This window comes from Amblyomma maculatum, chromosome 4 (assembly GCF_055883805.1).
Source record: "Amblyomma maculatum isolate TAMU_Amacu chromosome 4, ASM5588380v1, whole genome shotgun sequence".
Taxonomy (NCBI): domain Eukaryota; kingdom Metazoa; phylum Arthropoda; class Arachnida; order Ixodida; family Ixodidae; genus Amblyomma; species Amblyomma maculatum.
Window position 1 is genome coordinate 100,374,877 of NC_139347.1, and position 70,979 is coordinate 100,445,855.

The 70,979-nt window shown below is 47.5% G+C and overlaps 2 protein-coding genes, 10 non-coding genes and 2 pseudogenes across 12 annotated transcripts in view; 13 read left to right on the plus strand and 1 right to left on the minus strand.

Annotated features, from left to right (window-relative positions):
* Positions 1–23,135: 23,135 nt before the first annotated feature.
* Positions 23,136–23,217, plus strand: TRNAL-UAG (transfer RNA leucine (anticodon UAG)). Its single transcript has one exon. It is a non-coding gene; the product is annotated as a tRNA-Leu (tRNA).
* A 4,520-nt stretch (positions 23,218–27,737) lies between these two features.
* Positions 27,738–27,819, plus strand: TRNAL-AAG (transfer RNA leucine (anticodon AAG)). Its single transcript has one exon. It is a non-coding gene; the product is annotated as a tRNA-Leu (tRNA).
* A 275-nt stretch (positions 27,820–28,094) lies between these two features.
* On the plus strand, positions 28,095–29,220 carry LOC146191802 (uncharacterized; annotated as a pseudogene).
* Positions 29,221–29,320: 100 nt separating this feature from the next.
* Positions 29,321–30,803, plus strand: LOC146191803 (uncharacterized; annotated as a pseudogene).
* A 5,801-nt stretch (positions 30,804–36,604) lies between these two features.
* Positions 36,605–36,686, plus strand: TRNAL-AAG (transfer RNA leucine (anticodon AAG)). The gene has a single exon. It is a non-coding gene; the product is annotated as a tRNA-Leu (tRNA).
* Positions 36,687–36,775: 89 nt separating this feature from the next.
* TRNAL-AAG (transfer RNA leucine (anticodon AAG)) lies at positions 36,776–36,857 on the plus strand. Its single transcript has one exon. It is a non-coding gene; the product is annotated as a tRNA-Leu (tRNA).
* Positions 36,858–36,946: 89 nt separating this feature from the next.
* On the plus strand, positions 36,947–37,028 carry TRNAL-AAG (transfer RNA leucine (anticodon AAG)). Its single transcript has one exon. It is a non-coding gene; the product is annotated as a tRNA-Leu (tRNA).
* Positions 37,029–37,128: 100 nt separating this feature from the next.
* Positions 37,129–37,210, plus strand: TRNAL-AAG (transfer RNA leucine (anticodon AAG)). Its single transcript has one exon. It is a non-coding gene; the product is annotated as a tRNA-Leu (tRNA).
* A 932-nt stretch (positions 37,211–38,142) lies between these two features.
* On the plus strand, positions 38,143–38,224 carry TRNAL-AAG (transfer RNA leucine (anticodon AAG)). Its single transcript has one exon. It is a non-coding gene; the product is annotated as a tRNA-Leu (tRNA).
* A 5,251-nt stretch (positions 38,225–43,475) lies between these two features.
* On the plus strand, positions 43,476–43,557 carry TRNAL-AAG (transfer RNA leucine (anticodon AAG)). The gene has a single exon. It is a non-coding gene; the product is annotated as a tRNA-Leu (tRNA).
* Positions 43,558–43,642: 85 nt separating this feature from the next.
* TRNAL-AAG (transfer RNA leucine (anticodon AAG)) lies at positions 43,643–43,724 on the plus strand. Its single transcript has one exon. It is a non-coding gene; the product is annotated as a tRNA-Leu (tRNA).
* Positions 43,725–44,010: 286 nt separating this feature from the next.
* On the plus strand, positions 44,011–44,092 carry TRNAL-AAG (transfer RNA leucine (anticodon AAG)). The gene has a single exon. It is a non-coding gene; the product is annotated as a tRNA-Leu (tRNA).
* A 5,675-nt stretch (positions 44,093–49,767) lies between these two features.
* LOC146191812 (solute carrier family 22 member 13-like) lies at positions 49,768–50,730 on the minus strand. The gene has a single exon (XM_084600378.1). It carries the CDS (start codon positions 50,728–50,730, stop codon positions 49,768–49,770), a length of 963 nt encoding a protein of 320 aa, XP_084456504.1.
* Positions 50,731–64,177: 13,447 nt separating this feature from the next.
* The window catches only part of LOC146191813 (uncharacterized), a 22,565-nt gene continuing 15,763 nt past the window's right edge, over positions 64,178–70,979 (plus strand). The window contains exons 1-2 of the mRNA XM_084600379.1: positions 64,178–64,200; positions 65,293–65,383. Of these exons, the coding sequence (XP_084456505.1) occupies positions 64,178–64,200; positions 65,293–65,383 (114 nt within the window). The remainder of the gene's footprint in view (positions 64,201–65,292; positions 65,384–70,979) is intronic.

Below are 70,979 nucleotides of genomic sequence, written 5' to 3' on the forward strand. Positions count from 1 at the left end.
CATTGGACACCTGGGCATCACGCACAAGGAGCCGCGGAACAGGACGGCTCACGAGGCCGCTGGCGAGCAGCTAGAGGAAGACCGCCGGCATAGCTTTGATGTGGGCCTGTCCAACTCGGACCACCCTTACTGTTCTCCTGTCTCCATCATCATACCGGACTCTGTCATCGCGCCGCTTAAACATGAGCGGAGGGGTTTGTTGCGGGGCCTTGTCTCCGATATTACTCCTCCGATCCTTTCCGGCCTCTCTCGCCCTGCCCAAGTTTTAACTCACAAGGCGCGAACCGGTGCAGCGTACACACCAGACATCCCGAGTAAATGGTGTCGAACCAAGATCAGCTGTCCCAACTGCCCTGCTGACTCCGTTAACCTGCACCACTTGATCTGGACCTGTCCTGGCACGGCTAGCTTCTGCGCCCGTTACACATCTGCTCACCACATTCAGATTTACGAAGACTGGACAGCCCCAATACCAACGCCATGCAAGCGCAAGCTTAGTGCCCTGCTAGACTTCATGTCGGAGTCTGGCGCTCTCAACCTCACTTAACCCACCCCCTTCCCCGCTAGGCCTCATGTCATCCTCACGAATAAAGGTTTATGAATGAATGAATGAATGAATGAATGAATGAATGAACCACGTGGTCTGTTGACTCCTCTTCAACCCCGCAGAGGGCGCACACAATGCCGCAGTGATCTCAAACGTTTTTTCTTAGTAACCTACTGCGTAACAAACTTTGGAACCTTCTGTGTTCACTTAACTGCATTAGAAACAGCGTGTCGTCAACACGAAGGTTAATCTAGATAAACTTTCGCAAAACTGAAAAGGGACTTAATTATCTCAATTCTCGGTGTGCACCTTAAACGCACTGTAAGAGTGACATGCCGAAGAAATGAGACGCCCTTGAATGCGGTACGCCTGTCCTCCAATTTATTAGCTTCTTCCATTTACTGGCGACGTCGAGATTGACTGCGATTTAAGTGCGGAAGCGCTGCTTGACACGGTCAAACTCGATCACGAATCTTGTACGACGTACACCTAACCTTGAGGGTGACCTTTGCGAAACAGCACAGCGACAGTCTACCCATAGCCAAGTCACTACACACCCTGCCCACTGAGGGTCACCCGAGTGTACACTGCTGACCATCGTGAAGTAATACTTGATTTTTGAGTTCACCTTTGACCTTCTACCTACACGCTTTCGCACGGATTTGCTGGTTTAACCAAAGTTTAACCACGACCATATTTTACGCGAGGTGGAACGAGTGGACACAAACGGCATGCCTTCGCCTGAAGAAACAGATGTTGCAAAAAAAGTTAAAAAGTGAAAGAAAAGAACGAAATATAGAAAGAAAGTAAAAAATGTAGGCAAAATTTTAATCCGGCTAAACCTAAGTAACTAAATGGAAAGCTTGATGAGACCCAGACAGTTCACGAGGAGTTTCGCTTGGGTCATCCATGACGACTGCTGCCGTTAAAATGTAGCTAACTGCTGCGATCCGCCCGAACCGGCTAAGAAGCAGCGGAGGCTACTTAGACAGAGCGAGTGCCACGGCTCCAGCGTAGCTGTGATTGAACCACTTCATGGTTGTCACGTGACTAGGCAGAGGCGATAACGCGGTTAGCTCGGTTTCGGCGGCGGCTGAGTGACGTCATAACTGCCATGTGGTTTCTCCTCGGTTCAAGAACAAACACGCGCACAGGGCGAAGAAGCTACGGAGGGGAGTGGCGGCTCAACTCGGTTAAGCCCGGATGTGCGTAGTGAAAGCTATACTAAACGGATTGTTCAAAAAGTCCGACTCGAACGTCTTCGTCGCCGATGCACTGGGTGTAAACCGAGTAGTGTGATCGGCGATTCGACGCGTCTTCTTCGTGTCTTCTTGTCTTCCGAATCTTCTTGTCCATTTTGCTCCATTTGACCGGCTTCTTCTTCTCCTCTTTCTTCTCTCTCTTCCCATGTTTTATTGCAAAAGCAATTCTACGACAGCCAAAGCGGGACCTCGGGTGGCCACAGCTACACCGTGCAGAGGCCGCTACGCTGTGAAGAGGCGTAGCTACAGTCTCCTCATAAAAAAACAGCCTCCCATGACATTTGGATTCACGTTACCCCTATACCACGGGCAGGAGCTGCCAACTTGGGTCGCTCCTTTCATATGGGAGGGTGATATCAGAATCAGCCTGCCACGACCATTTGCATTCTCGTTACCCCTACGACACGCAGGCACGTCCATACGGCTTGGTTGAAGGTTGAAGCTACCAGCCCACTTAATATTGTCACGTAGCCGTTTAGGCCCGTAACCAGAAGGTTGGGTTTTAATGGGGGGTTGAGCTAGCAGGCGCAGAAGAGCAGGTTCGGAGCACCGAGAGACGGCAGCTAACTTCAGCTTCTTCTCGAACGCCACGGGGCACTTCTTCGAGTCCGCGCACGAGACTCTCGATGAGCAGCCCCCTAGCGGGTGCTGTTGCACACGCTACAATATGTGGGCTGGTAGCTTACGCTCTCGCGTCGTACCCTAAAAGGATGAGCCTAGTGTCCCCATTAATGTAGCACCTTACACTGATAGGGCGTGATAGGGGAATGATGTAGCAGGCAAAAGAAGCTTCCGCCGTTGCTTTCGCAATTCAACTAGTGGTAACAACCAACTAAACCCCAACTAATTCCCCCCCCCCCCCCCCCCTTCTGTTGTGGCTCGGAGAAACTGGTTGCCATGATCACGCCGCATGCACACTATAGCGACTAGCGAAGCATACCCGGAATGCGACGCTGACTAGCCTAGTGCAGCTTTATCTTCAGAACAGCAAGTGCTGAGTCACAGTTTCGACGCATATAGCCTCAGGCTGGGTGCACAGTGGTCGCAGTAGTCCACCACTGAGTCGGTCGCTGCTTGATAGCAGCCACAGCATTGGTCTCTTGCTGGATGCGACCTACTAGACTACCATATTCAAGCACACTGCAGTGCGGCCGTACATGCGGCCACCGTGAAAGGTTTTGAGTAGTTTCATCCATAAATCTATCCATAAGGATGACCTGAGGCCTAGAGGGGATATGAGTGGGATAGGTGAGGTTGAGGGCGCCAGACACTGACATGAAAGGTGCCTCGATGCGCTGCCCCCCCCCCCCCCCCCCTATCCCCCCTCTGCCGCTCCGAGGGGGCGCATGATGCACCTATAGTTTTTATTTAGTAAAGCCTATATACTAACTCTAGTTTTGAGAACGCTGTAGCGACATCAATAAGCGCCGCAGCGGAACGACGTCTTGGGCTGCCAAAAGCGACGGTCACGGATACACGTAGCGCTTGCATTTTTACGTCTATATGAGGTTTTCGCGACTGGCTGCTCGCAAAATCTTTTAAACTGTGTTTCATCCTCATGGCAATGGGATGTGATTACTATCACTTGAGGAATGCTGCATGTTTGTAAGATGCGGGCTGCGACCGATTTTTGCGGACATTACGCGCTGTAAGAATTTTCTAGTACATGGCATATTATTGGGAGTGCAAACTGGATCGGACGACACAGCCACTGTATTTTTGCGTAGTAAGGTACTATGCACTAAACCGAACCATTCCCTCCATTGTGGATGCTGTGCTCGCCCCTGCTATCGCGATATGGGCAAAACACCCTTTCCGTGCGGCTGAAATTCACTTCTGACGATTTTACGAGCAGCCAGTCCCACAAATTGAAACAAACGTAAAAGCGCAACGCTATACGTATATCAGTGGGCGCCTGCTTGGCAGTCCGGAGGTTTTCGCTGCGGCGAATAAAAAGGTTGAGCTACAGCGCTCTCAAAATGATGGCGTTCAATTTTCCCTCCGTGTCCATTCGAGAACACCATGTTCAGCAGAATTAAAAAAGCACATTACATCACGCACTTGACTACATTAACATGAGCAGAGAAGATGACTACGTCTGATGCGAGCACTGCATGTTCTGATAATTTGTTCAAATCTCTCGATGTGACAGCAAGAAGGAATACTGGCCATGCTGTAAAATATATATTTTTTTCTTCTACGTGCCTCGGATGCTTACCCCGAGTAACAGGAGAAAGTGATTTCGCTTATGTATCGCTGTTTATCGGTGTGTACTATGTTCATAATCTTGTAAAAAATAGTAAATCCTTTTTTTTTCGTTCGGTGTTGAAGAGGGAGCAAATTTGCTAAAGTGTAAAGTACCGTTGCCGTATATTATCTTTGGAACCGAGACTAAATAAAACGATGTGCACGTCACTGCACTCGCTCCCATTCAGTTGCGAGTGTTTGAGTGCTGTGGTTGTCGGATTTTGACTACTTTTACTAGACGGTAAGTTGGCTACTTTTATTTTTATTTTTGCGAGCCTGTTGGAGTGCGAGAAGTGCCCGCTGATCGTAATACGACGTATAGGTTTGCTGTGTGCCCAGCAGTTCGAGGCTAATTAAAGGTTGTCCCAGAAGAAAAACAGCGTTAAGGTGAAAGCCTTACTTGGAAACAAGAGTGGCGTCCGCAGGAAGTGGTGACCGATCGATACCAGGCGATTTTGCATCAAAATTGCGACGTAACTCTTCGTTGGGCTGCGCTCACGGGAGTGCTACCATTTCGCTTTCAATTTAGCATCCACCAAACCGCGGTGACGCAGTGGTGACAAACAGACAATATGGGTTAAAAACCACGCGAGCTCGGGCTGCGTTATCTATTAAAATTCAGGCATGTGTAGCAATGCTTCCATTCATCATCATCATCATCATCATCATCATCATCATCATCATCATCATCATCATCATCATCATCATCATCATCATCATCATCATCATCATCAGCCTGACTATACCCACTGCAGGGCGAAGGCCTCTCCCATATTTCTCCACTTAACCCGCGTCTCTGTGTTAGCTGCATCCACTTGACCCCAGCGAACTTCTTAACCTCATTTGCCCACCTAACTTTCTGCCGCCCCCTGCTACGCTTTCCTTCCCTTGGAATCCCCCCTAAGCGACCATCGGCTATCCTCTCTTCGCACTACATGTCCTGCCCATGCCCATTTCTTCCTAATTTCCACTAGAATGTCGGTAACTTGAGTTATTTCTCTGATCCACTCTGCACGCTTCCTATCTCTTAATGTTACCCCTACCATTTTTCGTTCCATAGCCCTCTGGGTTGTCCTCAGCTTAAGAAGAACTGTCTTGGTTAGCCTCCACGTTTCAGCCCCAGGTGAGTGCAGGTAAGATGCAACTGTTGTATACTTTCCTCTTGAGCGATACCTGTAAGCTGCTAGTCATAATCTGCGAGTGCTTGCCAAATGCGCTCCATCCCAATATTATTATTCTTGTTATTTCCTTTTCATGATCCGGATCTTCGGTTACTACCTGTCCTAAGTAGACATATTCGTCTACTACTTCCACTACTTCGCTACCTAATGTAAACTGCTGTTCCTTCCCGAGGCTGTTGAACATTACCTTAGTCTTCTGTATATTGATTTTCAAGCCTACCTTTCTACTTTTTCTGTCTAGGTCATCAATCATTATTTGCAGTTCGTCGCCCGAGTTGCTTAGCAAGGCAATGTCATCACCAAATCGCAGATTACTGAGGTATTCTCCATCTACCCTTATCCCTAACTGCTCCCATTCCAAGTCTCTGAATACTTCCTCTAAGCAAGCTGTGAATAGTACTGGGGAGATTGTGTCTCCTTGCCTAACACCTTTCTTTATGGAAATTTTGTTACTTTCTTCATGCAGAACTATGGTTGCTGTGCAGTCACTATATATATCTTCCAGCACTTTCACGTTGCGTGGACCGCGCCAGCCACATTCAAAGTTCCCGCGGCTACTGATGCGCCGCCGCTTAACCCTTTCCTCTCCCGAGAGACTTCTCGAGACGCCGAGCTGTGCGGACGTGCGCCGCATGGGCTCTGGCCTCGCGACCACTTTTTGTCAAATTTCTGTGACTTTGGCCCTGTAAACGGTGTTGAAGATTCGGAAGGGTGTTCCGTGCCAACCGATACCGGATTTCGCCTGGTACGACCACCGACAATCCATTTTTCGGGACTTTAAGTGCCAGCACTTGGTGAACCGCGTTTGGCCTAACGTTAGGCCAATGCCGGTGTCGAGCCGCCGGGACCTGCGCTCGCTTTCGCGAGTCACCGAGGATACTTGCATCATAGTCTACACCGTTGAGGGTGAAGACGTTACTCCGGAGCAGCTTGCCGAAGGGGGATGGCAGACTGTACTAAACCTGCAAGAACGCTACCGGCGCCGTGGCCCGAAGGAAGACGGACAAGCGAGCCTGACGGACGCGCGCGTTCCTCGTAACCAAGGCAAGTCTAAACCCTCTCCTCTCGAAAATCGGAGGAAACCACCTGCCCGACGTAGAAAGGCGCCACTCCCACGGCTACCAGCAGACGACTATAAAGTAGTCGTTAGGCCTAGAGGCATGGACTTGCGCACCGTCGCGCCACGCAACCTTCTCAGAGCTACCTGCATAGCGGTTAACCTACCGCTTCAAGAGGTGCTGGAACAAGACAGTCTTCGTGCTAACACAGTTAACAACACGTTCACCATAAGCACACCGCATAAGCTCAGGGCTTCGGTTTACAGTAACCTGCGACGGCTGAAGTTGGGCGAGAAAGAGTACGAAGTGACATCGTACGTGTCAGCGCCGGACGACTCTACGAGAGGCGTCATTTATTATGCATATGACGGCGGAACTCCCGATGAGGTCCGACAAGGATTCCTGAAGCGCAACCAAGGGATTCCGGTGGTGGATGCTCGTCGCCTTGGCCAGTCAATGTCCATACTGGTGACGTTCGCCGGAAAGAAAGCTCTAGACACCATCTACTATTGGGAGAGTCCTTTCCGCGTACACCCGTACAGAGAGCAGGTGGAAACCTGTTTCAAGTGCAGAAGAGTCAGCCATCGGGCGGATGTCTGCTACAAGCCCAGGACCCAAATGTGCCGCAGGTGCGGTGAAGAACACCTTCCGCATGCCGAGGGGGAAGCTCACACCTGCACGCCGAAGTGCATTGTGTGCGAAGGCGCCCACAACACCGGGAGCAAGAACTGCAAACATCGCTTTGTAGAACGCCGCCCCAAACACAAGCAACAACACAAGAACCTGAACGATGAAGTCGACCAGCAATCCGAACACAGGCCGCGCTCAAGAGACAAAGCCGGTAGCCAATCGTCGAGCCACCATCGGGGAAGCAAGACCCGCCACAGGTCGTCCTCCTTCCCACCACCGCCATCTAGCCAGGACGCCAGTTCGAGGCAGGGAAGCACGGACCGATGGCAGCGTTCGAGCAGGAGCAGGAGCAGAAGCAGCTCAAAGCAGGTGAGCTGGCCGGATACGGCTTCCCAGAATTACACCGCTCGGGAGAAGGAGCTCTTAGCTAAAATACAGTCCAGAGACGCAACCATTGCGCAAATGCAACGGGAAATAACAGAAATGAAAAGTCTATTTAAATCTCTGCAACCACCCGTAAAAACTACACCAGTACCCCGTGCGCCTTTATCCACCACGCTAAGCGCCATACCCTCCACCAGTAATGCAATGGAGACGGACAGCCGCCTTAACCTGAAAAGACCGGCTCCTTCCGATGAGGGCTCCGGATCGAAACGCGCTGCAGAAGCGTCTAAAGATGACAACCCGCAACCGACTACCAAATCTAAGTCAGCAGACAAGCTAAGAGCAGAATTGAGCGCACTCAAGAATAAATTTAGCGGTCTCGAGGAGAAAGAACGTTCTCACGCGCGAAGTAACTGAGCTGGGTTCAAACATCGCTGGTTTTTTTCAGCAAGTAGTGCAGCGTCTCGCGGCCCTGGAGGCAAGCCGTAATGTAATGCCGGCATCCGCGACCGTGCCCGTAATTATTCCTCCCATGTCTCAACATGGCACCTCGCCAGCAAATTGAGGTGTGGCAGTGGAACTGCAGGGGATTCCGCAACAAACGGAGTAACCTGTTGTTTCACATCCAAAGCTTACCTAAACAACCGGACGTAATAGCCCTTTAAGAAGCTAGCGGTCCGGCGAAATTACCGGGCTATAAAGCGTTTACTCCCCCCTCGAACGCAGGGACGACGGCGACAGTCCCATTCACAGCGACATTTGTTCAACGCAACATTACGGCTATACCATAGACCATACCACCATAGACAATTCTAGCGAACAGTACACGCTACTTGAAATTGTGCCCAGAAAAAAGGGTGAGGCAAATCTTTTCATACTCAACCTATACAGTTCACCGAAAGACAGAGGGTCAGGAATTCCCGACCTACTGTGTAAAGCAACTCGACTCGCCGCAGGAACGCAGCTCCTTGTGGTGGGCGATTTTATTGCCCACCATTCGGCTTGGGGCTATCGGAAGAACAACCCCAAGGGTACAAAGCTGTGGCAGTCTATCAAGAACCTGGGCCTCACAATTCTTAACGATCCCCAAGAAATCACGCGGGTCGGCAACAGCGTTAGCGCAGATACCTCACCCGATCTCACACTAACCAAAAACATTAGCGACGCCTGCTGGTTCAACACGAGAAACACACTGGGGAATGACCATTACATAATAGCTACAACATTTGACACAACATTTCACAAACTGCACCGCATGCGCACAGGCATCACCGACTGAGATAGGTTCAGACGCTTACGAGAGCAAGCTGCCCCCAGTCAGATAAACAACCTAACGGAGTGGATTTCTGCACTTAAAGAGGACATCAAGACCACCACGGTCGAAACGCCGACTGAGGAGCCGCACCAGGCGACTGACTCCAAACTCCTCCACATGTGGGAAGCGCATGTCAGCCTACTAAAACGTTGGAAGAGACCAAGACACAATAAAAATCTACGCAAGCGTATAGCGCAACTCGAGCGCCATATCGAAGCGTACAGTATAAACCTGCAGGAAAAACAATGAGGCCAAATCTGTGATAATATGAAAGGGCAGCTTGGAAACAAAAAGACATGGTTCTTCCTCCGACACTTGCTCGACTCCACACAGACAAAATGCGCACAGCGAGACCGACTCACGAAATTAATTCACCAATACCAGGGTACGGACGCTGAGCTACTTGCCGAACTGCGAGCACGCTACCTGAACACATCCCACACAGACCCTCTACCCGCGTATGAGGGTCTTCCCAACGACACCCTGGATGCCGATATAGCAGATGCCGAGGTCTGGTTTGCTCTCAGCCAGCTCCGTACCACCACCGCGGCGGGACCTGACGGAGTGTCAAACAAAACGCCCAGAAACTAGACCACACGTCTGTCGCGGCCCTGACGGAACTAATGAACACCTACTGGAGGGAAGGCGAGATCCCTCAGGAATGGAGGCGCGCGCGGGCACCTTCATCCCAAAACCAGGCAAGAAACTCTCGATCGAGAATTTACGGCCCATCTCCCTCACGTCTTGCATCGGAAAGCTAATGGAACATGTCATCCTTAACCGACTGCAAAATTACGCCGAAGACCGCGACTTAATTCCTCCAACAATGATTGGCTTTAGGGCAAACTTGTGCACGCAGGACGTGATGCTACAGCTTAAGAAGGATGTGCTGGACCCTCCATGTGGAACTGGGACGAAGGCGGTACTTGGGCTAGACCTGAGCAAAGCCTTCGACAACGTCTCGCATGAGACAATCCTCACGAATCTCTCTCAATTGGACCCTGGTGAACGGATATTTCATTATTTCCGAACATTCCTATCCCTAGCGGACAGCAGAGCTCACTCTAAGTAGCCTTAAATCAGATCCCATTCCTCTGGGAAGCCGGGGCGCACCACAAGGCTCGGTGCTCTCGCCTTTCCTATTTAATCTTGCACTCATTACACTTCCCCCCCCAGGCTCGCTGCCCTGCCGGGGCTGCAGCACACTTTCTACGCGGACGACATCACCCTGTGGGTAACCACGGGGAACGACGGCCAAATAGAGGATACGCTGCTGCAGGCAGTTGGCATAATCGAAACCTACGCGTCGGGAGCGGGCCTTGAATGTTCGCACGCGAAATCGGAACTGCTGGTTTTCAGGGCCAAGCCGCGAGGAAGAAATGCAATCCAGGCACCCCCGATCGCCCTGAATGTATGTGTGAGAGGCCAACCGGTCAAGGAGGTTCAAACCATGCGCATACTGGGCATGTACATACAGAACAATCGCAAAAACGCCGAAACAATAAACAGACTCACTGCCACGGTGAATCAGATTGTACGACTTTTCAGACGAATCGCCAACAAAAGAAAAGGAATGAAAGAAAAAGATCTCTGTCGATTAGTCCAGGCTTTCGTACTGAGCAAAATTGTCTACTCCCTCCCTCCCGTACCTGCAACTGCAATTCGCGGAGAGAATGAAAGTTGAGAGCCTAATACGACAGGCCTACAAGGCTGCCCTTGGGCTCCCGCACAGCACGTCTACGGAAAGGTTAGTGGCCCTTGGGGTTCACAACACGCTATCGGAGCTGTGCGAGGCACACCTTGTCTCCCAGCTCGGACGACTCACTCGCACGAACGCGGGAAGGTCCATCCTGTACAGACTACACATGTGCGAACAACTTCCAGAGAAGGACGCGAAAACACAGTTACCTGCACACATTAGGACAGCTCTATTCATTAAACCCTTGCCCAAGAATATGCACCCCGCGCACCACGAAGGGCGACGCATGGCGAGGGCTGGCGCCCTACATGCCAAGTACGGCCGACACGTCAATGCAGCATACGTGGACGCGGCGGAATATCGGCACACCCAGAGACAAGCGTTCGCACTGGCCGCTGTGAATGGGAACGGTTCCCCGTTGGCGGCCGCATCAATCGCAACCACCTCCCCCGAGACGGCGGAGGAAGCGGTTATAGCCTTAGTTATTGCAAACACGTCCGCCGATATTATATTCAGTGATTCTAAAACAGCCATTCGCAATTTCGCGAGGGGCCGCATCACGTCTACCTCCTTCCGCATCCTCCAAAGCACCCCCGCTCCGGTTAGGGAAATTGAACTAATCTGGGTCCCGGCCCACTCGTCTAATCCGGGGAACGAGGCGGCTCACGCGCAATCCCGAGGTTTCGTCGACCGGGCAGTGAGCGCGCCCTCCGACCCGAATTTCACGAAGGACGGGTTAATTTCTTTTCATGACATCACCCATCACTTCAGGCTGGAAAGGCGCCCCCCCCCCCCCCCCACCCACACACACAAATCTTTAACAAAGGCGCAGGAAGTTACCTGGCGCCGACTACAAACACGCTCTCTCCTAAATCCGGCGGTGCTTGCCCGCCCTGATGTACCCAGGCTAGTACAACCCAAACTGCAGTAAATGCGGCGAAAGAGCAACATACTGTCACATTCTCTGGAACTGCGCAAATGATCCACCTGCGGTGGAATTAATACATCTCCCTTCTCCCGAGCAGTGGGAAGCCGTGCTGGTCAGCTCGGACCCGCAAATTCAACTACGGGCCATCGAGCGGGCTAATAAGGTCGCCGCCAGCCATGGACCAGCGGCCATCTAGTACGTCTCTCCTTAGACCTGCTTGAGCGACGAAATAAATGTTTTCCAATCCAATCTAATTCCCTCTCCCAGCTCGTTCCCGGGATAACCGGTCCTGCGCGAGGGTATAAAGAAAGGCGCACGCTGTCGCCTCGCTTCTTCGCTCCTGGCTGATCGCCTCTTCACTACCGAGACGACCCGCGGGTCGCTGCCTGTCCGTCCAGACGACGACCCCGATGACCTCCTGCACCACCATGGACTTCCGGACGTGAGATTAAAGATGTTTGTTACACGGCCCGCTGTGTATTTGTCTTGCGCATCCATCGGGCAGAGGAATCGCCCACAACGTATACGGCTCGTCTACTCCCTCCTTTCGCAATGCTTGCATCATCGCCGATGTTTCAACTGAGTCAAATGCTTTTTCGTAATCAATGGATGATATATGTATAAGGGCTGGTTATATTCCGAGCATTTTTCTATCTGATTGATGGTATGGGTATGATCAATAGTAGAGTAGTTTCCGAAAACCTGCTTGATCCTTTGCTTGATTGCAGTCTAAGGTTGTCCTGATTCTATTAGCGATTACCTTAGTAAATACATTATACGTAACAGACAGTAAGCTGATTGGTCGGTAATTTTTAAGGACCTTAGAGTCCCCTTTTTTATGAATGAGGATAATGTTTGTATTCTTCCATGGTGCCGGTGCCGTCGATGACACCAGGCACTGCGTATACAGGGTGGCCAGTTTTTCTAGCCCGATATCTCCCCCGTCCTTCAGCAAATCTGCAGTTATCTGATCCTCTCCAGCTGATTTCTCCCTTTTCATAGTTTCTAATGCTTTCTTGACCTCCTCCTTCGTCACTGGTGGAACATCTGACTGTTTTCCCTACCGCCAATCTCATTACGGTCGTGACTATTTTGGCTACTGTAGAGATGTGTTTAGAACTCCTCGGCTACTTTGACTATCTTGTCCATATTCGTGATGATGTTGCCCACCTTGTCCCTTATCGCATACATCTGGTTTTTGCCTATGCCCAATTTCTTCTTTACCGATTTAAGGCTTCCCCCGTTCTTTACAGCATGCTCAATTTTCTCCATGTTATACTTCCTTATATCGGCCACCTTGCGCTTATAGATTAGCTTTGATATCTCGGCCAATTCGATCTGGCCTGTTGGATTGGAAGCTTTCATACTCTGGCGTTTCTAATGAAATCTTTCGTCTCCTTAGACAGCTTACCGGTATCCTCTCTAACTATCTTACCGCCTACTTCTACCGCTTATTCAGTAATGATATCTCTGAAATTATTGTTCATTGCTTCTAGGGTTAGAGCTAAATATCTATTCTGTAGCGAGATCCTGAACTCTTCTGCCCTCCCCCTCACCGCTAATTTTTTGACGGGTTTCTTTCTTACTAATCTGCTGCGTTCCTTCTTCAGATTTAGGCTAATTCGGGACCTCACCATCCTGTGGTCACTGCATCGCACTTTCCCGATTACCTCTACATCTTGCATAATGGTGGGGGTTGAACACATTATGAAGTCAATTTCATTTTCAGTCTCCCCGTTAGGACGTTTCCACGTCAATTTCCGGTTCTTCCGTTCGCTGAAGAAGGTATTCCTGACTTTTAAGTTATTGCGCTCTTAAACACAGCTAGTAACTTCCCCTTGCTATTCCTAGAACGAATGCCATAGTCACGTATACTGCCTGGTCTCCTGCCTGCTTTTTCCCTACCTTGGCATTGAAGTCGCCCATTAGTACAGTATACTGCGTCTTTACTTTTCGCATTGCCGATTCTACATCTTCGTAGAAGCTTTCAACTGCCTGGTCATCATAACTAGGTAAATAAGTAAGTAAATAAATAAGCTAAGAAGACTAAACTTTTTCTCGGAGCGTACCATGGTTATTTCATCCGTTTCACTGCTGCAACGCCGTTGATGTGTATTTTACTCTGACAAAGTGACTATAAATTGGTCATTGGCCCTGTGTGTACACGCCCGAATCCGGCTCGGGCCCGAACGTTTAAGCACACCCTAGTTCCAGGCTTCCATTCTGGGAAGCCATCAAGGCATTTAGCCTTGTCTCTTGAAAACATCAATAATGCTAGCAACCGATTCTCGAAAATACTGCCGTATTTTCCTGGCATCAATGCCCGCATGCCTGAAAGCCATTCGGGATCGCCAGATACGGTGCAGGCCCAATAACATGATCATGTCCAGCGGTAGCCCATCATCTTCAATTGGTAAAAATCTAATTCCGGATGCATCCAAGGGAAGGTCTTTTTTTAATAAGTATGTGTAAAATCTGGTTTTGAAGTTCGCAATAAAGAAAGAAAAGTGGTGCTGCATTGGTTACGACGCCCGACTATTCTATACTCTAGCGGAGTACCCGAGATGGGGCTGGGGCAGGTAGGTCACCGCCGCTTGCGGCGGGAGCTAGCCTGCCACCGAAGTTTTATCTGTTGTAGGCCGTCATTGCACCCGCCACCGCTTCAGTGGTGGACGACGGCTGTTGTTGCGGCGCGCGTCTTTCTTTCCCTCTTCCTTTTCTTTCTTCTCTATTTTCTCTCCTGTCTGCACGAGACAGCGGAGGTGGCTCAGCTACAGAGCCAGTAGCAGGCCCGTGCATTTTCTTTTCCTTCTTCGTACAGCCACAACAACAAAAACAACGAGTTCGAACCCGACCACAGGCGGCTGTTTTTCGATGGAGGCCAAACGGAGTGGGTTAGGTGCTCTATATGATGTCAGTGCACGTTAAATTACACCGGATGGTCGAAATTTCTTGAGACCTCCACTACAACTCTTATTTCTCTCTTTCCATTTTTACTCCAACCTTCCTCCCTTTCTTTACGGCGCGGTTTACGTGTCCACAAAATTTTTTTGACAAAGGCGGCACCTTTCCTTTCCTGTAAATCAATTTATTTAATTTAAACGGAGGGGCAGTCCTGTGTTGTGCTATTCCGAAATTACTCCGTAGGCCTTCGCTACGGGAGCTATTTCACTCTCTCCGCGTTCACTCCCACATTTCTCCCTTTCCTCAAGTCTGACAGGTACTGCACCTTTCCTTTCTTTTAAAATGTACAATTTACAAGAAAAATATATGAAAATATGACTGACATGATTTGGTGTAGGTCCATCCAAAAGTAAAAGGCACATTCCTTTCAGCCAAACTTAAGGAAATATTGTATTGCCCCGCTGCGGTGCTGCAGTGGTAAAGATGCCCGACTGCTGTGCCATAGTACCCGGTTTCGATCCCGACCGCCGGCGGCTGCCTTTCGATAGAGGCGGAACGAAGAGGCGTCTGTGTGTTGCACAATGCCTGTGCACGTTAAAGATCCCCATGTGCTAGAAATTATTCCGGAGCCTCCACTACGGCACCCCTTTCTCTCTTTTCGCTTTCACTCCCACCTTCCTCCCTTCTCTTACGGCGCGCCCCGCCTGGGTGGTGCAGTGGTAAGACGCCTGACTACTGTGCCGGAGTACCCGGGTTCGAACCCGACCTCGGCGGCTGCGTTTCGATGGAGGCGAAACGAAGAGGCGTCCGTGTGCTGTGCGATGTCAGCGCACGTTGAAGATCCCCAGGTGGTCAAAATTACTCCGTAGCCCTCCACTACGGCTCCTCTTTCTCTCTTTCCACTCTCACTCCCATCTTCCTCCCTTCCTTTACGGCGCTGTTGAGGTGTCCACAGAAAACCAGTGAGACAGTTACCTCGCCTTCCGCTTCCTATAAATCAATCAGTTTTTTCTTTCTCTTACGGCGCGGGTCAGGTGTCCACAATTAAGTGTGGCAGATACTGCGCATTTCCTTTTCTGTGAACCAGTCATTATTATCGTTATTATAAGGAAACCCTGTGAAAAAAATAGCAATTAAAAAGAAGGCGATGTAAAGAGGCTATCCTGCCACACAGCTTTTACTCTATTAGTAGGTTCAAGCCATGCTTAAACCCCGACAATTTTCCCGAAGCCCTCCACTACGGCGCCTCTTTGTTCTTTCATTCCTGAATTCTTCCCTTCCCTTACGGGGTGGGTCAGGTGTCTACAGAAAAAAGTGTGACAGATACTGCATCTTTCCTGTAAAGCAATTGAATGTATTTAAGGCAAACTTTGCTAAGCTCTGTGCCAGTCTATCAGTGCTAATCCGCCAAGCAATATACATTCCAAACCAGAGCGCTTTCGCACGACCTGATCGGTTTAAGCGGAGTTCAACCGCAGTTCATTTTTAGTTAGCTGGTACTGCTCTGTTATTTCCCCGCAAACAAACCAACTAAAGAACTTAATTTAGGTAGTTAGGTTTTAACGTCCCTAAGTGATCGAGGCTATGAGAGACGCCATAGTAGACGGATCTGAAAATTTCGACCACCTGGGTTTTTTAATGTGCGCTCACATCGCACAGCACATGAACGCCTTGCAAACTATGTAAATTTGTAAAGTGGCGCATGCATCGGAAAGGAACGGTCCATTAACTTTCACACTTCTCGCTGAAGATAGATAGATGGATTTATTGAAAGGAAAAGGCAGAGAGGTTGGCCCGAATAATTCAAATCTGGCCTGCTACTCTGCACTGGGGAAGGGGAAGGAGAGAAGAAAGAAGGTCATGATGGGTGACGATGTGGGAGAAGGCATATGAAATATATATACAGACACAGCAGCTTGCTTTACAAACGTGAATCAAGTCCGCTGGCGCTCAAAAAACGGCAAAGAGCGCGCACTGCCTGGACGCCCTTCCCCTTGTCCTGCCAAGCGCCCAGCAGCAGTTCCTCCGACAGAGGCCTCTTGTCTAAACGCTTCAAGGAAGCAGCTAGCACATTTCTTTCGTTCGCATACTCTGGGCACACCAATAATACATGGTCCACAGTCTCTGGGATGCCACAAGTTAAACATTCCGGTGAGTCCAGCTGTCCAATTAAATGTAAGTATTTGCGCGTGAAAGCCACGTTTAAACGAAGTCGATGTATCAAGCATGTCTGATGACGCGGAATATCACGCGGAACATAAAATTTAAATGTTCGATCAAGCCTTCTTAGACGGATGTGTCGGGCGTCTGGTTGAGCCCAGTAAGCTGCTGTAGCAATATTCATATAACTCTTTAGAAGACACGTCGTATCCGCTCTTGAAAAAGGCACAGCTGTTTGGAAGCCATTGATGAGTGCGCTTTTCGCTTCAACATCGGCCTGCTCATTCCCATGGAGGCCGCAGTGGGCAGGAATCCATTGAAACATTATCGTGTGGCCTTGCAGCTGGGCAGATGTGATGAGATCCATAATGTTTAGTGCCAGGGACTGATAGGCAGTGTGGCGTAAGAAGTTTTCCAAAATTTGTAATGCAGTCTTCGAGTCCGTGAATATACACCATTTTTGAGGTGGTTCCCCACATATATAGCGAATAGATTCTCGAATGGCTACAAGTTCGGCAGCGGTTGATGTAGAGGTATGTCCCAAAAGGAAATGCAGAGTCGTTTTCCGAGCTGGTATGACCACAGCTGCAGCGGATGCCTGTGCTGACACAGATCCATCAGTGTATATGTGAATATAACTGGGATATTCTGACCAGATGTGTGCCAGAGTAAGTTGTTTTAGTCCACTAATTGGTACCATTGATTTCTTTAGTATTCCGGGAACACGAAGGTGCACAAAAGGTTTATCCATCGTCCATGGTGGTTGGGTGGGATGATATGGGAGGGCATATCCTGTCGGTACTTGCGACTGATGGCAGCGGAGTGCAGTTGTAAAACTGCAGTCCGGCCTCTCATCCAGAATCTTGCTGAGTGGGTGAAAACGGTGTCTTGTAAGTGCTCGTAAATATACACGAAGTGGTTCGTGTGACAAGTATATGGACATTGGGCGAGCGTGTGCCTCTTCAATTGTGCCTTTGTTAGAGGTGCATCTGGGCAGTCCAAGGCATATTTTCAGTGCCTGCGCTTGCACGCTCTCTAAAGTCCGCAAGCAGGAAATGCTCATACTAGAGAGTACTGGGAGACTGTACCGGATGTAGCCAACAAACAGAGCCTCGTAAAGGCGTATTAAGGAGCGCTCAGTTGGACCCCATTTGATGCCAGCTATGTAACGAAGTACATGGCAAAAATTAATTAGCCTCTTCTTCACCATAGCAATATGTTTCGACCAGGATAGTCGGTGGTCAATAATTACTCCCAAGAATCTGTGCCTGGAGACGTATGGTATTACGACTCCATGAAGGGTAATCGGGTAGCGGCTGACACATTTTCCCGTAAACGCGATCACTGCACACTTTTCTGCCGCTAAAAATAAACCTTGACGCCGTAAGTACATCGATGTTAATGACACAGCTCGTTGCAGTCTCGCACGTAGTTGTGGGCGCGTCGAACCAGAGGCCCAGATGCAGATGTCGTCAGCATATGCACTTATGTGGATGTTAGTTGGCAGTTCACTCACCAGGCCAATTAGCGCAACGTTAAATAAAGTTGGGCTGAGAACTCCTCCCTGTGGAACTCCACGACCGACCTGAAAGTGGGTAGTATCTCCTTCAGGCGTAGTCATGTAAACAGAACGGCCGCTGAGATAGCTTACAATCCACAAGTACAGCCGGCCACCAACTCCCACGTCGTCAAGTCCATCAAGAATAGCTTCATGGAGGACGTTGTCGTAAGCTCCCTTTATATCTAAAAATGCAGCAGCTACTAGTCGACGGTGACGCTTTTCGTGTTCTACTGTCGCCACAAGGTCGATGACGCTGTCAATGGAAGAGCGTCCGCGGCGAAATCCAGTCATCATATTAGGATAAAGATCATTACTCTCTAGATACCACTCAAGTCTTGCCAGCACCATGCGCTCCATAACTTTTCCAACACAGCTTGCTAGGGCAACTGGCCGGTATGAGGTAAGTTCGAGAGGAGGCTTTCCAGGCTTCAAAAGAGCAACCAGGCGGCTAATTTTCCAGTGTTCAGGAACAGTACTAGAAGCCCATATATCATTGAAATAATTAAGTAGTGCAGTTCTACCATCCTTGCCTAGGTTCGATAAGGTTGAATAAGTAATCCCGTCAGGACCAGGTGCAGATGAATGCCGACAAGAAGCAAGAGCGGCGTCTAATTCAGCTATTGTAAAGGGCACGTCGTATTGATCATTCGGCGAAGGTGGTGCAAAAACCTCTGAAATTGGTAACTGTGCCTGGTTTGTGCCCACAACCATTTTACAAAAATCTTCAGCTACGTCAACTTCATTGCGGCGTTGGTAAAGGGCCAGGGCACGAAAAGGGTGCCTTTCTCGCGGAGGTGTGCGCAAGCTTCTCGCAACATGCCAGATACGCGACAGGGGCTTACGGGGATCCAGTGATGAGCAGAACTGTCTCCAACGTTGTCGTCCTAACCTCTCCAGGTGACGCAAAACTTGACGTTTAGCTCGGCGAGAAAGTGCGAGATCTTGCGCGGATTTCGTTCTTCTGTACTTCCTTTCAGCCCGCCGACGGATCGCGCGAAGCCGCTCGAATTCCACGTCGATGCTGGACACTGACACCGGCACACTAACATAGCGAGTGTTCTCACTGAGAGAGGAAGTAATGAGTCCCTCTATTTGAGATGGTGACTGGAGGTCCACGCTGAAAGTCTCCACCGCTGCCCTAAAGGCGGGCCAGTCTGTGTATTGCACACGAGGTGAAGTGGCAGGTGCAAACCACTTGATGCATATGTACGTTGGTATATGATCACTCCCATGTGTTTCCACATCACTACACCAAGAAACGGAGGGATGGAGGTTTCTGGAAACAAACGCCACATCCAAGCAGCTGCTGTAGGTTGTTCCGCGTAGAAACGTCGGTGAGCCGTCGTTTATATTGACGAGATCTTGCGTATGCATAAAGTCTGCCAGGTCTCTTCCTCTATTGCTCATTATTGCACTACCCCACTGAGGGTGGTGAGCATTAAAGTCCCCCACAATAATACGAGGTGCTGCACAACACTGGATTGTTGAAAATAGATATGATTTGTCCAAGCCATCCCTCGGTGGAATATAAGCGCCAATTACAGAACATACTCGTCCTTTCAGGGTTAACGTCAAACAAATGTAGTGGTTCGTGTTGTGGGGCTGCAGAGCATGGCGGACGTGCGCAATGTCTTGGCGTACACATACCAGCACTTTGCTTGTTTCGTTTGCTTCTCTAGACCATAGCAGAACATATCCAGAAAGGCGGAAAGCAGCCGGCATGTTGGGCTCACAGATCACAATCACAGGAAAGCGGTACTTCTGTACCCGCTGTCGGAAGTCACTCAGCCGACCACGCAGGCCTCGGGCATTCCATTGCATCACAACACTGCGGCGCAAGTGCATCGTCACAGAGGTGGGGTTAGTTTGTTGCGCCATTGTGAATTATTGCAATGCCGCCAAGAGCGGCTCAAATGCGTCCAAAAACTGAACAGCAAACTTTGCTGTTTGCGTGTTGATGCTGGAGAGCAGCACCCGCATTGAACGAACCAGCTGTTTCAGCATTTCTTTTACCTGCTGGCTGTCGGGGTTGTCGGAATTTTCAGTACGTGTGGCAACCAAACTGGGATTAGGCCTGGCGTTGGCCTTTGATGGTAGAGCTGGCCACTCAGCATCAGAGGCGGTAGGTAATACAACAGCCTCTGTCTGATCCTTGGCATGTGACACTGTCTGCGACATTACAGCAAGAGTACTCTTAGCGGGATTAGACTCAATCTGTTGTGGCACCTGAGCTGACGTTAACTCTGAAGTTGACTTATCCAGGCTAGGCTTGCCTTCCGATTCCTTGTGCCGGCGTCGGGAACGGTGCTTGCGACGACGAATAGACGCGGCCGCTTCTTGATGAGTCGAGTTATCTCTCACCATCTTTTTTAGTATACGTTTTTCATCCCGAATTTTAGGACAGTCCTTAGCCGTCGATTCATGGGCACCCGAGCAGTTAGAACACCTGACAGTCTCCGTCTCGCATGCGTCATGAGGATGCGTACCGCCGCATCGACGGCAGGATACCTCGTTTCGACAAACGGCGCTCACATGTCCGATCTTGTGGCATTTGTGGCACTGAACAGGTCTTGGAACATACATCCGAACTGGGTGCCTCACATAGCCCACTTTAACGTGGGATGGGAGGGATTCAGTTTCAAAGACTAATTTAACGCACTTTGAGCGGCCGAATCGATGAACATCCACAATGCGCGCCGTAGATTTGATCAGCGTGCAGAGATCGCTTTCACTTATCTCGGGGTCAACGTCGCTGATTACACCTGCAGTAGTCTTTTTCCCATGTGCAAGGAAGGAACGGACCGGCATGTTGCCTAGCGCACCAATTCCTTTCAGCTTGTCCACTGTTGCCTGGGATTTGACATCCACGGTCAGGACATTCTTCCAGGGATTAATTCTGACTTCGTCAACTTCACCGGGAACCAGCTGGTCGAAAAACTGCGTCAGGTGCTGTCTGTTTATCACATTCAGATTCGCCGTTGCCGTTGTTGGTACGAAGGCCACGGAGAAGATCCCTTGCTTTTCAGCGTTCTTCTTTGGTGTCTCACTCATTACTGACGTTCGGCGCAGCTTTCTTTTCAGGCGGCGCGACTGGACAGGCGTGTAGCTGTTGTCGGAATCCATCTCTGTCACGGTTGAGTCATCTGCCGAGTCTGGAAGCTCCACGTCCGCGACGTCAAGGTGACCCGTCGAGTACGCTGTAGCCTGTTCGATGGTGGCGGGTGGGCGCAGGGGTCGTGCGCCCGCCATCCCGAAGGATGTCGAGATCACAAATAGCTCACAGCGATATAAAATCCAGAAAAATGGAAGAGCGCTAGCTTCAGACGTTCGGAAACCTCTACTTCTTCTTCTCCGCCCTTCTCGCTGAATACGTGAGCGAGAAGCACATTATGGGAATATAAGATGGAATTGAAATAGAGAAAGAGGTACCGTAATGGAAGGCTGCGGTATTATTTCCGCCACCTAGGGACTTTTACGTGCCTTGACATCGGTGTACCAGTTTCTCAATACTAAACTGCCAAATAAAACCATGTCAAACAGTGTGCCATCTAAAAGGACCGATGAGACCATCGACAGTATTGTGGCTTTTAGTTCGCGCTTTATTTTCGTTTCTCTGAATTTGTTATTTAGTTGGCATTATATACATGGCGAAATTTTATTTAATTTTCAACCAGAACGAATTTTAAATAGATAAATCTCAGATTTCTTTTATGAACGATATTTATTGCCTCTGGGCCTCAGAGGGTTATGCAATGAAGAATCGTCTTGAAAAAAAGCTGGCCGAAATGTTTGCACATGAGGTACCGTACGTAACGCACGTACACTTTTTTTTTTTTCAGTATCCTCAAATGTTCACACGCGCAATTAAGATGTTTCCACGCGACAGCTGCGTTTCAAGACGATCGAAAACTTTGAATTGACACCTCGTTCCCGCAGCCAAAAATTGTAAAGTTGGTTGGTATTACTAATTAAATAATTTAAAGCGAAAAATAGTGAAGGAAGGCCAGTCTACTCTCAGCACGCCCCAGTTGGTTTCACTGGTCATGCGAACACTGCCTTTATTAAAATCATGGTTACATATAGCATATAGCTGAGAAGCGTCCAACCTGGGTGTGTGTGATGGCTTCGCTGGAAAAGGCGCGGATGTTCCGTTCCTCCTCTCTGCGGCTTTTTCTTCCTTGCGAAACTGGTTTTCCGTCGCTGGCAGCGTTGCTTGTCTTTTTCTTATCGCTCCGTAATCCTCGTTTTCTTTTTATTTTTTTCCCTCTCATCGTACGTGGCGTAAGCACCTCTTTTTCTCCTGCGATCTTTCGAAACCGGCTCTAACAGCGGCCCTTATCTCGCTAAGAGCTCAATTCCTCACTTTCAAGGGGGGCGAGCACCAAGCTAAAAAATATCTATCTTTTTTCTGCATAAAATTCATTATATAAGGTATATATAGGCTGGAAAAAGGAAGGACTGCATAGTTCGCTGTCAACATTCAGCTCAAATTGCAAAATGCCCTGTCATGACTGTGTTTCCTCACCTTCAGCTTCATGCACTCAACCATTTCGCCCAAAAGCCGGTAAAAATGAAGCGTACTGGTATTTTCTTTCAAAACTTGAAGGTGTACACAGTTGGTTCAATCTGCGATTATTTCGTGATGCTGAAACTAGTTGTAAGGAAAAATCTCCAAAGTTTCATCCACATTCTGACTCAGTGACGACAGCCATTCTAGTCACACCTCTGAAGGTGAACTTGTACTCACCATTAGGTTTCCACCGCCTGGACAGTGATCCCGCCTGTTAAGGAATGTCTTGAAAGGCCATGAATAGTCACGATCGAGCCCGGGTCTATTATGCCTACCAGACTATAAGCAAGGGGCAGTGAATCCAGTGATCCGTTAGCGGTTCTATTGTTAGTAAAGACCAGCGTGCGGCGATTGCAGGAAAATTTCCTTTCGTGGAGAGGTTTTGAAATGATTTTGAGAGTATTGTCACTAAAAATTGAAATTATTGATAAGTAAATTTCCCCACGTGGCGCCTAAGAATCGAATGCTCATGTGCTCACCAAACGAAAGCCTGTGAAGTTTCATCGATCTACCCATGCGCCATATTTTAATGCCATGCATTGTTCACCGAACTTTTGACGTCCATTTCGCAGTGCATCACGTGCTTGTAGAGGCACGGGGGATTCCCCTCGCTGTAAGGAGTGTCGTCGTCCGGTTATCCGGACCGTATAAAGAAACGACGGGCCATCAGGAGACACCCTTTGCCTGTCGGTAGCTTGGCCGAGCGGTCTAAGGCGCTGGTTTTAGGCACCAGTCTCTTCGGGGGCGTGGGTTCGAATCCCACCGCTGCCATAACGCTTCTCTTTTGTTTCTGTTTCAGCAGCTATTCATGATTTTGGGTACTTGAAATGAACTCGCTTGCTGCCCTTGCAGGCGATGTTTCGCCGCTCGCGCATAAAGTGATTTTATTTATGTTTTTTTTTTCTCGGAGTGTGGAAGCAAACAGAGCTTGTGTTTTGTTTTATTTTTTAAATATCAGATTGGGGTATCCTTGAGGGGCCATGAAAGAATATTATTGCAATACCGCCATCAGGGTTTGTTTTGCGCGCAAACATGATCGCGCGCAACACCATTGCTTCTAGTCCTTGAAATGAAGCTTGCTTTGGCCAACAAATGTAGTGAACATAGATGGCTTTTATTTCTGATCGCGTGTCGTGGGAAGCGGGTGAAATTGCAAGTGCAGTTTCCTGAAATGAGTTTCCAAAGAAAATTACTAGAGCGACAATGGCACGAAACGTATTCTAACATAAATCCGGATCACATTAGGGGCAATTGCTCTCGGGCTTCCTAAGGAAATTCATGGGATTCCGAAAAGTGAGCAATCAATGTCCGTAATTATGCCACAATATATCGCATATGACCACCTACGGATTTTCCATGTTTATGTCCTTGTATCTTCTTTGTAGATAACCATACGGAAGACGCGCTGACCTTGTTACTCCTTCGGTTAGAAAGTAAGTGTAAACTCTGGTTGGTTTGTGGGGTTTATCGTCCCAAAGCGACTCAGGCTATGAGAGACGCTGTAGTGGAGGGCTCCGGAAATTTCGACCGCCTGGGGTTCTTTAACGTGAGCTGAAATCGCACAGCACATGGATTTTCCATGTTTATGTCCTTGTATCTGCTTTGTAGATAACCATACGGAAGACTCGCTGACCTTGTTACTGCTTCGATCAGAAAGTATAAGTGTAAACTCTGGTTGGTTTGTGAGGTTTAACGTCTCAAAGCGACTCACCCCCGCCGGGGTGGCGCAGTGGTTACGGCGCTCGACCACTGTTCCCAAGGACGCGGGATCGAATCCCGGCCTCGGCGGCAGCTTTTCGATGGAGGCGAAAAGCAAGGCGCCCGTGTGCTGTGCGATGTCAGTGCACGTTAAAGAACCCCAGGTGGTCCAAATTTCCGGAGTCCTCCACTACGGCGTCTCTCATAGCCTGAGTTGCTTTGGGACGTTAAACACCACAAACCAAACCAAACCAAAGCGACTCAGGCTATGAGAGACGCTGTAGTGGAGGGCTCCGGAAATTTCGACCACCGGGTTTTTTTAACGTGAGCTGACATCGCACAGCACACGGATTTTCCATGTTTATGTCCTTGTATCTGCTTTGTAGATAACCATACGGAAGACGTGCTGACCTTGTTACTTCTTCGATCAGAAAGTAAGTGTAAACTCTGGTTGGTTTGTGGGGTTTATCGTCCCAAAGCGACTCAGGCTATGAGAGACGCTGTAGTGGAGGGCTCCGGAAATTTCGACCGCCTGGGGTTCTTTAACGTGCACTGACATCGCACAGCGCACGGATTTTCCATGTTTATGTCCTTGTATCTGCTTTGTAGATAACCATACGGAAGACGTGCTGACCTTGCTACTTCTTCGATCAGAAAGTAAGTGTAAACTCTGGTTGGTTTGTGGAGTTTAATGTCTCAAAGCGACTCAGGCTATGAGAGACGCTGTAGTGGAGGGCTCCGGAAATTTCGACCGCCTAGGGTTCTTTAACCTGAGCTGACATCGCACAGCACACGGGCGACTTGCTTTTCGCCTCCAGAGAAAAGCGGCCGACGAGGCCGGGATTCAATCCCGCGCTTCTTTGTGAACAGTAGTCGAGCGCCCTAACTACTGCGTCACACCAGCGGAAAGAGTAAGTGTAAACTCTAACGTATATTACGGAGTAAATTTAATTCATTTCGAGACTACAGCACACATCATGTCTACCTTACGTTTAGGCAGCAAGCTTAGGAATACTAGCTAACGTAACCTGCGCACCTTTCGCTGACTGCGAACGGTCCAATAATTTCACGAGTAAGCTGATCGCGTTGGTTTTTAAAAATATGAGGTAGGAAATCACTAACATTTGGATGAACATTCATTGTAGTCTCCATTGCAGACTCGACGTCCGGTGTCTACACGGTGCAGTCTTGAAGCGATCTCAGTCCTGCCCACCACACAGAGTTGAAGCTCCGTGTCCAAGCTGGAGAAAGCAGCACGTACTAACGCACCTCCTACTTTGCTGAAAGTGATAGCATTCGTGTACAAACCAGTGTGCATGCTACTGCTTCACTTGCTTACCCCGGTGACATCAACAGTCCAGATGTTTTGAGCTACGAGTACACGCGTGCAGCCATTCTCTGATACCTCAGTGCTTTTTACCAATTTATACGTAGTGTGGTTTACCATCGTGATTATCCTTCCTGTGCCACCGATACCACATCTGCTGACGTTAAAGTCTTGTTTTGAAATCTAGCTTAGTGACGATGTAGATAACACTGACACCTTTTCAGACAAGAGATACTCCATATTTCGTTGTCACCTCACAGGCGGACGTGGGAGCGGTGTTCTCATCACCGACTCGGAACATACGGATATCCTTAGCATATATTCCTACCACGCTCGAGTCTCTGTGCGCACATTTTAGGATTGACTATCAGAAGGTTTCTCTATGTGTGGCCCATTTGTTCGTTACTGCAGCGAAAGTCATGTCAGTGTTATATTTCCGAACATTCCTGTTAATTCATTTGGTGACATTAATATTGCTGAGATTAACTGATATAGCGTTTAGCGCACCGCTGTGAACAATAAATCTTATTATTCTAGTTTCACAAATCGTTTTTTCGAATTTTGATTAACACAGGTAAAAATTAGCCGAGGGTTAACGCCGCTTAAACCAACTTAGATGTACGAAAACACTGTTTGGCGACTTACACGCGACTTACCGGTGAGAGACTAGCACATAGTTTGGCAGTGTTAAACGTCTCTTATCGGCGCGGCATGTTGGAGGTACAAGGTCATTCACTACTAGCGAGAACAGTGGTCGCTGTACGAATCAAAGTGGCATGGGCCTAGAGTGACTCACACAGCCTGTCACTTGGCCTCAATGCGCAACTGGATCGTATATGGCGCTTTGAAAGTAATCGATTTCGCTTAAAGAGAAACTTCGATTTCTTTTCGGAAACTGCGCTCGGGTGGGCGCTCATTTTGTGGCTTCGGCGTTCTGCGTTCAGGGAGGCTTTGTGTATGAACGTTGATATGTCAGGGCGAAAGCGTCCATGTTCACCACAGGTTCTTATAGCGTAGTACAATTAATGCGGATGCCAGGTTTCCTAATCATTGTAACTGAAAACTTTTCCTCATGCAGTTTTGGTTCCCGATGTCAGCTGCTGAACGAACGCTTTAACGTCAGACACGAGGTGAGGTCACGTTAGGCGCATAAAACTGCAGTATGGTGACTGCTTCCTCATTTTTTACTCTGTACCAGCCCCTACGCAATTCTGCCCAAACTTATAAATGAATAAGCAGCGAGTATATCGCAGTTTTTATGGCTTTCAATGACGACAACTTTTCTGTGACGGGGAAGGCTATTGACAGCGAGTACGAAACTCCACGAAGGAAAAAGAATCAGATTTAGAACATTTAATTTTCGTAGATGAATTTCTAATTGTGACGCAAATGCACTGTTACACTGCGCACTGTTTCAAGGAAAAAAGAAAAATCTCGCGTGCAAAGCTTAAGTGTTTCTATTTTAGGCGCACGTCTTCAGCAACAGAGCTGAGTCAGTGCTATATGCAAGGATGTTCAGTCGCAAAATTGTTTCGATCTGTTGATATTGATTTGTTAGCTCTCTTTCTCTCTCTCTGCTTTTTCGTGAAGTTCGTTTCCGCCTGTGCCTCACAGGATGGCTTTTCTAAATTTCGGGTTTTCACCGCAAGCATGCGCACACTCCGATGACCAATCGCAGCATACCGTGAAGCAAGGTTACATGACGATTTACATTCTTGTGTGCGCAATTCTTATTTTACTAGGAGTAAATCTTCTGTTCCATATTTCACTTGTTGGCCACTTCACTGACTGAAGAACGCGATAAAATATGGCACTATTGATGCTAGCCAAAACTGAAAACAGAGAGGAGCCTTTAATGCTCTTAATCTTATTTATTTATTTTTTTTTTCACTGGCGATTACACGTGTTCTCTTAAGGGCCGGGGGCAATCTTAGGTAATTATCGCCGTCTTCGCATGTTGATATTTTAGACAATGGTTATCGGAGACGCATTTACATGGGATACGATCAAGTGTTGACGAAGCAGTGATAGCACGCACTTTTGTCTAACCCACTTTCCCATTTCCGAAGCTTTTTTTTTTTTTTTTTTCCCTGTAAAAATGATCAGAGGTTTTATTTTCGCCACCTGCGCCCGTCTGTAAGAGCGGCATATAGCAGTGGAGGGAACGAATGGGCGTGGTGAGCAGCCGCGGAAAAAATAGGCCACGTAACGATGTTACGCAAGCAGCGAACGGTTGTGAAGCGCTCCGCATGCACGCTATTCTGTGGGTAGCGTGGCCGAGCGGTCTAAGGCCCTGGTTTAAGGCACCAGTCTCTTCGGGGGCGTGGGTTCGAATCCCACCGCTGCCACAAACTTTTAAGCTTTTTTATTTAAAATAAATTCGAGACTAGCCTTCCTAATTCGGACGTCAGCCCCAGACTGCGTTATTCCGTGGGTAGCGTGGCCGAGCGGTCTGACGACATAGCCGTATTCTGTCAAGATCGCCAGAGTGTGTTAGGGGCCGTCAATCTTGCTAAGAAGCTCTGTAAGCTCACTGGTTCAGAGTTAAACTGGGAAAAAAGTGTTGGTATATGGCATTGCAACTGGGACATTAAGCTAGATAAGTTTGCATGTATGAATTGGATAACCACACCAACGACGTATCTTGGTGTACCACTCGAGCACTATCAGAATCCCGCAGAGTACTGGAGTGAGGCAACGGATAGAATGAGGGAGAAGATGGGAAATTGGCAGGGTCGTGGCCTTTCAATGTTTGCGCGTGCTACAGTGTGCAATTTGTTTTTGATAGCTAAAGTATGGTACGTGCTGCAGGTGCTGTGTATGAGCCGTGCCAATGTACAGAAAATGCACCGAGTTTTTGCTGTATTTATATGGGGCTCAACTTGGGAGAGAGCCGCACTAATCTTTTCCGCTCAGTCCGCGATGGAGGCCTGGGCCTATCTCATTTGTTTATCAGGCAGATTGTGTCACGTTTCTTTTTTCTTCGGGATAAAAGGGACAGTTTTTTGCGCACAGTTATGCAAGTTCGACTCGCGAGAGCGCTGCCTGAATTCATTGTTACAACCAGTGATATAAGGTGCCGTCGCGTGACTGGCTACTTTCATGAAGTTGTGGTTTCTTTCCGTATGCTGCATGCTCGGTTCTCATTGAATTACCTGTGTTCTGTTACAAAAAAGAAATTGTATGCTGACTTGCTGGAAAACCTACTACCAGCTCCATTGTACAGAGTAATTTACTGTGAAGGCCCAGGAAGGGATGTGTTGAAGAGGGTCAAAAGGATGCCAGTTAGACCTCACATTAAATCCTTCTTTTTTAAGTTACACACGAACACCCTCCCCGTAAAAGCATGGCTACACCAGAAGGGCATATTCGTTCCATGGACAATTAATTGTCTATTGTGCAAAAAAGTGGAAACAATTGAACACATTTTCATCGAGTGCTGGGACCCTATCTTCCATTGGGACATATTGCAACAAACTCTAAAGAAACAGCTGCCCATTACACCCTACGGCATCCGGTTTCTCCCAGTGAAAAGTGATGAAATTCCCTATGACATGCTTATGCTCCTAGGCCTTCACAGTCTGTGGCAAACAAGAATGGCAGTGCGTCACGCAGATCCAAATGTTCTCTCTGTACGCGAAAATTTCATTCAGAGTATGGTGTACATGCGAGAAGTGTATCAGGCATTACCCGAACCTCCTGATTGGATCGATGTATTTGATGAGTTAGTGTGCCTGAAGAAATTTTAACTTGTCTCGCCAGCTGAAGACAGGTTGGCGTGTTTTATCTCTTGTAAACTGTGCATTGTCCGGCAATAAAGAAAAAAAAAAAGTGGCCGAGCGGTCTAAGGCGCTGGTTTAAGGCACCAGTCTCTTCGGGGGCGTGGGTTCGAATCCCACCGCTGCCACAAGCTTTTAAGCTTTTTTATTTAAAATAAATTCAAGACTAGTCTTCCTAATTCGGACGTCAGTGCCAGACTGCGTCATTCCGTGGGTAGCGTGGCCGAGGGATTCCACTTCCGGCCACCGAGCGTGACAGACGTGTTATGACGAGCTCCGTTGGAGCGGCTACAGCGGCCATGTCGAGCCGCGGTGACAGGGTTTTCGCATCGGGTGAAGAATACCAGGTCGTATTGCCTAGTTTGCCTACAGGACGATCCGTTCTAAACACTGTTTTCTTGCACGGAGACATCAGGGTCCGCCATACCGGGTGAAAGATTTCCGGGATGCGCTCGCTCCCCTATCGCTCCTGCCGGCAGTTATCGCCCTCGGGGCGTACCGCATGAGACACGTTTGGGCCGTAACCTTTAAGGACGACGTGGGCGTTAAGAAGATTGTGCAAATGGGTGAGCTGAAAGTGAAAGCTGCTCGATGCCTCGTGATTGACCCGGCGAACTGAGACATCCGAATGAAGCTACATTGGCTGCTGTCCAGCGTACCGAACGGGGACGTGCGGCTCGCTTTCGCGCCGTTCGGCAAAGTGACCGACATATCTAAAGAGCGGTGGCGCGCACAGGGTGTGGCGGATAAGGGTTCGACCACGAGGCTGGTGACGTTGAAGTTGAATGCCGGCGTGAAGCTGGACGACCTGCCCCATCAGGTGAACGTCGCTGGAGAGCTAGCCCTTGTGGTCGTTGCGGGCAGGGCTCCCCTCTGTCTGCGGTGTCGAGGTACGGGCCACATTCAGCGCGACTGCCGCATTCCACGGTGCGGTTCCTGCCGTCGCTTCGGACATGACGAGACCCAGTGTTCTCGGACGTACGCCAGCGTCGCCTGGCCCGTGAGCAGCGTAGACGCTGCCGAACTGCTCATGGATGAAGCCGACGCGGAGGAGGCATCGAGAGCGGCTAATGTATCGTCGCTGCAAGAGACCAAGGTAGGCGCCCCACAGACGGATCAACTGGAGTGTCAACCTGTCGCAGGCGCAACGCCCGAGAAGTCTTCCCCAGAGTCTGCATCGGCCGTCGCCGTCGTGCCGAATGGTGCGGCTGTGACATTATCTGACTCTGTGGTTAGCGACACCCAGCCCATGGACGCTCTCGGTACAGCGGTCAGCCAAACAGTCGGAAAACGGCCGCACGAGAAACTTGCTCCGAATGTGCCCCAACTTGGTGCCAGTGGCGGAGACGAGCCGCCGACTAAAACATCAGGTATGAGGCGTTCGACCTTGAAGCCGCGTCCGAACATTCCTGTAGAATCACGGCAGGCGGGTAAACCGCCTCCGTAGTTTTGTGTAGTTCATGCCATACAGAGGTGGCATGGGGTTCCGGGGTTTGTCGTTTAGGTAGACACCATGAGATAGGCTCCTTTCCTTTCTTCGACATGGCAATCAACATCCCTGAGGCGCTACGTGTAGCTACAATAAACGTACGGGGCCTCGGAGCAAGAAGGCGACAGTGCCAGCTTAACCGCCTTTTCATTGAGAACGATCTGCACGTATAGTAGCTGTTCAAGAAACCAAAATTGATAGCCAAGAAGCGACAGATCGAATGGTGTCCGCTTTCCGACTGCATTTCGACGTTTGTGTGTGTCATTCAGCTAGTTCCTCTGGCGGCTGTGCCCTTTTCATACGTAACAATGTTGGTATAAATGTGCAGTCGCTGTTTTCGTGTTAAAGTGGCCGGCTCCTGATTGTTGATTTTTCACATTACGATGTAAACTTCAGAGTTATGTGTGTGTATGCATGTAATATAGCTTCCGAGAGAATGTTTTTTTAACGTTTCCAGACGTACCTAGATTGTGAAAAGGTCATAGTTTTGTTGGGGGATTTCAACTGTGTTTGTCGCGCTGAAGACCGTGTAAAACGCTTGACAGTGAAGGATAAGAGTGCGGAGATCCTGAATTCAGTTATTCACGGTCACAACTTGGAAGATGTTGGAAGTGTGTTTGCAAATGCTACTCAACTGCAATTCACTCATTTTCAAGGCAGTAGCCACTCACGACTTGATCGGTTGTATGTATCGCTTGAATTAGTGCCGCTGTGTACATCGTATGAGGTTAGACCAGTGTGCTTTAGTGATCACTGTCTAGTGATTGCAAACTTCGGCAGAAATCAAAGCAAAAACAGCTTTAATTGGGACCTATGGAAACTCAACACGAAATTGTTGGAGGACGAGGGTTATGTTAAGGACGTTGAGGAGGAGCTAAAAAAGTTGCTCGCAGAGCAGCCGATAAGTGGTGCCGTGGGCTGAGAAGAATTTAAACAGGCCGTAAAACTGAAGGCAGTTGAAAAAAGTAGTAAACTGCGGTATGAACAGAAACAAAACGATAAGCACCTGTGTGAGCAATTAGAATTCCTTACTGGTATAGAATGCGCTCAACCAGGTACATTTTCCAAAGAACTAAGGAGCATCAAGATACAGTTGGAAAGATTAGATACAGATAAGTACAGAGCGGCGGGTATTCGCGCACGGTCTGAGAAGCTGTGGACCGCTGAAGCACCTACAAAGCGTGCTTTATCGGACGAAAAGCGATACGCGAGCCGTAAGTAAATACGGAAAATACGAAATGATGTTTCGTCGGACGGCAGTGTTATCAAACATGTAATTGCCGGTCATTTCAAAGACCTACTTGGTCACCCGTGAAAAATGGTAGGGGATTTTGAAGCAGAATTTTTGCCTCTAATGCCCAAGCTTGATGATGAAGAAAAGGAGCGACTAGAAATGCCAATTTGCGTCGAAGAAATAGAGGACGCAATAGACGCTCTACCAGCTGGTAAAGCACCGGGCGCTGACGGATTAGGGGCGTCCTTTTATAAAATGTTTAAGCCAATGATAGCTTACCTACTCCTGAAGGTTATCAATGAAGCTTATGAGCAAAACCGTGTTCCACTGTCCTTCAGAACTTCTCATATCACACTGATTCCGAAAACTGAGGAGCCGGAAAAGCGTTTGTTGGTGGGGTCTTATCGCCCGATAAGCCTCACCAACGTTGACTATAATATATTTATGAAAGTGTTGGCAAGACGACTGCAATGTGTGATAACAAAGCTGGTTGGCACGCATCAGACTTGTGGCATAAAGGGACGGAGCATCGCCACGAACATTCACGTAGCGCGAAGCGTACTAGAATGTTGTGACGCACTTGGTGACCGTGTGGCAATGATCCAACTGGATCTCGCAAAAGCATTTGACCGGGTGTCGCATGATGTGCTGTTTGCCATATTGGATCACTCCAATGTTGGGGATTTAATAACAGACGGCGTCAGAATGGCGTATGCCAACTGCACAACGCGAATTATAGTGAACGGAGAACTGACCGAAAGCCTGCAAGTGCGGTCGTCAGTTAGGCAGGGCTGTCCCATGTCGCCCCTGTTGTTTGCACTCTACCTTGAGCCTCTTTGCTTGGCTATCCGAAATAATGAGAGCGTAACGGGCTTCAGGCTACAGTCAGCGCATGTTAAAATATTGGCCTATGCCGATGATATTGCGGTTTTCTGTTCAGATAAAGATAGCATCTGTGAAGCCACAAATGTAGTCCACAAATATTGTCAGTCTACGGGGGCGTTAATAAACTGGGAAAAGAGCTATGGCTTCTGGCACGGCAGTTGGGAAGACACGCCAGAGTACTACTCTCGACTGCAGTGGTCAACGATTCCTACAATGTATCTAGGTGTACCTCTCCAAGCATACCGGGACCCTGATTCGTATTGGAGAGATGAAACTTTAAATGCAAAAGAAAAGGCTGATGCGTGTCAAGGAAGGCAATTATCTGTATTTTCGCGGGCTACCGTGTGCAATTTATTTCTCACTGCAAAAGTATGGTATGTCATGAATGTGCTCAGTGCCTCTCGGATCAGCATTCAAAAATTGCACCGTGTTTTCGCCGTTTTTATTTGGGCATCGACGTGGGAAAGAACCAGTCGGACAAACTTGTTCCTGTCTGCAAAAAAAGGTGGGCTAGGCCTTGCACATTTGTTTTTGAGGCAAGTCGTCTCACGATTTATGTTTCTGCGAAATCAAAATGACATGTTCCTGCGCACAGTTGTGCAACTCCGACTGTGCAGACTCCTTCCAGGATATGTGGTATGCTCTTGTCATGCTATGTTTGGGGCTGTGAGAGGGTACTTACGCGAAGGGGTACTTGCATACGGGATGCTGCATGCGCGATTTTCGATGCAATACTTGAGTGATGTCACGCGGAAAAAATTGTACTCAGATTTATTGGATGCAATGATTCCGGTTCCACTTTACCGTTTGCCATTATGTGGAGGCCCAGGAGGAGATGTTTTGCACAGAGTGAAGAGAATGCCGGTGTTACCCTCGGTCAAATCCTTTTTCTTTAAACTTCATACTAACACGTTATCAGTAAAAACATGGCTTCATGAAAAAGGTCTTTTTGTACCCTGGACAACTAACTGTTACCTATGTAAGAAAGCTGAAATCATAGAACACGTATTCCTGGATTGTTGGGATCCCATCCTTTTCTGGGATGTGCTTCAAAGGACTTTGAAAAAAGAATTACCCCTAGATATGTACGGCATAAGATTCCTTCCGGTTTTACACACTGACACTAGTCCACTGGATACAATTATGCTCTTCGGCCTCCACAGCTTGTGGAAAACGCGAATGCAGTTCAACAATGCAGATGTTGATGTGCGCCCTCTGCGGGAACATTTTATAGAAAGTGTTGTACGTTTGAGGGAAGTGTATCGAACGCTCCCCGAACCACCAGAAGGGATAGACCAGCTTAACAGCTTGGTGGAGATGAATAAATTTTAACGCGTCGTGTCCGCTAAAGGTTTGCTGACACGTTTTATCACTTTTGTATGTTGTGTATTGTGTGTCGAAGCCGGCAATAAAGAAAAAATCCGTGGGTAGCATCAAAGCAGCGTTCAACGCCCATTACCAAACCCTCTTCGCATCCCACACGGTAGACGCTATCACTTTTAAGAATAAGTTTCTGGCCACGCTACCGCGTCTGGACGATGAAGTGAAAGAGAGATTAGAACTAAAGATAACTGAAACAGAAGTGGAGCACGCTATTGACAGTTTAAATGCCGGTAAATCGCCGGGACCGGATGGGTTCAGCGCGGGTTTTTACAAAGAATTTAAGTACGAAATCACACCTATTTTGAACGCAATTTATAACGATGCCTACACAGTAAATGCCCTGCCTCCGTCATATGGGTCATCCCACACCGTACTCATTCCTAAAACTGATGAAATAGACAAATTACGCGTGGTAACATCTTACAGACCCATAGCACTTACAAACGTTGAATATAAAATTTTTATGAAGGTTTTGGCCCGAAGGTTGCAAACGGTTATTAAGGATATAGTAGGACCACACCAAACGTGTGGGATAAAAGGGAGGTCAATAGTGACCAACATTCAAAAGGCGCGAAGTGTCCTTGAGTGTTGTGATGACTGGGATGGTCGGGTCGCCATGCTTCAGATCGACCTCGAAAAAGCATTCGACTGCGTCGATCACGAAATTTTGTTTTCCCTTTTAGAACATGTGAATGTTGGTTCAGTTATATGTAAGGGTGTGGCCCTGGCGTACTGTAACTGCACGACGAGAGTGATTATTAATAAGAGTCTGGGAGCCCCCATTCGACTGCAGCGTTCGATGCGACAGGGCTGTCCCCTCAGCCCTCTTTTGTTTTGCATTTATATTGAAACATTGTGCATGAAACTTATGAATAATGTCAACATTAGTGCGTTTAGGTTACAAGCAGCCGAAGTGAAGCTGCTCGCGTATGCAGACGACATCGTTATTTTTACGGTTGACCAGGAGAGTATCACCGAGGCTGTCAAATGTATCCGTGAGTTCTCTCAAGTTACCGGTAGCGGGGTGAACTGGGCCAAGTGCCTTGGGCTCTGGCATGGACAGTGGCCGTCGAAACCAGATCGCTTTGCCAATGTTACGTGGACAGACACACCGACCAAGTACTTGGGCGTCGAGCTGGATGCCTACCGCGAAAGCTAGCATTATTGGAAAGGACAAATGACCGAACTACGGGAGAGAGCCGAGAAGTGGAAAGGCGCCAACATGTCGATTTTTGCCAGAGCTACTGTATGCAATCTTTTTTTTATCAGCAAACTTTGGTTCGCAATGCAAGTTTTGAGTTGTTCGCGCGTAAACGTACAGAAGTTACACAGGATTTTCGCCGTTTTTGTTTGGGCAGGTAAATGGGAACGCTGCAGCAGGACGAATTTGTTCCGTCGGGTAAAAGACGGCGGTTTGGGACTCGGCCATCTGTTTTTACGGCAGGTGGTCAACCGGTTTTTGTTTTTTCGGGATGCTTCGGACCCTTTCTTACGCACCGTCTGCCAAGTTAGGCTACGGCGTCTACTGCCGGAGTTTGTTGTCTCCACCGAAGAAGCTACGGGTGGGATTTTTGGTTATTACAGGGAGGTCGTCGCTAGTGTAAGATTTCTTTCAGTGCGTTTTTCTAATGAATATTTGTCCACTGTAAAACGAAAAAAGCTGTATCGCGATTTATGTGACATTGTTTTGCCACAACCCTTGTACAGAACCTTATACAGTGGAGGTCCGGGCAGAGATGTCTTGAAGAGAGTAAAGAAAATGCAGGTGTCGCCAGGAGCTATGACATTTTTCTTTAAATTACACACCGGAACATTATCAGTAAAGAAGTTTTTGGAGGAAAGGGATTTTTTTTTACCGTGGGGGGCGCACTGTTTAATCTGCAAGCAGCCGGAAACAATAGACCATGTTTTTTTGCATTGTTGGGAAGGGGTTTATTTCTGGGATGTTTTGCAACGTACGATAAAGAAAGAATTTCCACTAGACTCCCACGGCATCCGGTATTTAAGCATTGATAATGAAGATGGCGTTCCGTATGATTTAATCATGCTCATGGGCCTCCACTCTATATGGCGCTCCAGAATGGCGGGCTATCACTGCGACAGGGATGCTCGACCCGCTAGAATATACTTTCGAGAAAGTGTGAATTGGTTTATTGCCATACAGAAAGTGGCTGCTGAACCTCCCGAATGGCTCTCAAGGGTAGAGCCTTTGCTGTCGTTGCGGGAGTTTTAATGTACTGAGACGAAGCCAGCCTGACATTGGCTGATGATGACCTTCCAATATGTACTTTATTTTGTGTTATTCGTGTTGTGTTCTTGTGAAATGGTATGAACCAAAGCCAGGAAATAAAGAAAAAAAAAAAAGTAGCGTGGCCGAGCGGTCTAAGGCGCTGATTTAAGGCACCAGTCTCTTCGGGGGCGTGGGTTCGAATCCCACCGCTGCCACATAATTTTAAGCTTTTTTATTTAAAATAAATTCAAGACAAGCCTTCCTAATTCGAACGTCAGTCCCAGACTGCATGCGTCATATCGTGGGTAGCGTGGCCGAGCGGTCTAAGGCGCTGGTTTAAGGCACCAGTCTCTTCGGGGGCGTGGGTTCGAATCCCACCGCTGCCACATAATTTTAAGCTTTTTTATTTAAAATAAATTCAAGACAAGCCTTCCTAATTCGAACGTCAGTCCCAGACTGCATGCGTCATATCGTGGGTAGCGTGGCCGAGCGGTCTAAGGCGCTGGTTTAAGGCACCAGTCTCTTCGGGGGCGTGGGTTCGAATCCCACCGCTGCCACAAACTTTTAAGCTTTTTGGTTTAAAATAAATTCAAGACTAGCCTTCCTAATTTGGTCGTCAGTGCCAGACTGCGTCATTCTGTGTAAAAAAAAAAAAAAAGTAGCGTGGCCGAGCGGTCTAAGGCGCTGGTTTAAGGCACCAGTCTCTTCGGGGGCGTGGGTGCGAATCCCACCGCTGCCACATAATTTTAAGCTTTTTTATTTAAAATAAATTCAAGACTAGCCTTCCTAATTCGAAAGTCAGCCCCAGAGAGCGTCATACCGTGGGTAGCGTGGCCGAGCGGTCTAATACCCTAGTCAGACGGACACGCTAACTGCGGTTAGGCTTAACTACGGTTAGCCGGAAGAACCGTGGTTACAGGAAACCGTCATCTCGCCGCTGCCACACGGGGATTAGGCCCACCGTTCGGTGGTTTGACAGCGATCACGTGGTTTCCAAATAGACAACCAAATTGCCATTAATTTCTTACAATAAACGACTTAATAACACTACACGGTAATGTTTTTATCCACAAGGTATATGCACGTTGTGCAGCTACACGTGAATGCGCTATAGGGCCCTTCGTCCATGGCTTGCAGGCCAGCGTTGAGGTCGGCAGCAATCGCCGCATAAATGCGTGCGTTTCTCGTACAGGCCCGCAAAGCGTGGAGCCTCTCCTCCCACAGCCGTATTAAAATCATCGTTGCTTCATGCGACCACAGAAGTCTCGTAGCTGCAGCCGGAGATGCCAGAGATGCAGGAGGCACAACTCACGTACCACTCAGAGACGCCGCCATATTTACTCTGGTTCACGGTTTGAGCGATGAAACCGAGGTTGCCAAGCTCGGTTCGCGCCAACCGTAGTTAGCGGGCTAACCGCGTTCGGTTCCGCCGTGTGAACAACCGTAACCGCGGTTACCGATAACTACGGTTATCGTAACCGCGGTTAAGCATGCCCGTGTGACAAGGGTATAAGGCGCTGGTTTAAGGCACCAGTCTCTTCGGGGGCGTGGGTTCGAATCCCACCGCTACCACAAACTTTTAAGCTTTTTGGTTTAAAATAAATTCAAGACTAGCCTTCCTAATTTGGACGTCAGTGCCAGACTGCGTCATTCTGTGTAAAAAAAAAAAAAAGTAGCGTGGCCGAGCGGTCTAAGGAGCTGGTTTAAGGCACCAGTCTCTTCGGGGGCGTGGGTTCGAATCCCACCGCTGCCACATAATTTTAAGCTTTTTTATTTAAAATAAATTCAAGACTAGCCTTCCTAATTCGAATGTCAGCCCCAGAGAGCGTCATACCGTGGGTAGCGTGGCCGAGGATTCTGCTTCCGGCCACGCCAGTGAACGGACACAGGATGCAGGGCTCCTCAGGAGCGGCTTTAGCGGCCATGTCAGGCCGCGGTAACAGGACTGCTGAAAAGGACAACACTTACCAGGTCGTTTTGCCTGCACTTCCAATAGGTCGGTTTGTTTTGAATACCGTTTTTTTGCACGCCGATATCAGGGCCCGCCCGTACCGGGTGGAAGATTTCCGGGATGCTTTAGCACAACACTCGCTAATCCCCGATGTTATCGCTATGGGGGCGTATCGGATGAGCCACGTCTGGGCCGTCACTCTCAAGGATACTGAAGCCGTCAACAAGATTGTCAGCGTAGGTGAGCTGTCTGTGAAAAACGGTCGCTGCTTGGTGATTGACCCGGCGAACCAGGACGTGCGACTCAAGCTTCACTGGCTACTTCACAACGTGCCAGATGAAGATGTTCGTGCTGCATTTGCGCCGTACGGAAAGGTGTCAGACGTTTCCCGGGAGCGCTGGCGTGTTAAAGGTATGCTGGAAAAGGGCTCTACAACTAGACTCGTCACGCTGAAGCTGAAAGCTGGCATGAAGCTCGACGACCTGCCGCATCAGCTCAATGTTAGCGGTGAGCTCGCGCTCGTCATTGTGCCAGGCAGACCCCCGTTGTGCCTACGCTGCCGGAGTACGGGTCACATCCGCAAAGAGTGCCGGGTTCCTCGCTGCGGAACCTGCCGGCGGTTCGGGCATGAAGACAACCAGTGTGCAAGAACCTACGCTAGCATTGCCGGACCTGGGACCAGCGAGGACTCGTCCGAGTTAATTATGGACGAGGCGGATGCGGAGGAGGCTGCTGACATTAGAGGTCAGTCAACGAAACAGGACGCGCCTTCCATGACGGTTTTAACAAAGGATAAGGTGACGGTCTCAAATGAAAAGAATGAACCTCGGCATGTCTTGAACGTTCCATCCCAGGACCATGAAAGCGAGTCAAAGGAAGGGTCAGAAGACTTAACCAAATTTTCTGACGCTGAGGATCATCTCAGTACTGAGCCTTCCTGTACTGATGCCATGGAGGTTGGGCCGGAGACAGCAGCCTTAATTGCCGCGAAACGTCCGCATGAGGAAAGCGTCGAGGAGACTCAGCTGCCAGGCGGTGTTTGTGGTGAGCCGCCGCCGAAAACTTCTGGCATCCGAAGAGCCACGTTAAGACCGAAGCCGAACTTCTCGGCTGACACGCGGCAGGCGGGGAAACCGCCTCCGTAGTTTTTGTGGAGACCTGAACGATTTGTGGGTCGGCTGCCTACCGACCAGCGTCACGAACCTTCTACAACCAAGTGGTGCGTGTGTTAGCAAAAATGAAACAATGGGCTTGGACTTCGTTTGAATGCATCCCGACATTCTGCTGGCAGGACATTACATGCATGCATACGCCGCTGTTTGTCAGAAGCGGAGGCCACGCAACCATGAAGGTAGGCACCATGCCGGTACTGGCGTCTCTCTCTAGTACATGACTCTCAAGCTTAATTCGCCGTTACACGTAGCTACTTTGAATGTTAGAGGACTGGGAGCGAGAAGGCGACAATGCAAGCTCAGTCGCCTCCTTTTGGATAATGATATAGATATAGCAGCTGTGCAAGAGTCAAAGATTGAGAGCCAAGAAAGCACTGACCGTATGGTGGCTTCTTTTCAAACAAACTTTTATGTGTGTGTATGCCATTCTGTTGGTGTATCGGGTGGATGCCTTTTATTTATACGTAACACGCTGGGAGTAAGCGTAGAGTCCGTTTTTGCCTGTCCAATTGGTCGTCTTTTGGTTACCGATTTTACCTACTCTAATTTATGCTGGCGTGTTGTGTGTGTGTATGCTCCCAATTCAGGGCGTGAGCGTGAATTGTTTTTTCAGTCTATTGAGTTGTGGTTGAAGGTCGACAAAATCTTGCTTGTACTTGGTGACTACAACTGTGTGTGCGCAGCTGTGGACCGAGCGGCCAAGTGTAAACCTCGAAGAGATAGAAGCTCCGAGCTGTTGAATGCACTTGTGCATGAGTATAGCCTTGAGGATGTTGGTAGTGTGTTCTCCACTGGAAACCAGCCAGAGTTCACGCACTTTCAGCGAGATAGCCATGCCAGATTGGACAGGGTGTATGCCTCGGTAGATCTTGTTTCCCTATGTACTGCATATGATGTCAAACCTGTGTCTTTCAGCGATCATTGTCTCGTGAGTGCAGTGTTTGGTCGCAAAGGAAAGAAATCGCGCTTTAACTGGTACCTATGGAAACTGAATGCCAAACTTCTTGCCGATGAAGAGTTCCTTACTGAAGTTAAGACAGAGTTTGAAAATCGTCTTGCTATGCGACCAGTAAGTTTTGCAGCGGAATGGGACAGCTTCAAAGAGTGGGTCAAATTGAAAGCAATAGAAAAGAGTAGTAAGCTGCGATACAAAGAGAAAGAAAAAGAAAAAGAACTGAATGAACAACTTGCTCTTTTTTTGAGCATGGAAAGTACTGTGCCAGGGCATTTCGCCAGTAAAATACGAGAGCTTAAAAGTGAGCTGGAAACAATCGACAGCGAAAGATACACAGCGGCTGTCATACGTGCAAGGGCTGAAAAACTTTGGGCTGGAGAAGTGCCGACAAAACGAGCCCTAGCAGACGAGAAAAGATACGCCTGCCAGAAAGAAATTAGGAGTATAAGGTATGGCGGCCATATCACAGAAGATGCTAAAGATATTCAGCATGCGGTAGCAGAGCACTTCGAAGAACTGCTTAGCGCTAAGCTTGAGACTGTAGGCGGCTTTCAAACAGACTTTCTAAGACTGATGCCTGCACTGGATGACGAAAGTAAAGCGCGCCTAGAAACACCGATAACGTTACAGGAGATAGAATCTGCAATAGATGACCTGTCACCTGGGAAAGCCCCTGGACCCGATGGTCTAAGCGCTGTCTTCTTTAAAACGTTTCAGCACTATGCGGCTCAGTTTATATTCGATGTAATCACTGAAGCTTACGAACGTAATGCTGTTCCATTGTCTTTCTCTACATCGCACATTGTTCTAATACCCAAGACAGAGGATCCGGAGAAACGACTGTTGGTGGGGTCATATCGACCGATAAGCCTCACCAATGTTGACTACAAGGTGTACATGAAGGTTTTAGCAAAAAGACTGCAAAGCGTAATAAATGAATTGGTTGGGTCTCATCAAACGTGTGGCATCAAGGGTCGATCGATTGCCACGAATATACATGTCGCAAGAACCGTACTAGAATGTGTTGATGCACTCGGGGGTCAGATAGCCATGATGCAATTAGACTTGGCGAAAGCCTTTGATCGTGTTTCTCACGAAATTCTTTTTTCCATTTTAGAGCATTCTAACCTTGGTGAAGTCATAGTGGAGGGTGTTAAAATGGCTTATGCGAACTGCACGACCCGTATTATAGTGAATGGTGAACTGACTGACAGCATTGCAGTACGGTCATCAGTAAGGCAGGGCTGCCCGCTCTCACCCCTACTTTTTGCACTGTATTTAGAGCCACTTTGCTTGGCTATCATTGATAGCGATCGCATTTTAGGATTCAAGCTGCAATCAGCACACGTGAAAATGCTAGCATACGCTGATGACATTGCAGTCTTTTGTGCAACCAGAAAGAGCATCTGTGAAGTCACGGGTGTCGTTCAAACATTTTGTGATCAAACCGGATGTAAGATCAATTGGGAGAAAAGCTCTGGGTTTTGACACGGTGATTGGGACGTGACACCTGATTTCTTCTGTAAGCTGCGATGGTCTGCTCTCCCAACGCGATATCTAGGCGTGCCTTTAGATTGTTATCGAGATCCCAACGTGCACTGGATGGAAGAAACATCCAGAGCGAAAGAAAAAGCGGATGCGTGGCAAGGAAGGCAACTCTCAATGTTTTCGCGCGCTTCTATTTGCAATGTTTTTCTTATTTCGAGGCTGTGGTACCTCATGAATGTGTTGTGTGTCTCACGAACCTCAATTCAGAAAATGCACCGCGTTTTTGCTGTTTTTATTTGGGCATCCACGTGGGAAAAAACCGCCCGGACGAATTTGTTTATTTCTGTTAAAAGGGGCGGGCTTGGCCTTGTCCATTTGTTTTTGCGTCAAGTGGTTTCGCGATTTATATTCCTGCGTGATCAAAAAGATATCTTTCTAAGAACTGTGATGCAAGTGCGATTGCAGAGGTTGCTCCCTGAATGGATAGTGTCATGTGAAAGCATGCCTGGTACTGTGACTGGCTACCTGCGCGAGGTTGTTTTTTCGTGCAAGTTGCTGGAAGTGCGGTTTTCTTTTGATTACCTTTTAAATGTTCCAAAAAAAAAACTGTATAAAGATCTCATTGACGTGATGCTGCCGGTGCCTTTTTACCGGGCATTACACTGTGGAGGCCCAGGGCAGGACGTTTTGAAAAGAGTCAAGAAGATGCCCTTGAGGCCATCTTCTAAAACGTTCCTTTTCAAACTTCACTCTAATACGCTCCCTGTTAAAACCTGGCTGAATGAAAAAGGTATCTTCGTCCCATGGACAACGAATTGCCTGTTGTGCCAAAAACCGGAGACAATTGAACACGTCTTCTTACAGTGTTGGGATGCTGTTTTTCTATGGGACGTCCTCCAAAGGACAATTAAAAAGGAACTTCCCCTAACTCCGTACGGTATCAGATTCCTACCAGTGCAGAACGATGATGCACCTTATGATTTAATTATGCTTCTTGGCCTCCATAGTTTGTGGAAAACACGAATGCAGGTGCGTCACGCAGATATAAATACACGATCTGCGCGTGAAAACTTCATTGAAAGTGCGGTGTATATACGCGAATCTTTCAGGATGCAGCAGGATCCACCACAATGGCAATGTCTATTTGATGAGTTGGTGAACCTGAAAAGATTTTAGCCGCGTACGCGTTAGCTCAAGTGTAGTTGATGTGTTTTATCATGTGTATTTTGTTTTGTGTTTCACGGCAATAAAGAAAAAAAAAAAAAAGTGGCCGAGCGGTCTAAGGAGCTGGTTTAAGGCACCAGTCTCTTCGGGGGCGTGGGTTCGAATCCCACCGCTGCCACAAACTTTTAAGCTTTTTGGTTTAAAATAAATTCAAGACTAGCCTTCCTAATTTGGACGTCAGTGCCAGACTGCGTCATTCTGTGTAAAAAAAAAAAGTAGCGTGGCCGAGCGGTCTAAGGCGCTGGTTTAAGGCACCAGTCTCTTCGGGGGCGTGGGTTCGAATCCCACCGCTGCCACATAATTTTAAGGTTTTTTATTTAAAATAAATTCAAGACTAGCCTTCCTAATTCGAATGTCAGCCCCAGAGAGCGTCATACCGTGGGTAGCGTGGCCGAGCGGTCTAAGGCGCTGGTTTAAGGCACCAGTCTCTTCGGGGGCGTGGTTTCGAATCCCACCGCTGCCACAAACTTTTAAGCTTTTTGGTTTAAAATAAATTCAAGACTAGCCTTCCTAATTTGGACGTCAGTGCCAGACTGCGTCATTCTGTGTAAAAAAAAAAAAAAGTAGCGTGGCCGAGCGGTCTAAGGAGCTGGTTTAAGGCACCAGTCTCTTCGGGGGCGTGGGTTGGAATCCCACCGCTGCCACAAACTTTTAAGCTTTTTGGTTTAAAATAAATTCAAGACTAGCCTTCCTAATTCGGACGTCAGTGCCATACTGCGTCATTCTGTGTAAAAAAAAGAAAAAGAAAAGGTAGCGTGGCCGAGCGGTCTAAGGCGCTGGTTTAAGGCACCAGTCTCTTCGGGGGCGTGGGTTCGAATCCCACCGCTGTCACAAATTTTAGCTTTTTTATTTAAAATAAATTGAAGACTAGCAGCAGCCACTACCTCGTATGCCCTGCCAGTCTCTCTTCCTAATTCGGACGTCAGTGCTAGACTGCATTAGCGTCCCGAGCAGCCTCAATTGCTAGAAACTCAGCGTACGTCAGAATAAAAACAAATGAAAGGTAATAAGATGATTAGTTTGGTTTTGTGGGCTTTAACGACCCAAAGCTACTGAGGCTATATCAGAGGCGCCGTAGTGGAGGGTTTCGGAAATTTCGACCACCTAGGGTTCTTTAGCGTACATTGACATCGCACTGAACACGAGCGCTTTGCTTTTCGCCTCCACCAAAAAGCGGCCGCTGCTGCAGGGATTAGGTAATAAGATGAAGTCGCAGGAATAAATGGAAAAGAACACGTAGTCAAGAAAAGATAACCTAATAATTTTTTTGTGTTCTGTTTGACGCCCTCTAATTTTGTATTGGGCCTGTTGCACGAGGTCACTATATATGAATGAGTATTTTCAGTACACAAAGCTATGTAGACACTATATACGCACAATGTACGCTTACGAAAGCATTAGGCGCTGCCGATTGGGGAGAATCAGCATGAAATATGTGCATAAATAAAACTAGTCTGCTCAGGGTTCTCAGCACAGGTTAATACTGAGAACTCTGAGCAAAGAAAAAGTTGACAACCTCACACACCAAGTTCCAAACCCTAATGCACCCCCACCAAGCTACCTTTTGATGCCCGCTCCGTTGTCCCCATCCTGGCATCCTGCTTGCGGAAAAGTACACATGCACTTATCCCTCCGTGTAATTACCCCTTCCCTAATAACTTAAGTAGACTGGAGGAGGTATCTCTTAGAAGGATAAGGTCTGGGGCGGCCCTTACCCCGTCGGTCAAGTGTCGATGGGACACCCAAGACATAGGACCGACTACCTGCCCAAATGTTCGACGCCAGCTGCGAAGGTTGATGTTCTCCACCTGCTGTGGACTTGTGCAGTGGCGGAGGCGTCAAGGACTCGGATTTTCAAGGAAGTGGGACTGTCGGTGACAACGGAGGAGGATTTCGCCAAGTGGAAAACAGGCAACAATAAAAGCAATAGCCTTCTCGAGTTTCTGACAGAAAACCAGTTACATGACTTTCTATGCCTTACGGCAAGTTAGCGCAATAAAAAAAAAAGCAGCAGTCAGCCTTCCTGGCAAACCAGGAAGGATATTCACAAAGCTGGATGTGAATTCATCTGCAAGCACGGAAAACGATAGCGCTCAATCACAGGGAGCAGACGAAGCCCGTAAGCGCCGTACACCGGGCTCCCACCGGGGTCGTGCAGTGGTAAGACGCCCAACTATTGTGCCGGAGCACCCGGGTTCGAATCCGACCTCAGCGGCTGCGTTTCCATGGAGGCGAAACGAAGAGGCGTCCGTGTGCTGTGCGCTGTCAGCGCACGTTAAAAGTCTCCAGGTTGTCGAAATTACTCCGCAGCCCTCCACTACGGCTCCTCTTTCTCTCTTTCCACTTTCGCTCCCACCTTCCTCCCTTCCCTTACGGCGTGGTTGAAGTGTCCACAGAAAACAAGTGAGACAGTTACCGCGCCTTTCCCTTCCTATAAATCAATCAATCAATCAGTAGACCGGGCTTTAGGCATTGCAAAATACTCAGTCTTTACAAGCACAATATGCGCCGCAAGTGTGTACTGTGTAAGGTTAAGTAACCTAACCTAACCTAACCTAACCTAACCTAACCTAACCTAACCTAACCTAACCTAACCTATCCTAACCTAATCTGCATTTCACTAGTCATCATTAGCGAAAGGATCAATCTACGGCTCTCGGTTTTGGCGCAGCAGCTGAATAGAAGGTAAATTCGGACAAAGAGACGTGCTTTTTGGGATCACAGTTTTAATAAACGAAGGACGTGGCCTGGAATCCAATGATGCGGTTTACTTGCATGTTAGATGCCCATAAAGTTGGACATAGAAATATACACATCTCACTTGAAAATACCAGCTAAGTATCCGAGAAATCGGAATATTTTGCTTTCACACCAATCTTCCTACCTTCTTTTACGGCGCGGTTCAGGTGTCCACAGAACAAGCGTGACAAATACTGCACCTTTCCTTTCCTCTTAACCGATTATTATTTTGCAAAAATAGAATTTGGTATGGAATAAAAAGAATCACCACTTGACGCAGATTGAAAAACTAGCGGCAGAAACATAGGTTACGTGGCGGGACAAGTTGTTTGGCCATGCTCTAAAGAGTAAAAATAAACGATATAAAGGCAACGCTCTTTGCCGTGTTTACATGCACATATACCGAACGCTTACCATATGCTTACTATAGACTTCATGCTTCCTTCTTTCGCTCATTAATCAGTCGCGTGCTTGAGCGCACGTGGTACTGAGGCCTTTCATGCAGCCATAAAACCGTTGCCGGCAGAGCCGCATAAATACGACGTGATAATTTTAAGCAGAAAAAAGGCCGCCGAGAAGATTGCCATTAAGCTTCTCCGCTAGTACGTTTGGTAATAATTGGTTCACAGGAAGGGAAAGGCGCAGCACCAGTTTCACTTGTAGCTGTGGAAAAAAAAAAACTGATTTATTTATAGGAAGGGAAAGGCGCGGTAACTGTCTCACTTGTTCTCTGTGGACACCGCAACCGCGCCGTAAGGCAACACCACCTAGACGAGGTGGTGTTGCGTAAGGGAAGGGAGGAAGGTTGGTGTGAAAGTGGAAAGAGGAGCCGTAGTGGAGGGCTATTGAGTAATTTCGACCACCTGGGGATTAACCTGCGCTGACATCGCACAGCACACAGATGTTTCGCCTCCATCGAAACGCAGCCGCCGAGGTCGGGTTCGAACCCGGGTACTCCGGCACAGTAGTCGGGCGTCTTACCACTGCACCACCCCGGCGGCGCTTGTAGCTGTGGACACCTGAACCGCGCCGTAAGGGAAGAGAGGAAGGTGGAAGTGAAGGTGGAGGGAGAGAAAGGGGAGTCGTAGTGGAGGGCTTCGGAGTAATTTCGACCACCTGGGGATAACGCGCGCTGACACCGCACAGATAATCTTCCCTGATGGGGCTGGGACCGCCGCTTGCGGCGGGGGCTAGCCTGCCACCGAATTTTTCTGTTGAGGCCGTCATTGCACCCGCCACCGTTTCGGGGATGGACGACGGCTGTTGTTGCGGCGCGCGTCTTTCTTTCTCTCTTTCATTGCTTTCTTCTCTTTTTTCTCTTCTGTCTGCACGAGGCAGCGGAGGTGGCTCAGCTACAGAGCCAGTAGCAGGCCCGTGCATTTTCTTTTTCTTCTTCCTATAGCCACAACAACAACAACATCGCACAGCACACGGACGCCGCTTCGTTTCGCCTCCATCGAAACGCAGCCGCCGTGGTCGGGTTCGAACCAGGGAGCTCTGGCACAGTAGTCGGGCGTCTTACCACTGCACCACCCCGGGGGGGAAGGGGGGGGAGGGAGATTTGGCCCTCACTAATATTTAGCGACGAAGACATCATTCCCCTCTCTATCGGAAGCTCATGACTGTAGCCCGTCAGTCTCGTCCGCAACATCCGCCACATCCAAATGTGTTGTGACGTCACGTAGTCATCGTGTCCAATTGCTATGATTCGACTTGTCAGCATAGATCAAGATGCAGTTCTCCACTCTATGCCTAAAGCATCGACGCTTCATTGTCGACTTTGAATTTCTCACTTGAGCTTCAGTAAATTTTCTCACTCACTTGAGCTTATGCTCCATCCTAAAACTCCGCCCTTTCTCGCTCACAGTCGGAATGGTTCCAAAAGGCTCCGAAGTATCTACGATCTTTCTGTGCCCTATATAGCTTGAAAACTTCTACCTTGCTGTGTTTTTTCTCGGATCAAATATGCACTTCAGACCTTAGGTGACCAACTTCGCTTTGTCAACAAGCTTCTATTTCGACGAACTACAATCGCAGCTAATGATCCAAACAAGCCTCATTTGGTACTGGTTAATACAGATAATTTCACGGTTGTTCAATATCTGCTTGAGCCTAGTCACGAAAAACAGGAGCACTGGGCGACATTGAAGTCCGCAGCTCGTGAACGCGCTGTGCGGATTTGCGCTGTAACCAAGATACCGAACCAAGAACTCTTGTTTTATCGCAGCTAGCAATATTACACTGGAAGCACTACAAAATGTGAGGCTGTGTTCAGATAGCTGTTTATAAAATTCAGCTTTAGATGCAAACTCTCGAAGCCTGTAACAAGATAGTTAAGGAACGTAGCTCAAGATAACACGCATTTCCAATACCAGTCGAGTCACATGCGAAAGCAATAAAATTGCACGAACAAGGTAACCTTTTACCATTTGGGAGCTGGATGTCAAGGACTTTTTTCCTTGCTCAGAATAATATGCTCTTATATTATGTGAATTCAAAAACTTGCATTTCTTGCAACTTGCAAAACTTGAAAACTTGCAAAAAAAAAAAAAAAAACATTTCCACGCAAAGCCTGTCGCACTCTAAATGATTTTGACATTAGCTGAGATATAATGACAATCAGTATATGTTATTTTTAGCTGACGGTCTACGTAATTTCATTTTGCTGCATTTGTGCGTAGGTGTTTCGCTTCAAAATGTATATAGAAGTCTCGAAGCAAGCTGCCCTTGTTATCAACATAGTATATGCATCTGAGACGTTATCGTATATACAGCTAGATTATTATCACGGGTTAAGAAGATTGCGATATTACAAAAAAAAAATTATTTTGAGCGATGGTCGAACCGTTCATTTCAGGCTTGCACTGGACATTAAAGAGCAATAAAGTGAGGCTCTAAGAGAAGAAGAAATGTTCGTACGATGCGGTAAAGTGAATTCTGCAAAAGTTATGAACAAAGCAGTGCACAGTGGTCCAATCAAGCGCATATATAGGTCCGGAAACGATCTCATTCTGTTTGCTTTATCTCCGATCCGGGTCGTCTCAACGACGCAGCACTTGAACGGGACTTGCGATGACGTTGCTTCTTACGACTTAGGAGAGTTGTATCTAGAGTTTGCTTCATGTAGTCCACGCCACCTTTATTTTCGACGACGGGAACAATGCTGGTCAATATCAGGACCTCGTGTTTTGGTGGGAGGACAAGCTGAGCGAGCATGGTCACGAATAGGGCCACTCCTGTAATGGCGAAGAGCATGTAGCCATGACCCACGTCCAGAAGCGCGAACATAAGGGTGGCACACAACCCTCCCAAACGACCGATGCCGAAGAACCAGCAAATGGTAGCACAGCGAATGGGAGTGGCGCCCACACTCATGGTAGTCGTGAATATAAGGACGTTGCAAACATACACAAACGGCTTGGTCAAGAGGAACAATAAGCTGTTTAAGAAGCCGTATTTGCCCGCGAATGTGAAAAACATTAAGCCAGAAATGCCACCAAGCGCGCCTAGGATTGCAGCCAGCGCGTGCGGTGAGGCAGCTTTCCTGGTTGCAAAGTAAAGAATAGCGAATCCCGCGAGGGTAGCGCAGCTGGATACCCACTGGAACCAGGCTTTTCTTTCTGCCAGTACGTAGGCGTCGAGGAACAGCATCGTGAAGAACATGAACGAAACGGCGAAACTTGAGACGCACATTACGGACGTGCGGTGCAGCACTTCTTGAACTGCAGCGACGTCTTCTCCCTTGATTCTAAGCTGGTGTTCGACCCTTAAAGCCTCGTCTTTGAGCCTCTCAAGCATGCACATTGTGGTGCCCAGAGGGAAGTGGTTCTGCTTGCCGCGCTGAGTATGGCCATTTCGGCGCTGGCCATGTCCTTGTTGGCAACGTGCCATCGCGGAGACTCCTGTGCGACGCTGAACGCGTATACCGTCAGGACCGTTGGTGAGAGTACGAGACTCTGCATAATGATCCAGTCGAGATGTTGCAGCAGCCGTGCGATGGCAAACCACACTTCGGCCACCAGCAGGCCCATGGCAATGGCGGCGCACAGGTGCGAACTCCTGTGTCCGTGAGCCGATGCCTCAAAGAACATCGTGGAGGAGAGCACCATGACCGTCGCGACGCAGCCAGAGATGAGAAATCTCGAGAAGACGTACACGTGGTACGTGACACTGAAGCATCCGGCCAGTGTGACCAGCTGCAGAACCACCACCGTCGAGAGAAGCACGGGAAGTCTACCGACGCGGTCGGCTATGAGTCCGATGAAACTCATGAAGAGCAGTGAGCCGGCGACGTAGACAGCCTGCAACACGGCAAGGAGCGGCCTTCTGTGGCACACCAGGTTCCAGTGGCTCACGATGGTCCTTCGCTCCTGTTCCGGGTCGTAGTCCCACTCATCGCAGTCCAGAATCCGAGTGTCGTTAGGGTCACCCGGCTGTGCGTAGACGGTGCAGTGACTGAAACTTCCGTCGGCTTCCAGAGGGATCGCCACGTTCTTCCAGGAGGCAGCTGACATCATCTCTTCGCCGCGCGGCTGCTTGCACCAGTGGTCGACATCACCCGCGATGATACGGAAGACAAGTGTATGGCACTGCATCGCACACATGCACACCATAGTGAGAACGAACAGCCAGCGCTGGAAGTTACCGTAGCCGAACAGGTCACCGCAGTCGAAGCAGTCGCTGGTTACCAGGTCGATCTTGGAAAGCTTCCGTAGACAGGGCAACTGCATCCTTGCAGTCAGTTTTGCAGCATTCTTCTTCTACCTTGGTAAATGGCACATAGCTACGAAGGGGGACTGGCCAGGGTTCTTGATGATGATGATGATGACCTCAGTCTAAATGGCACATACCAACGGCGGGGGATTGGTCAGGGTACATTGTAGATTCTAAAATATATGGCCAAGGACTCGTGTACTCAGAGAAATATGGGTGCATAACTGGAATATGAAAAAATAAATAAAAAGGAAAAGAAAAAGCAATGAAGTCTCACCTAACACAGGAATCTGTCTGATGAAATTGTGTAATCATGAATAGTATCGCACACTGGTTTTAAGGCATAGCCCGTGACGCTTGCCCCGAAGGAGAGGAGAACTGGAATGGTTAGAGGAAGGCCTAATCTTAAAAGGGGAGTCGCTAAGTAAATTTTATCGAGAGATGCGAACCGCCGGCAGAAGAGGAAAAAATGATCTTTGGATTCAATTTCTTTGCAAGACTCACAGAGGTTAGTAATGGATGGACCCGAACGACATAAATACAGATTTAGTTTCGGTAATCTGCAGCGCAAGGGAGTCATAGACGCTTGCAAGCCTCGCCACTGCGCGAGCTGCCTGGGTTCCTTTCTTCTTTGTCTTCAGAGCTGCGCATGGTGGTGCGACTGTGTAATTTGTTTCCGTTAGGAAAATAAATCGTTAAAGTGTTTATCAAAATATACCTCCTCGACTGTTTTACTTTTTTTACTGCTATATTTCAATACAGTTTTCTACCTCATTTCTGAAATAAAGAAGGGTATTTGGAGCGGCAGAGGGTACATTCCGATGACTGCGTACTGCAGTTCGAGTCAACTGTGTGGGAGAAGCGCCTTTAACGCTATTATGTTAAAAGATGCCCTGAGTTGCGTGTTATTCAATGTCATGTCGCAGCTTAAATGAACTTTAAAGTTGTTAAAGGGAGCCCCGGTTTTCCGGTTTGCATCTGTGGCGACCCCTCCGAGCTGACATACTGCCTCGGTATTAGTTATCTGTCCGACGATAATAACTGGAGGAAAGTGAATGCGAAGGACAGTACTCGGTGATAACTTTTCCACGCTTGACAACTCAGGTTATTAAAAAAAGAAAGTGAACAAAGTTTCTGGTGGTTTTCAATGTGCAACGGCAAATAACTGCGATATTTAGGTTGCGCTTTTCTCTTGCCATCCATCATGAGTCCATGTCGTTTAGTGATAACGGGAAAGAAATGAGCTCGCAAAGAAAGCACAGGGTGCCACAGCCTGTCGTCCACAATCTTTTCTGGTTCCATTGCTATGCTTGGAGAGGAAAGTCTAAGTAAAGGAAAATCGGAAGGCCAGCGGTTTCTGTTCTTTACTTTCATGCCGTGCGCTGCGAGGAAATATGAGGAATGCAGATGCCGTTATTGAACTACGTGTAATAGATATGCTAAAAATCTATCTGTCCCTCTTGCATATTGATCAGCCATAAAAACAGAACCAATAGCACTCAAAGTTAGAGGCACACTTCTGCTTCATGAGCAGCAAGACATAAACAAATCAGCGCAATTATGTACCTGCATGACGAAACTGCTTTACTACACATCGTTGCATTTCAGCATGGACCTGCTTTCATATGTACTTTCGTGAAAATTGTGAAAATTCGGAACCATGCAGAGTACCTGAACCAATACCAGCTATTATTGACGGGCCAGTACCTCAGTGAGCTTAGCTAGGGGCAATCTCTGCATATTTTGTATCTTTTTTAAGCGATACCCCCTTTGAGCGAGGGCGTTCAAACCGAGGTCAGGAGGGGGGGGTTACGGAATGAAAAAAAAAAAAATAAAGTCCTTTGTTATTGCATCACATTTAGTTTAAAGGCAGACGATTCTACCCTTTTACATTTGCCACAAAAAAAAAAAAAAGAATTCTAGACCATTCTTTAGGACGATATTCTCGTATTTTAAAGTCACGCTCAGTTAGTTTAGACATTTAGTGCGGTTATTCGAAATAAGCGTTTTCGTTAACTCTGGTGGGGTTTGTTACATACCTGAAACAGCAATTGCAAACGCACTCTTTTTCGGCCTGAGGAGAGCGGTTAACATCGCAGATCACTTTTCCTTTTAGTGCTACTTCTCCCTCGCTTGTACTACTATAGAACGAAGCTTGCAATCTATTTTGTACAATTTGGATTTGGTCAGTTAATATTTTTTACTGGTTGTCCCACCCACAACAAACGTATACCCTACGATCGGCAGAAACATAAGTATTGCTTTTTTAGAGCAAGCGTCGACAATTTAAGATTTCCTCGAGAGAAAGTTTGGGAATGAGATCAGTGCGACTGAATCGAACTTGGTGATGCAGTTAAATTAAAGGGATTTTACTTTCAGCAGGAGCATATATGGGTCGAAAATACTGCAGAACCATAACTAACGAAGAAAGTCAAGACGAGGAACAGGCGCTAACAAGAGTTGACAGTCAGTGACTATGTCTGCTTTGTTTGCCTGTTGAGTTCTCCTGCTGTTTTTGTTTTATCCCAAACGATAAACCTACTGACCCATTAGGTGTTATTTAGATGAATATTGTTCGAAAAAAACTAATGCTTACAGCGATGGTGATCTTTCAGAAAAAAAAAATACAATTTTCGGATAGTTGAATGGCTGTTTACTGCAACAAGAGAGCACGTGCAACAAAGCGTAAAATATTAATAAGCGACCAGCCGATGCTGTTTTACGAATTATTGGTGATTATCACATATAGAGCACATGTCCACGTGCACTGTCGTGGGCGAAAGTAAGAGGCGCTTGTCAGCGCACTCGGGATCATGACGAACTGCATGCGGCAGCCATCTCTGACATTTCTGACGTTGAGGTAGAAGTACTTTTTCAGGTGGCACACTGTGCAGGTATCGACATCAGTAAGGCTTCGTGTCTTACTTTTTCTCAGAATCGTGCAGCTCGTATGACAGTGGAACAAAGCGGAGCGAGAGGGGGGGGGGAGATTTTTGTTTTTTATATCGATAACGTCGCGTTACTGTAGCCAACAGTACATTAATAATGCGACTTCCAGTCGCAGAGTTGGAGCTCTTATGGATCAATGTTTTTTTTTTTCTTTTCAGAGGAGCTGTGTTCTAATCGGATCGCGTCTTCTAAATTTATGTATAGAGATTGGACACCAACCTATAGTCGTAGAAATCACATTTGCCTCCAGCTGTTTGCCCTATATGCACACTTCAATCCTTGTACAATGCAGAAGCTTGTCGATACCATTAATACTACAAATGAACCGTGCATTTTAACGTTCAACCGGAAACGCCTGTGGCGCCTGACAGGGTGGTGGCTATGCTCGGGGAATCCAATGGGCAAGCTTAACAGGCTTCACTTCATAAATGACGCCTACAAAATGCTTTTCTTAGAGTATTAGCCTCGGCGGTACGAAAAGACTTGATTCAGACACGACCAGGAATGGACTAAAAAGAAATACGAGCAGCTTGGAGGGGCCATTATGCAAAATAGAGCTTAAATCCATCGAACGAACCTCTGCCGCAAAGTTGTATTACCGGTTTACATTCAACGATAATATGAATATCAGTTTTGCGTCTCTTCGTAGGCAATGCTTCTTCGCTGGCTTCCTGATAACCGTTCTCTGCCTTGTGTACTGAGATGTCCCACTTTGGTCGATAATTGCCGTAATCCAAGAATAAAACTTCCGGCCCCACAGTTTGTTCAAAAACCGAGTAGAAAGGAGACTGAGTGTGGTAAATATATGATTGCTGTGAAGTCTTTGGTGATGTCAATGCGTCGCAGTTTAGACTTGCCGTGTGATTAAGCACAAGGTAGGTCCTATCACTTGCTGGAAACTTTGAGGAATATTTAGGACGCATTTTCTAAGCAACAACAAATCACAGCTGATTGGAGTTTGTTTTATTTTAATTCAAAGGTTATTTCGTTTGAACTAATAGAATTATGGATTTCAGAAATTTTTTAATTTTGCCGCTGATATGCGCAAACGTAGGCCAGGAGCTTTGCATCTCTGATAGAGAGAGCTGGAAATACAGTAGGCGTTTATTTTTCCTCTTTCTTTGAATAATGGGTCGAATGTAAAAAAACATAATTTTAAGATTATTCTGAGGAAAGAAAAAGACATGCCAAAAGCAGCATACACAGAAACGTTTATTTAATAGCTACTAGTCACTATATATGCGTCCGACATCCCTGCCAGCATATTTGATAAATTCCTTAACATTTGACTGCAAATTTCAGACGATGTCAACTCGAATTATGCTACCATGCCTTAAAGGGCTCATGAAAGCTATTTACTAAAATTATAAAACGTGAACGAGCAATATGTATTCCATAAATCCTTTCCGCAACGCACAAAAACATTAAGTTAGATTCATTATCATAGAAAATATGGGCGATAGGAAACGAAGCTTCTCCTCTCCTCTCCGTCCTCATCTCAACTCACTGACAAGAAAAAATTAAAACAAATCGATGTGGCGTCCCAAAACGCTCCGTCCCGCCTGCCTAGCTTCGGAACGTCCAATAAGCGGGCGTGGCCAGCGTCCCACTGACGTCAATGGGGAGGGAGGTTTGGCCACGGGGATGTGTCGCCCCAATCAATTCTGAGCTGACCCAGGAGTAATTTAAAAAAAATTATTTGGAAAATATCAGCTACACGCAAATATTTCAAATTCGACTCGAATGCAAACGAAAATTACCTCTATGGATTTTTTGCTTTCGAATTTTGCCGCAAATAGCATCTTATGAGTCCTTTAATATGAGTTGTGTCTAGGGTAGCAATATAAAAACGAGCATTTAAAAATTATTTCAAGGCAATAGTATTCTTTGGCTCATGCGTGGAGTGGGCAGCAGCAAGCCGCACAAAACGCACGTGACCACGTGACCGCATGACGTCACCGTAACATATGTAACATAGCATATGACAGGTACCATCGTCTCATTCGCGATCGAACCGGCTAGTGGGACGCCGGCAAGTACATCCAATTCGAAACAAAAAAATTGGGGACATATAACAATGAAATAGGGTATGAAATGTGGGCAGTACGAAGTGCAACGTTGGTATTATTTATTATTTGAAACGCTTGACTCTTAAAACAGCATTGCACAGGTTATTTGCAAACAAAAAAGAAACAGAGAGAGTCAGACGGTCACCTGCTTCCGGACGACGGGCTAGTACGCACTGCGCAATGCCCTTCGGGATCTCTGGCCACCTCAGCACATCTACACTGGTAGGTCGGTGATCGGTAGGGGTCACGCGTGAAACCTTTGCAGGCGAACAGCAAAGTAATCACATTGCGAACAAAAATAAAACGATGAATAAAAAAATCCGGAACACGAAACTTCTAGTATAGGAGATGTCAGATTGAGGGGGAAAGGGAGCAAGGAGACGGGGGGACAAGAAGGGTTAGTTTACAACCGGCCAGCAAAAAAAGTAAATAAAAAAAAAATAAAAAGCATGCCAACCTTCGAAATGTGAATGTGGCGTGTTGACTACCCCTGTAGGAATACCATTCGCTGATGAACAGCTGACTCTCTAGGAAATCCGCAAAACACGCAGAGACGTATTATCAGCGGGAAAATGTTTCGACATGGTCACCGTGTCTAAACCGCCTCGTTCCGGTTTTACCGCGGAACAGGGTGATAGACCGAAGTGAACGTCGCAGATCGCAGAAATGCATTCTGTAGTCTCAGCCGTAATGACAATGTGACACAGAAACGCGTGAAGCTAAATGGCGCAAAACCTCGGAAAAGTCTGCTTCTCAGTTTGTTCGCAGTTCACGCAGAGCTCGTTCGGAACAACGCCCCAGTGGTGGCGCCGGTAGGTGTCAGCAGCACCCCTCCCTGGGTACGCCATAGAAAATACTTCACTGCATCTGGAAAATCTGGGCAATGGGCGTCCCCCCACTTGCGGTCGGGCTCATACATTCGGAGGATATTAGGCGGAAGTGAGGCTATACACAATATATGGTCTTGATGCGGGTATAATTTGCTATACTCTTTCGGCAAACATCTCTTCCAACTATTCGTAGAAGAAAAATGAAACGACGTAGAAGGGAGTGATGTCGTTGGTATGCTGTTGCCGAGAATGCATGGAACAAGTATGCGTTGCCTGCTTCACAGCCAGTACAGAAAGAGTGGCCTCCACAAGTAATTAAACGAAAATATCACACTATAGAAACGGGACAGAGAATAAAATACTTGCATACACACACACACACACGACCCATTTTGCGCAGTGCACGCGATAGAAGATGACCATTTAGCGCAGTGCACCTGACAGAAGATGACAATGCATGACATGTTCCAACCCTCTGCTTTCGTGTGGTGAATGGATACTAGCCACAAGTTCTGTCCTGCACTCCCAAAAATAGCCAAAAATCAGGGTGTTCAGTGTCAGACGACAGAGATTGGTAGAAATTTTATGCGCGCCAGAAACAAAAGTTTGCTAGAGCACATATTAACGAAGTAAGCCCTTTGTCTTAGTGGCAAAGGAGATGCACAGACGGCAGCAACCTGTTGTTGCGCAACACTGACAACCTTCTACCAGGTGTGCGAAGAAGCGCCGCCCGAAGAGAACGCCACGCCAAGTATGGTTGCTTACCATTCAGCGAGCACGAGATTGTCGGGCAACGCCAGCGGGAAGAATACAAGGGGCCTGATAGTTACTGTCATTCAGCCTGCCCGTTGCACCCCCTGGTGCTCCAGTATCCCCCAATGACCGTTGATGGTCGTAAATTGGGGTACCGGGTTGTGCATCTCGAGCCACCCCACCCTTGAACTTTCACGGGTTGTCATGGAAGATTTCATGCTGGACGCCGTGCAAGGGTGTCAACGCCTCGACCACGACACCATTTGAAACGAGCATCGGCGATGCAGTGCCACCCTTGATGCCATCTATGACCATGTCGTGATGATTGGTATTGCCCTCGGACTCTACTATGTAGAACCATCCCTAATACACCTCCATATGGTACCGAATTTACCCTCTTTCTTATGAAAATTGTGACGCGACCGTTCTCTCTGCAGAGTTTGAAAGGCGGTGTCCCTATTGCTAGCCAATATGTAAGATTGCGTGGCCTAAAGGGCCTTGCACATGCTTTGCTGTCTGCTGCCAAACGAAAGAAGCTTTTAAAGGATAACAGAAGAGCGAAGAAATTGCGTGAAATCTTGTATTATGCAAGAAAATTGGCTGTGGTTTAGCTTCGGTTAAATCAAATGTAAAGCGATAGCTCCGGCCATGCAGCTGTTCACGTGTCAAGCTACTTCCCACGTCAGTTGACGTTTGACCTTGGCCATGATTTTAACCTTGACCTTTGGTGGGAGCATATATAGCTACCCAAGGTGGTGGCTTAAGTTTCAACTTGACCTCGAAGCTGTTTGAAGGTCATCGGAAGCACACGGTGACCTTGGCTTTACATATCGCTTCAAAAGCGCAGATTTGCCAAGGAGTAATAAAATGTACCATTTGTCTTATCGCCTTGCCTTACTGCTGCTACAGAAAAAGGTGAACTTCGAAAAACTTCCGGTTTTTCTTTCGACGTATATTTTATTTTACAGCGGAAATACAAGTCGGAACAGGCTCAGAAGAAATCGGTCTGTCACAGTTGAGACCTCATTTTCTAAAAACGGGCTAACGTTGCTTTGGTGAAGTGTACAGAAACCTTGCTAGTCACTCAACAATATATGGTTAAAAATTAGGGTCTCGAAATCAACATCAAACCTCAGCAGAAAGCAAAATGACTAATTTCTTGTTTTTTCAATTTCAACGTACCTGTGCCCTTTACAGAAATGCACAATCGCTTAATGGAAATGAGACTGGCTGAAGTAATCTTCATTATTTTTTTATGTCTCCTTCTAGCAAAAAGTCATTTTTCATGCTTGACCTGTGCTTAGTTGAAATACATGGAGGTGATTATGCCGACATCATGCATCAAATTTTCGGTCGATGACTGCCGTTTGTTGGCGCTGACACATTTTCATATGGTTGCGGTATCGAGGAAAGATTTACGGCGTAGGAAAAAGCCTGCTCTGAGCGCGCACCAATAGTGCGCCGGTTCCCATCCGGTATCGATGCAGAAAACAATTTCGGTGTATATTCCTCGCAATAGGATTGGCAACCGATACCAAGACGGCAGTCAGCTCAGCGGCGGTGACGGGTGCAGTCGGGATAGCCGAGGCTGCCAGTTTGTGCTGCGCAGCTTGAACTCTCAGTTAGACTTCAACATGGCTTTGAATAACACGCATCTCAGAGTTACTTTCTCCCACGTGAGTATGCGGTCATTTTCTCTGGCACCACAGAAAAAAAAACGAAAAAAAAAACGCTTATTTTCCTTACAGAAACGAACAGCGGGTTCCAATCTTCCTTCCTTTTCCTTCTTTCTTAAATGGTACTGCAACATTAACAGGTGTAAATGGCTGAAATGTTGCTCACAAGAACAAAGTTGCCGATGCACAGCACTGGGAACTTATAGTGCTTGCGTACGCTGTGAATGCATTAAATATTTAAAACATTTGGAGGTGGTTTAATTACCATTACCCGTTTACTATGCCAGGGCGCTAAACTTTTTAACTGATTTCATTGGCACGAATAAATGTGCACGTGTCCTTATCCTTCACTGTGCGGCAACATTCCTCTGCGGTCTCACCCGTGCAGAGGAGATTGCACTTCGAGAAATTCGGGTTCGGGTTGCCCTCAATCCTGCCGTTATTCGGACGTTGCCTCATTTCTGACATTTTTTATACTCGCCCAGGGTGTCCTATATGCAGATGGGAGGATATTGAAGCCGACATTCACCACTTGCGTTGGGGCTGCCCAAAACTGAAACCTAGAAGTCTCCGGTACCTGATAGTAGCGGGTCTAGTAGAAATACTATTTCATATATTGCCGGGACGCAGACTCCATCATCGCTCACTCTTAGACTTCATGAAAACCGCAAACCTTTTTTTTTTTTTTTTCATTAATTTGATTATTCCTTCATCCTTCATCACATACTCCTCTGGTGCCCTGAGGTAGTAAATATTGTTTAAAATAGTGAAGGATGTGGTTAAAATCTCTCACATATTACGTCCTTTGCGGCATGTTCGTCAAATGACGCTTGAGCACGTTTTTTCTTTCTTTTTGTGAGCGTTCAAATCTTGGCTCGTACGAAAAACTGGCTCCTGAATTTTGATTCACTATGACACGGATGGAGGATGGTCAAGACGGCAACATCCGGCTTTGTAGTTTTGTAGTTTAACACGCCGGATATTAGTCTGCGCCTATGACACCGGGTTCTTTCCCACTGGCTGGCAGGGTGGTTTTCATTTAATTTTTTTCCTATTCATTTGTCAACGAATTTCTTTAAAGACGGCGCAAGCAGCCATATTTAATTGCCGATGTGAAGTTTAATGCTGCCGAGGAGCTCCGAGTGCGCTATGTGTCATCTCAACATCAGGTTAGATATATTGGGACAAATTGTGACGGAATGAGGTACATTTCAACGTGCTTGCCCCGTATCAGGAATAAGAATGTGAAGACCCATGAACCAGAGCTCTACATTCGAAGACTGCAGGTCTGTAGACTGCGCGGAGATGTGGTGTGGGGACCAATTTTGTGTCCTCACCCTAAATGAATATAGGTGGCTTCCGAATCAAGAACCCCTAAGTCTAGAGGACCAGCTCGGCGTTTGTGGTGGCGCTTCAGACAACAGAAAGGGCAGAAATTTGTTCATGTCTGAAGGTATACCTTCATGACGTTCTGGGCGAAAAACCGACCTGAAAAATAGTGGTGAGAGAAAAACTAACAGATGAAACCTGATAAGAGAGCAGCTGTTCTCTAGATGATTACTACATTAAATCTAAACAATAATCTACTCTAAGGCGAGGCTTCTTACGTGCGAAAACATTTTCCTTGAAGGTTGAGGTGGGCCGAGGATAACGGTAGGCATGTGGGAGGCGCCTTCGAGATGGAGGTTGGCTGGGCGCGCGGCTAAAGCACCTGGAGAGTAGCTGGCGTTCTCTCCATGTCTTGTGGGCTTCTAGTGGTCGAATGCCTTTTGAATTGCACCTAACGACCCGAGCCACCCACTTGAACCAATATCATAGATAGATAGATTCATCAACACAAATTCTCGCGTGATAAGCCAGTCATATACTGGTAGAACACTATTGAACCTGATTTGGGTTCGAAGTGCAGTTACTGAAATACACGGTTTGATAAGCAACGTAAAACGAAGACTACGTCAGTCGGTACTGTGTTTTCGATGCAAAGAAGCCACTCACCTAAATCCATTATTCTGGTGTGAACGATTGAACAGTTGCTGCAGGAGTCAAAAACTAATCGTGCTAGCTGCGAAGCCGTCTGACGAGAAATGACGTACCTCCGACAGCCAGATAAAGGTTTGTTGCAGCTGCCATGATGCACATCTCACAAGTCTCTTCCTGCTCATCGGAATTGGCGATTTTGCAGCACGTACACAGGCCCAAAGACTTATATATCACCCCAAATAATGCACACAAGAAACGCCACCAGCAAACGATGTAATTCATGACAACTTTGAATCACTCGGACGGCGCTAACAGCGCAGTCGCCGCAGCACTGTAACGTTCGGGCTTTACCGCCGTCCAGACCACTGCGTGCAACGTAGCCAACCGTTCGGCAAATGCGCCGCCTTTCAAAAAGTAGGTCACGTGCCGCGCATGTGCGCATGTGTGTTTCAATGCGCCCTTCTCCTGTCTCGTCGGTACATATGTTACCAAGTTGCTTATAGGCTACTGTGCAAAAGTTACTTGGCAATAATTTGACGGTAACCTTTGAAACGCTTGGATATTGGCCGTTGTAACCTTTAGTCTGTGCAAAAATAAATATAACATGACCAAAACATAAAAGCTGGCTACGTAACCTTAGCAACATGGGTTACTGACGTCTAAAAGTTACATTATAGGTTAATGTGTTTAGAGTGAAGAGGCAAGGAAAGGGAAGAAAGTGTGGATGGAGCTTGCGATGGGTAGAGGCTTCACAGTCTCAGGCTTCACACAACGACGCCGGCATTTTCTACATACCTAGTAGTATACTGCGCCCGCAGCAAAACTCGTTGGTGAGGATACGATGTTTGAAACTTGAGTTTGCCAGACATGGCTGTATATTTAACCTTTTACATTGCTCGCCTTTTCATTACCTCTTCGAATTTTGTCGCGCTGGTGTTTTTTGTTCAACTTGTGTGTAGTATGGATGGATGGATGGATGTGCGTGTGTGTGTGTGTGTGTGCGTGTGTGTGTGTGCGTGTATGTGTGCGTGCGTGCGTGTATGCGCACTTGATCATTGAGAAGGAAGAAGTGCGCGCAAGACAGCTGCGGCAATCTTTGTAAGGATGCGGAATGCGAGTTAGCTTCCGAACCAAAGCATACAATTTTATCAGAGTACTTTGTTGATTTAATTTATCGCGCGTTAATAAAATGGAGCGTGCCGTTCTGGCTTTGCAGTCCGGGTAGACTAGGGGTATACATTCGAGCTGTGAAAATAGCAGTTGAAAAAGGAAGTAGAATAAAAAAACAGTAATAAAGCGGGCGCTGCATGTCCAATGAGAAAACAAAGAAAAAGATGACCATACAACGCATGGCACAGCGAGGAAAACATCTTATCTGAAGTCAATACGAGCGTGCAAGAACACAACTGTCAAACTTTAGACAAGATTGTAAACAAATTAATTGCTATCGAGGTCTCAGTTGAAGCTAAGAAATGGGGAAGTATGGGAGAATAGTTATTACCAATAAATTGCCCCGCGTTACCGAAAACGTTGTCGATCTCCTATAGGTTACACCGCGAATAATGATCGAGATATCTTCGCAAGGATGGCCACCGCTTTTGCAGCGTGTTCCAAAGCATGCCTCGCCCATCTTACGCTGTCGCCAATGCATCCTGTCACGCAGGAAAAACAACACTATTCGGCAAAAAGCTAAGAGCACAAGCGCGTAACGAGCTCAATAAACTTTAGCCCACGCGAACTATATCTCTCCCTGAATGTTCAAGCGTTTTGACGCTGGAAGCATCTGTCAGCGCTCGCCGCATCGCTATCAGTTCCCTGGGAAAGGAAAGCAGCGCTTCCTTGCCTATCTGACGTCGGGTGCATTCGAGAAAGTTATCTTTCTTTGCCATGAGCACCGAAACCAACGTATTGTATCTATGCTCTGAAAAGTACACAATTAAAATGCAGCAACATTATAAAGCCAAACTTGAGTGTTAAACTGTTTTGTGATATTTCACATTCATAATGTTTAGCACGAATATAAGTGAAACGGAGCCATGTGCGAGGATCTTTATCGACAGTAAATTTTCTCACGATACCGGAAGAAATCATTGATCTTCATTAATTATTAGCATTCCGCGGCCGCGTTTCAAGTTGATTGCCTCATAGCGAAACCCAATGCGAGACCCTCGCACTTCGCGTGCTTGCACGAGCTGCGACCGCTAATGCGGCCAGCTACACAGCATGTGCATGCCTTCGAACCGTCCAGTCCCCAAAATTATTTTCGTAGACATTTCACCGCAATGCAGCCTTAAAACAACGCCCCGCCGGGGTGGCGCAGTGGTTACGGCACTCGACTACTGTTCCCAAGGACGCGGGATCGAATCCCGGCCTCGGCGGCCGCTTTTCGATGGTGGCGAAAAGCAAGGTGCCCGTGTGCTGTGCGATGTCAGTGCACGTTAAAGAACCCCAGGTGGTCGAAATTTCCGGAGTCCTCCACTACGGCGTCTCTCATAGCCTGAGTCGCTTTGGGACGTTAAACCCCACAAACCAAACCAAACCAAACCTTAAAACAACGCTATTTGCCAATAAACAGTACATAAAAAGGGTACAGATGCAGGCTCCGCGCGTGTTCCCGCCTTGCCGCGAGCATTGCCGGAAACACTCCTATATATGACTGACAGCGATCTCTAGGCTTTCCTTTGCTGAAGAGACCACCTCACTACCCTGCTCCGCGCCGCACACGATGCACTTCCTAGTATCTATTACACTATTGCGGAAGGCCCTGATATCCGATGTCGCCGCCAGGCGGCTAACAAAGAGTGTTGCTATGAGCGCTGGCTGAGACAGACACGAAGCGGCTCACGATATGGCAGGTCCGTGGTGCTAATTGATTTCCAGCGGGTACCCTGTTTCTCTTTCTTATTCACCCCTCAACCTTCCTCTGCGAACATCGACGCAGGCACTGGAGACGAGGTCTTGGAACCTAAGTTACTGTGTTTTCGTTGTAAGCGTTCATTGCTTAAGCGCTTAGCAGCCCACAGAAGTGAAAGACCTGTCTTATGGCCCGTTTTTCGGCGGTGCTCAATGAGGCAGGACGACGTCTGGTACGGTTGTGTTACCAGAATGCGCTTTTCTTTTTGTTTTCAGGCGCCTCCTTTCGTGTGGGCTCAATTTTTAAATGGCAAACTCCACGTGAACGGTATTGTTGGGCACATCCTGCAGGCAATGGCGGATTTCGTGCCTTTCAGGTGAGCCACGCCAAGCAATTTGAACTGGTGAAAAAATTGTGCCGAGCCATACACACAGCAAGAAAGAAGACAAGACACAGGTGCTGTGTGGCGCTGTGGGAAGACGAGACGCAGCGCCTGTGTCTCGTCTTCTTTCTTCTGGTGTGCATGGTTCGGCCCAATGTTTTCACCAATTTAGGTATGCCCCAACCAGCCCAAGAAGCGGTGTTAATGCACGCCAAGCAAGTAGGTTTGCGCGGTTAACTGCTCAGAAGCGCTCGTCTATTATTTCTCTAGCCGGCTTTATACTTTCTCGTCGGCACTATATTTTTTGCGCCGCTTACGCTAGACAAGCTGTTAATTCATCATATAGCTCTAATTTCTGTCTAGGTGACACAACCTGAATTAATTGCAAGTAATCAGCTTAAATAATAAAACGAATACGGATGTGGAACTTTACAGAATGGAAGGGGACCAGTGTTCTCTGTGTTAACTCAGTGACCAAGCGTTAGTACCGACGAATAAAATGCCCAAGTGCGTGAATACGGACCGCCAGAAAAATACGAAACCTACGCTGTAATAATGCGGGGTCAGGGGTTCTTAACAGAACAGTACCGAATTGCCAACCTACAAGCTCAAGCAATCAAGAAACAAAGAGAACACGCACACTTTTTCAAATGCTCAGGATACATTCTTAAGATAGCAGTGTGTGGTATAGAAACACACCATTCTCGTAATGGTTAAGTGTTTTATGCATATTGTACGGCCGTGCTTAATTCATGCGAATATGAACCACCAAATCTGAAACGCCACTGCCGCAGACACTGTTGGACGGAAAGTCCGTTGTAGAAAATATTTCTAAGATATCTACGCGTCAGTGCGCTCAAGAAAGCGAATTTGGCACATTGTCCGGTATCCTAGTACGTATGTAAGCTCGGAAGTACGTATTTCACCTTTTTATGTTTTAACTTCGGCGACGGGATTCATATTGTGTAAAGGTTCAGCTCCGTGTAAGAACACGTAAACCCTGTGTAATTTTGGATGCTCTACGGTTTCTAGACGTCGCAACGTACTTAAAGAAAATATAAATGAAATTTTTTTACCGCTTTGCAGCTACGACGTCGTTTACGACGGTCGGAGGCCCTTTGGTGTGCGCCTGGCGAACGGGACTTACACCGGCGTCATAGGGCTCCTGCAGAACGGAGTAAGTGCGCCGTTTTAGCTTAAGAAACATCGATCTATATTTAAGGGTGTTCCACTGCTTGCTCGTCTGTGGTAGCAGTGCAGCAAGTGCTGTGGTGCTCCCACGGGGCACGTACGCCAAAACCATTTCGCATCCATGTGCTTGATGCGAAACAAACGGATATACATTTCCGCTAATGCGACTGCCGGTGCTGACAAAAACTCTTAAGCAAATTACCCTGCGAAAAGTATAGTGTGACACAACAGAAGCGATCGGTGTCAGCTGGAACATAAGAAATACAAGTAAAGACTAGACGAGCTTATCTTTCTTATGTATTGAATCAGTTTGCGTAATCAAAATACAACACTCTAACCGCCTGGTATCTAGCACCAGATTTTGACTTCCAAGCATTTCGACTTACTGTTTTTGACTGACAACCGCTGAATGGGTTGGCCATAGCTCCTTCTCACACTGCAACATCAAAGCCGGTTAGACTCCATCTTGGATGTTTCAATTTAGAGTAAATTGAGCTATATCCAGCCACGTCCCAAGAACAAAAAAGTCACTTAAGACTCTTTAAGAGGAAGCGCTACACCATTAGAGGTAACTTGGAATTTTGTTGCGTATTTTGGACAGTTTGGTTACTGAATTTGTCAGCACCTCTCCCGACTTTCATCAGTGGTTGAGCCAGGGCCACAAATTTTGGGTGGGTCCAGGGGCGATTTGCAATGGGACTTATTTGTTGGCGCTCTGTTATTTGTTCTTCGTGGTCACGTGGCCTCTTGATGTCATCATTCCTTACCAGTCAGGGAATTTCTTCTTTCATGGCGGTGGAGCTATCATCTATGGCGGGACGATATCACTGCACTGCTATCGCATCATAAATAAGGTCTCACGTAAATAGAGATCACCGCTTTTTTCGGTTTACACAGTCGTAGCTGTTTCATTACCACGTGCATTTTTCGCGGCTTTACGCGAAATGATGCAAAATCACTAGTCACGCGATCGCCGATGTCACCGACGTTCAGTGAAAAGTCTCTATATGTGACGTTAATATAAAGATGCCACGGGCCCGGAATAATTAGACATACATTACGTCAATCCGAGCGAAACGAGGGAAACCAACATTATACTTTAGGTCATTGGGTTTTTAAGGTCGAACTATAAAAGCAGAGTGAACCAGTATCGCCCTGTGGGCGAAACAAGACCAGTTATTTGAGAAGCAGAGAAGCAAGCGACATGCTCGTGTGATTACTATCATATTGCCGCGAAGGTTCGCATTTATAATTTTTGAATCCTAAATGTGCCGTCTCGTCAGGTTATCACTTTAATTCTGACTCGGCTTAGGCCCAGAGTTGCCTCGCATCACCTCGGTAACGAACAAAGGCTTCAAAATTGTTCCATGATTACTGTAGCTTCTTTTGGCGTCTTATCTCAAAGTTTCGGAAGAAAATTTCAGTTGAGTGTGAGTGAGAGCTACAGGCATCCTGTTATTTGAAGACCACCCAGCGTTCCTTTTTTATCACCGCTGTAAATTTGCTTAGTCCTTTGTGCGCTCAAGTCAGTCACATAAAGCTTCTTTAGTGCATGTCAATCTCCTGGTTTGTTGATTACGCTACTGTCCATACCACTTCACATACGGTGAACATGCTTTCGTAAGATGTTCCTGTAGCTCTCAACTATACATGGCGCCGCCGAAACAGCCTGAGCTGCCACGATAAGATTGGCACCGGGTAAGCTATTGAAGCCTGCTCGACCAGAAATGAACCGCCAAGCACCTGCAGTCTCCAGAGGCGGCCACCTGATAACGGATCCCTACCGAAATGCACCCGGCTCCCGAGGGCCGCCTCACTATCGACGTCGAGCATGACTGCATTAGCAGCCTCCATTTTTTGAAGCAGCCGCAATTTCCATCTATGTTAAATGGTTCATAGGACCATAAGCCAAAAGAATGGCTTGAAAATGTGGAACCGGTGGTTATTATTAGTAGATGTGGTAAACTGAGAAAAATGAGGCAAGTTTCCTCTGCTGTAGAGGATTCTGGCAGGTTATGGTATAAAAACCGCGAAGCTTCCACGTTGAAGCAGCAGAAGTGGTCAGATGGGAATTCCTTAGGACGTTTAGAAGCCTAATCAGGAAAGAAAAAGTGAAGCTGCTTTTGCAGTTATCTGCCCTATATTGTAAGAAGAATCAAGAGTCTTCTGCGGCGTACTTTTTCTAACATAACGATGGAGGAGGTAGTGCATTTGATTCGAGGGGTTAAGCAAGAAATTTAAGCACTGCTGATAAGCAATCCACACAATACCTGCACTGATTGCATTAGAGAGGCAACTGTGAATGCACGAGTGCTCCAGTGTGCACGACTTCTAGAAGTTGCTTCGGTCGACCAGTTGGACAGCAGAGAAATCAGTGACAGCGGAGACTGAGAGTTGTAATCCAACGCGTTGTTCAAGAAGAGCTGCGTCTGCTCCTTCCATATTTCAGCAAAACTCACGCATAGACCTACGCGGAAATCGCCAGCGAAAAAATGCAGCATGCTCGTGTCTCCCCGCCATCGGCGCCTCTAATTGAGCATCCTCCATATCCTCTTCCGCGTGAACTAGTTGTACCATATAACGTCGCCTGGTACGCCCCATTTACGCGCCCATCCTACGAGCAATGCTTGTGCGACATCTGGAGAATTTGAAACAGCCTCACACTGGGGTTCATTGCGGAGGGAAGCAATCCACCACGTACACCGCAAAGACGAATCAGCCAGTGCCGTTTTGCCACCGAAGCCCCGTGACCGCTGACCAGCCAGCGACCGCAGGAAATCGACGGCTACCTAAGCAGGGGGTCGGTCCCCTTCTCCATCGCAATCAAGCTCACGCCTCTTGCATCGTTGGGCGGCAGCTACGTTGCCGCTGCGCGAGGAATCTCCCTTAGCCTCCGTAAAACTGAAGACCGCGACATTTGGAGGTGAGGTTGATCATTAGCGGAAAGACGATGATCGAACAACGACACCATATGAAGAAAAACAGCTATTGCATCGGCGCTGCAAGCAAAGAACACCTCGACGACAAAACTCAAGGTGACGCTGCCGCCGAGCGAAATAATAATGGCATGGCCCAGCCGCGAACTTTGCACACGACATAGCTGAGATAGGATTCCGAGGCCAGGGTGCAATGCGAAGACGCGAAGTGGCTATCGATAGTCGCGCGGTTATTGCCTTGGCGGAGACGGTTGCTACTACTCAGTCATAAGTACAGTCGTGCCTCTTTAATATGACCCCCGGTAATATGGACGACTCGTATTATGGACAGTATTTCTGGGCACCAAACATTTTTTTTCTGGGCATCAAACATTTTCAAGGCATTTAAACCTCATTTATATGAAAACTCGCTGTCCGGACAATAGACAAGGGAAAAATGCCAAAGCCTGTTGGGGCCCATGTATTTTTGCCGCATTAATATGGACAGAAATGGGAACAAAATCTCTTCTGTTTCAACCAAGCGTTTCATTTCCTGCACTTCTAGTGCATGCCATCAGAGGAACACAATTAGGAAGTGCAAATGGCTAAGTAATGCCCACTTTTATTCCGTGGTTTTTTGTTTTCCATTGTGAAGCTTCCTAGTTAATGCACTTAACCTTAACCGTATTGCATGAATGGCTGCGAAGAAAATACTCACTGCAGCTTGTGCAAACTTTGTGGATTGTGAACAGTTGTAATTGAAGTTACGTCATTTTTAAATGAGACGTAATTAAGCGTATCTACACCGTAAGACGCATCGGGTTGAACTTCATTATTTTAAACATAATGGTGATTGGGATATTGGGCTTGTAGTTCGCCAAATTACGACTGATTTCAGCTTCTCTGCCTCCGGTATGCACGAACGCGGACCATAATTATAGCCTGTTTGTTTTAAATATTTTTTCTTCGCGATTCGTTATTACGGACGACTCGCTTTATTGACAGTTTTAGCCGAGAACCAAAGTGTACACTAACGAGGCACGACTGTATACCATTACTTGCTCAGCTCAAGAAAGTAATCACCACTTGGTACAGCTTGCTAATCTGCACAGCTGATGTTCACCTTATACTTACCCGGCCATGGTCTTGCAGCAGTACTCTCGCGACGTGCCTTGGCATACAGACTTTCTGAGCTAACACCGAGCAATCATCGACCTTCGATCGAAGCTCATCAACTCTGAAGCATAACGTTGTTCTAGATGTCTTTGGGGAAATGAGCATCACGACGCGATTAAGTGTCCCTGTCCCCGTAGTACCGAGGCCCCAAGATCATCAAATGCACAGTCAACGGAAACACTTGGTCTACGGCATTGTGAAATGTCGCCTGGACCACCAATGTTCGCACAAAGTAAAGCAGCGCAGATAGCCACTAGTCGCTTAGCGCACTCATACAGAATGTTTGTTCTCTAATAACAGGCGGAAAGTATTTTCTGAACATCGAACGACATTTATTTTACAACTGAGCAAAACAGGTTCACTAGTCGGAGGGCGTGAGCCTCACCCATTACCCGGTGCTAATTGGGTGAAAACCTTTTACGGTTCTATTTCGGATGGCACAAGGTCTTTCATCGACGGGACGAACAGGACTTATGGTGCCATCCTGGGTGGAACGATAGCCTGCCAGCGGCACCGCTCATGATCAAACGCTCTCCATGTTGTACCTTTCTCTATTTGAGTGCACAGGCTGTCCAGGTTGTCCTTTGCGCGCACTGAAGAAGACTTTATGTTTCCTTTCATTGCATTTTTTGTATGTAGAAAGTTTGTGTTTTAGACGTCTACTTCTGGGTTGTAGTATCGAGTCGATATTTCTTTAAGCGGGAAGTATTGTCGCGAAGCTTCGTACTGTTTGTTCTTTCACGCTCATTGAGGCCGGTACCCAGCTTTATAACCCTTCTTTGTAACGCAATATACATCAAGATTTATCTCCAGTGATGCCAGACACACGGAGCTGCTTCCACACTATACCAGATTGTCGTGGCTGGATTTGGCCGTTTACGTGATGTTTCCCTGCCATCCTTAAGTTGAGTGCAGTCGACAGCGGCCGGCATTTTGTGGTTCTAGGACTACTATGCACGCTTGCTGTACCACTCTCGCCGAGTCGTTTAGTTTTTCTGTGCGCGCAGTCAGCCCAATAAAAAGCGCATTTCTGTGCCACGCCAGTATGCTCGGTTTTTGTTTTCAGCACGATAACCACCATGTGGAAATATGACCACAACGTGGATTAAGAGTGAAAATTGAACATATCACGTTGATACTGCAAACACGCGCCACAAGTGTAGTCTGTCTTTGCCAGTGTTTTGCAGTGAAACAGCGAAGTTCTACTCCGGAAATGCAAGATGGAGATTATACAAAAGCCAAAACGCCACTGGAATAGCATGCGGCCATCAGTGCGATTTACGAGCGTGAAGCCTATCCAAACTGCTATATTCTGCGCAAGCTAGGTCTAACACAAAAGTTTGTTCATTTTATCGAGTGCAAAAAAAAAAAAAAAAGAAAGAAGTAGCGCAAAATGACGGTATGCGCAGGTCTATATATGATGCGTTACAGGTTTCACGCGGCAGTGTTGTTGCCTCTAAATGTATTAGCGAATCCAGCTTACGGTTCTAC

Excerpts from the sequence above, each read along its gene's own strand:
- LOC146191812 (XM_084600378.1), bottom strand. The coding sequence starts at position 50,730 with ATGCAGTTGCCCTGTCTACGGAAGCTTTCCAAGATCGACCTGGTAACC.